This window comes from Podarcis pityusensis, assembly GCF_964106645.2.
Source record: "Podarcis pityusensis genome assembly, chromosome: 7".
NCBI classification, from domain to species: Eukaryota; Metazoa; Chordata; class Lepidosauria; order Squamata; family Lacertidae; genus Podarcis; species Podarcis pityusensis.
Genome location: NC_138031.1, coordinates 27,391,827 through 27,463,262, shown reverse-complemented (window position 1 = coordinate 27,463,262; position 71,436 = coordinate 27,391,827). Strand labels below are relative to the sequence as shown.

The 71,436-nt window shown below is 41.9% G+C and overlaps 3 protein-coding genes and 1 long non-coding RNA gene across 6 annotated transcripts in view; 2 read left to right on the top strand and 2 right to left on the bottom strand.

Moving 5' to 3' along the window:
- The window catches only part of NBN (nibrin), a 25,646-nt gene extending 4,870 nt beyond the window's left edge, over positions 1-20,776 (bottom strand). Inside the window, exons 1-15 of one of the 2 annotated variants that reach the window (XM_081013350.1) lie at positions 20,652-20,776; positions 19,911-20,148; positions 19,355-19,488; positions 18,586-18,734; positions 17,195-17,354; positions 15,823-15,926; positions 12,093-12,210; positions 10,454-10,644; positions 9,581-9,678; positions 8,324-8,453; positions 5,291-5,578; positions 4,252-4,687; positions 2,536-2,619; positions 1,800-1,955; positions 801-914 (exon numbers count right to left, since the gene is read on the bottom strand). In XM_081013350.1, the coding sequence (XP_080869476.1) occupies positions 801-914; positions 1,800-1,955; positions 2,536-2,619; positions 4,252-4,687; positions 5,291-5,578; positions 8,324-8,453; positions 9,581-9,678; positions 10,454-10,644; positions 12,093-12,210; positions 15,823-15,926; positions 17,195-17,354; positions 18,586-18,734; positions 19,355-19,488; positions 19,911-20,148; positions 20,652-20,750 (2,499 nt within the window). In that variant the 5' untranslated portion in view covers positions 20,751-20,776. Of the gene's footprint in view, positions 1-775; positions 915-1,799; positions 1,956-2,535; positions 2,620-4,251; positions 4,688-5,290; positions 5,579-8,323; positions 8,454-9,580; positions 9,679-10,453; positions 10,645-12,092; positions 12,211-15,822; positions 15,927-17,194; positions 17,355-18,585; positions 18,735-19,354; positions 19,489-19,910; positions 20,149-20,634 lie in introns of both variants that reach the window. The other variant, XM_081013351.1, reaches the window with a different exon arrangement.
- Positions 20,777-21,013: 237 nt separating this feature from the next.
- On the top strand, positions 21,014-31,208 carry DECR1 (2,4-dienoyl-CoA reductase 1). Of its 2 annotated transcripts, none has more exons than XM_081013915.1 (10): positions 21,014-21,143; positions 23,216-23,403; positions 25,318-25,375; positions 25,509-25,595; positions 26,836-26,983; positions 27,227-27,326; positions 28,736-28,808; positions 29,945-30,091; positions 30,489-30,551; positions 30,989-31,208. In XM_081013915.1, the coding sequence occupies exons 1-10, from the start codon at positions 21,063-21,065 to the stop codon at positions 31,046-31,048; spliced, it is 1,005 nt and encodes a 334-aa protein (XP_080870041.1). In that variant the 5' UTR covers positions 21,014-21,062; the 3' UTR covers positions 31,049-31,208. The 2 variants fall into 2 exon arrangements, with proteins under 2 accessions (XP_080870041.1, XP_080870040.1); XM_081013914.1 differs by having other exon boundaries at positions 21,114-21,252.
- A 3,405-nt stretch (positions 31,209-34,613) lies between these two features.
- Positions 34,614-58,908, bottom strand: CALB1 (calbindin 1). Its single transcript, XM_081013635.1, has 11 exons — positions 58,694-58,908; positions 58,031-58,107; positions 52,629-52,700; positions 45,059-45,142; positions 44,896-44,952; positions 41,899-41,976; positions 40,411-40,466; positions 39,832-39,871; positions 39,667-39,720; positions 39,456-39,527; positions 34,614-38,005 (listed from the first exon to the last, which is right to left on the bottom strand). The coding sequence occupies exons 1-11, from the start codon at positions 58,773-58,775 to the stop codon at positions 37,892-37,894; spliced, it is 786 nt and encodes a 261-aa protein (XP_080869761.1). The 5' UTR covers positions 58,776-58,908; the 3' UTR covers positions 34,614-37,891.
- Positions 38,413-40,403, top strand: LOC308481395. The gene is made up of 3 exons (XR_013988631.1): positions 38,413-39,118; positions 39,475-39,609; positions 40,239-40,403. It is a non-coding gene; the product is annotated as an uncharacterized lncRNA (long non-coding RNA).
- Positions 58,909-71,436: the final 12,528 nt, after the last annotated feature.

The following is a 71,436-nucleotide window of genomic DNA, read 5'->3' as shown; positions in this document are numbered from 1 at the left end:
CCTCAGATATGCAGATGACACAACCTTGATGGCAGAAAGTGAAGAGGAATTAAAGAACCTTTTAATGAGGGTGAAAGAGGAGAGCGCAAAATATGGTCTGAAGCTCAACATCAAAAAAACGAAGATCATGGCCACTGGGCCCATCACCTCCTGGCAAATAGAAGGGGAAGAAATGGAGGCAGTGAGAGATTTTACTTTCTTGGGCTCCATGATCACTGCGGATGGTGACAGCAGTCACGAAATTAAAAGACGCCTGCTCCTTGGGAGAAAGGCAATGGCAAACCTAGACAACATCTTAAAAAGCAGAGACATCACCTTGCCAACAAAGGTCCGTATAGTAAAAGCCATGGTTTTCCCAGTAGTGATGTATGGAAGTGAGAGCTGGACCATAAAGAAGGCTGATCGCCGAAGAATTGATGCTTTTGAATTATGGTGCTGGAGGAGACTCTTGAGAGTCCCATGGACTGCAAGAAGATCAAACCTCTCCATTCTGAAGGAAATCAGCCCTGAGTGCTCACTGGAAGGACAGATCGTGAAGCTGAGGCTCCAATACTTTGGCCACCTCATGAGAAGAGAAGACTCCCTGGAAAAGACCCTGATGTTGGGAAAGATAGAGGGCACAAGGAGAAGGGGACGACAGAGAATGAGATGGTTGGATGGTGTTCTTGAAGCTACCGGCATGAGTTTGATCAAACTGCGGGAGGCAGTGGAGGACAGAAGTGCCTGGCGTGCTCTGGTCCATGGGGTCACGAAGAGTCGGACACGACTAAACGACTAAACAACAACTTCATGCTCCTCACCTCCATTTCTTGCCTCAACCATTCTTCCATCTCAGAATTCTTTCTAGCATGATGAGCTATCAGATCCGATCCCCCAATAATATATGGAAGTTGTCCTGCTCCAGGATAAGCTACCTGTCAAATGGAAAGATGTATTAATCTCAACTCTATTGAACTCAGGTTTCAAACTGGGGCTCCAACGCATTTACAAGTCTCACTATGCAAAGATGCAATCCGAAACAGCTACTTACTCAATTCAGCTTCAAAGAAGCCCTTTGTCATTATTGCATTCTATCATTTGAAGAAAACTCAGAATACATTAAATACAGTTGTTGAGTATTCTTTCATTCTAGGTTTGGGCTGTAGAGCAGGAGGCACTATACAAACTATGCAGGTTTCAGATACATTACAGGAATAATATAATACAGTTATAAATACAATTATCCACTTAAAAGTGTATATCTTTAATGTTTCTATTCAAGCTTAACAACATTACAAATGGATTCTGACTGATCTGCTCTAAGTTTGTCCTTTTACAATAACAATACCAATTTCTGATCATTCCCAAAGAGTGCAATATAATTTAAACATAGAAGCATTCTGCTTCAAGATACCCTTGCAATAGCTTTTAGGACTACATTTAATTCAGTCCTCTATTCCCCAACACTGTACTGCAAACCTCTAGATTAAAAGACACACCCAACCAACCAAAACCAGAAGATGGTCAGATTTAGCTAATACAGACGTACCTCAAAAATCGAACGGAATCCGTTCCGGAAGCCCATTTGACTTCCAAAAAGTTTGGAAATGAAGGCACGACTTCTGCTTGGTTCCTGATTGCACAGGCATGCCGGAAACAATAGCAGAAGCTGCAACAGACATTCGGTTTCCAAAAAAATGTTCAAAAACCGGAACATTCAGTTCCCAAGGTGTTCAGGAGCCGAGGTACGACTGTATTTTTACACCTTTCCTGTATGTTCTAAGTAATATCCTCTTGTGAGTTTAAAAGCATGTACCAACCTTTTTAAACTTTTTAAAGTTGTTCAGATGTCCATAATCTATTTTTGCAGTGCAACGACCATCTTTCCTTGGCTGACTAACAACCAATGATCTAAATTCAGTCAGCAGGAGCCTGCTGGGCAGATTGCTAGAGTCATTCGCACATCTATCAGGATTCTTATTTAGGAGGGGGAAAAGAATTAGAGCAATTACTGAGGTTATTCTAATCAAGCTTGTTTATTACAATAAACATTTATTCTTCATCATAAAATTGTAGGTACAGTACTTAGTCATCTATTTTCTGAGATGGTATTTGAAAACATTTCCAAACTTTTTCTAACTAAATCAGTTTCTTCAAGGAAAACCAAAATCTCCCTTTAGCCATTTAATGAACTATGAAATATCTGCATCAATTTATACATTCACTATCTTCACACCTTTCACTCGTTTTCTACATGACAACAAACTTGCCTGTTCCTCCTACAAAGTAGGACAGGAAAATGGGTCTATTTCCTAGTTCTCTAGCAAACAATGAAAGTTTGATAGTTTCAATTAATAATTGGGAGGGAAGCGAACAAATAGAATGCTAACAAAATAGTTTAAAGACATGCTATTTTTTTAGATATATTTTCAAAAAACTAAATGTCACTAGCCGTAATATTGGAGTATCTTTTTAATTTAAAAGAATGCATTTCCTACCACATTACTTATTGCAAAAATTAAATACACGAAACATTAACATGAAGATATTCCTTACATTGGAGTCATTCTTTGCAGAGTCTGGTGATTCTTCTCTTTCTTGTTTCTGGTTTAAAACTGGAAGCGACTGCTTCTTTTCTTGCTGTTTAACAAAAGGTATTGGTAAGCGTCTAACATATACTCTATACCACTACAGTAGAATTAGGCTGAAAACTGTAGGCTGAAAGCTACTTGTCTGAACTCTAGCTAGCAAATGCTGAACTCGTCTGTCTCTGACTACTCCTCAAATAGAGGAAATAACAAATGGTTCTTCTGTCAAAGTGTGTGGTAGCTCCCACACGAGAGAGCTGAAATAAATTACTCTGCATGAAAGAGTTCTTCAGCTTGGTTTCTCCCAAGCTAAAGAAGCCTTCTATTCAGCAGAATTTATTTATGGTCACAGCTTGCAAAAACAGAACTTGACTTGTTACCTAGTTCTTGGGTTTCAAAGTGAAATACTTTCACAGCTTTAAAGTATAAAAGAAGAAATAATTGCTTTCATTAATGAGCAACTTTAAAATTGCTGTTGTGCAGAGAAGTGTGGCTGATTTACTGTGGCAGCACGATAAAAGAAGGATGTAGAAGAGTCAGTACATACTCACAAAAAATCTCTAGGAGAATAGTGTGAAGTTATTCAGGAAAACAATTCCGACCCAACAAAAGTAGGTTTTCACAAGAGGTCATTAAAAAAAATGGATAAAAGCTATTTTACATAGTAATGTAAGAAAAACCCAGCTGGATCACGCCAGGGGCTCATGCAGTCCAGCGTCCAGTTATCACAGTGATCAACTAGATTCCTATGGGAGGTCCTGCAAGCAGGACTGGAACGCAACTGCATTCTCCACACTTGTGATTTCCAGCATAATTCAATATAGACTTCAACATACATAAACCTGTGGTTTCATTGGGACATAAATGCTTTTAATTGTGCAGTGGATTGTGACTAGTTTTGTTTTTGAACCTTAGGTGTACTAGGCGGCCACAGTTCTTCCATGTAAAAGTTGTAAAGGAAAACAAAAGCTTTAAAGGAAAACAAACCTCTCTCTCCACTGTGAGTGTGAGTATACCAAATGCCAACACTAGCAGAAACAGGCACATTGCATCGAAAAATCTGTTTCATGTTCAATGAGCACATGGAGTTTCTGTGCCCAGTGGCTTCCATCCTTACAACAAGAAAGCGTGTGCAAAAACATGAAGTACATGAAGCTGCCCCTCAAGTGAAGCACATGGGGAAATCTGAGTATGCTAGAATGGATATGCACACATTTGGGGGCTGGGGAGGAAGAAATGCGAACTACACAAAAAATGGTGAAAGCAACAAAAAGGAATCTCAACCTGAAGGGGATATTTACTGATACTGCCTGATGCTCTAAATCAATGATTTAAATATTTTACCATGTTACAGAATATTTAGCTAATCACTTTACCAAATATATTTTTAATCCATCAGTGGCTTGGCCCTGTTCTAAATGTCCCCCCACTTTGGCAGATCTGAAGAGTAGTTCTATGAAGCCCACCCTCTAAAATTCCAGAAGTCTGAGTACAATATATACCCACCTTGTTATCCCTCCTGTAAAATGATATAAAGCATTTATATTCTTCCTTCTTTTATTGATATAAATTCAAAATAATTTTATCTTTATGCTAATAGTCTAAAATTGTGGTTTATGGCATCTCTCTCTCTCTCTCTCTCTCTCTCTGTGTGTGTGTATGAGACAGAAAAAAATGTCACTACCTGAAGTCTCCCAGTCTCCATATCTGAATTCTCTTCTTTCATTTCCAATTTCCTTTTCTTCTTTGCACCTTGAGTACTGCCTTCACCATGATTTCCTATATCGTCTTCCCAATCCAGTTCTTGGCTTGCAAAGACAAGTTCTAACGATGCTTCGTCTTCTACTGGGTCTTCCAATTCTTTTCTCTTTTTTGATGCAACAATGCTTTCATTATTATTATTTTCTAACTGGCTAGTCTCCGCAATAGACTTTCTACTTCCACCTATACAGGACTTGTTTGTGTTCTGGTCCAAGGTACATGGCCCTTTTTGAGATCCTCCTGCCTTGCTTTCCCACAGCCCAGAAGTTACAGGCTGAGTATGACTAGAAGCCAGTGATGACTTCTCCTCTATCTTTGCATATTTAGACTGTGATGTTTCTTCAACCTCATCCCTTTCCCTTGAATAGAAAAAAAAAGCATTTTAGACTTTCTCTTCAGATTGAGGGAGAACCTAACATCGTGCAAGTGAACATGATAGATCTCCCAACCCTCTAGAGCAAATGTTGCTGGTGCAAAGGAGGGAGGAAAGGGACACTTAGTTCCTATTTGCACAAGCAGAACATCACAAATGGATATACACAGACAGATCACAAGCACACACTTGTTCTCATCTTTATGATGATTAGATATGAACCCAGACAGACTGAATCCAATCAAGTACAACTCAGATGGCACTTGTAATAATCATAGCAAGCATTTAACTGTGCACTGTAGTGTCACTAATTTCAAATGGGATTCATCGTGATGGCATCCTTAGGAGCAATCAGCAAAAGGTAGCTTACTCATAAGCAAACTTAAAATTAAAATGTAGCACTGATTAGCATTATTCAGGCAAAGCTTCTTGGAGCCAGCATGTTATCAATATGCATTGTTTGTGAGGATTTCACATATTTTCAGTTAACTATGGAACTGAAACATCTGAGATCTTTGAAAGCTAAGACCAAAAATTAGGGAATAAATATTAGAGCTAGCCTGACTGCAAGAGATTTATGTGAACATACCTTTTTTTGGTAACTGTCTGGAAGTAGTTTTTAATTGAATTCAATTGCTGCTGTGAATCGCCCTCTTTGTTTCTCCTATTCCCTGACATTTTAGAGGGAGAGGGCGAAAGGCTACTCTGGTTAGTCTCGGGCCTTGCATTCAACCTGGGTGATGTAGCCCCAACATTCACAGTGCCAGTTCCTGCTGGAGTCTCATTAACAGTAGTTATATCCAGGGGGTAAGGTTTTTTCCTTTGTTCCCTGATAGGAGTTGTTGCTCTCTTTCTGTTCTCTCCTGATACTTCCATGCTGTGTAAACAAGGAAAAAAGTAATAGGTCAGAGCAGGAAGTAATAAGTCAATGACCAAAACCTGTACCATCACATTACATGATCTATAATCCGTTTCTCAGATTTCTGGTTATTCTGCTGATCCCTAGAAATGTGAGGTATTTGTAAGGTCCATGCATGGGTTGCACCTAAAGATGAGAATTTCTTGCTAGATTGAAGCAAAAGAATTTCTTCTTTTTTTTGCCAGCTCCCAGGAATTTGAAATTTCTCTACCATCATCTGCTATAGGAGTAGTAACAGGCCTTGATGGCAGCGATTGATAAAATCAGGCATTGGCTGAGGGTCCATGAGCTCAGATGGGCTCCTCAGTGATCTCATCCTCACTCAGCCACCCTCCTCCCTTCCAGGACCCTAAAATGGAGGCATTTTAGAATGGCAGCTGCTGAGCTCCCCTGCATGGGTGCATGCATCTTTGTCAGTTCCTTAAAGGGACTTGGGTACAAAGCACTAATAAGTATGCATGCAAACGAAGGGCACAGTCACCGGTGCTGTATGTCTATGAGTTTGCTCTGCTAATCTTGGATGGGTTACACACTTAGCAAGTGAAAGGAAAAGGAAAACCATTTCTTCCCTTTCCATTGTTTGCTTGCTTTCGTCCACCCTCTTCCTCAACTTGCCCACCGAAATCGCAGTGGCAAGGCAAAACTGCAGGAGAATGGCAGGGCCTGAGGAAGAAAAATCTGCTCCTTTGCAAAGTAGATGTTACCTACCAGTATCAGTAGGGATTGCTGGAACAAATTCAAAAGCGCAGCAGCACACACCTGCACACACTCTAGTAATGCTTCCAGACACTATTTTTTACTTCCATCTGGTACATACCAACTAGTTTACTTTCCTTCTGATTGATTGATTGATTGATTGGATTGATTCCTTTCTATCCTATTTGCACTTTCTTGCTTTTCTCCACCTGTCCCTCTGCCCATTTTTCTCCTCTCTCGAGCTTCCTATGCTCCCCTTCAACAGCAGCTTCAAAAATGACTCTCTTCTTTTTTGAAAACAGCTGGCTGTGTCAATAATAACTGGAACTCAGTAAATCCTATGTGATCTATGAAATGCTAATATCACTGTGGATAAAGCTGTAGTCCTAACCATGTCAACACAGCAGTGCCCCGGTAAGTGGAATTAGGACTGCAGCTTGAGCACCTCACCAATAACAGTCTGTACAGAACACCCTGCTTAATTTTGGGAGGTGAGGAGAGAGGTATCAGGGCTCAAATGCATCAACAAATTCCACATTCTGATCAGCAAACCATTAGTTCCTAAATGGTGCAGAGGCAAGATTCCAAAGCTACAGCTGACTGCATCTGCATGTTGATCCCTATCAAGATGTCTCCTGTAAGTTTGTTGCGACTTTGGCTGACTTTTTTTTAAGAGAAGAAATAAGATCCTAAAATGCCACTCTTCGGTTATCAAAAACATTCCTTTGTTCATTGTTTGGAAGATGCAAACAGTTCTGTCACCAAAGCAGCTTCCATATCACTTGTAAATCTTCCTGGATTTATAGTGCAATGCTATAAATGCTTACTCAGAGTGAAGTCTCATTGAGTTCAACAGAGGTTACTCCTAGGTAAGTGTATGTAGGAATGCAGCCTAAATATTCTAAATCTAAAATGCAGCCCTAAATGCATTTACTAAGGGTAAGCTCACTGAATTCAGTGCGACTTTTGAGTAAACATGCATAAGATTATACTGTTAATATTATTTTAGCATGCATTCTCATTGATGTCAAGGATTTCAGAAGATATAAGCCACAATCACTAAATATGCATACAGTGGTACCTCGGTTCTCGAACATCTCAACTGACGAACATTTTGGAATCCGAACGCCGAAAACCCAGCGTTTTTGAACGTGCCTCAGAAGTCGAACGGCTTCCGCTGTGTATTTTTCAATTTTCTCAACTGAATTTGCCAACAGCCTTTTCGCTTCGGTTTTTGAACATTTTGAAACTCGAACAGTCTTCCAGAACTGATTACGTTCAAGAACCGAGATACCACTGTAATTATGTAGCAGCAAGTAAACACAACAGGATGCATTTCTGAGCAAACATGTAGGATTGTTTTAATTCTGTAGTGCTGAGTAATGGCTACCCTTGGTTCTGATTTTCCCACCATCTGCAATTCTCCCCTCCCCCACATTTCATGTGTAATAAACATTCCACATTTTGCACAATGTGGCTAGTGATAGTCTTGCTCTATTTCCCAATTGTGTGTACTTAATATACCCTGAAGTTATATGTCAAGGCTAACACCTGACTGCACAAGACCCTGGGCTGGCCTTGGACAGTGGCTAGAGTGTGGGCCGCACTCCTCTGAACTGTTTGGAAGAAGGTGGAGTATGAATGAAATAAATAACACTGGTTTGTTGAGTGCATGTACACAGAAAAGCAGTATACAAATAAAATGACTGAAGTGTGTTTACATGAAATGTTGCATTTTTTCCCCTGCCTTAAAAACTCCAGCAGGCTTTTTGTTTTTTACAAAAGACAAGACAGATGCAGTACTGAAAGTTACTCTCCATAAACTAGGAGTCCCTGTCTTTTGTAACTTCAGAAGATTAGAAATTCAAGAATCTACCCCTCCAGTTTTTGGCACGTGATGAACATTTTCATGTGAAAATAAAGGCATCACAGTCAGACTAACTGTGGCTTGATCATGAAGCCATATTTAGAAATAGCAAATCAAAAGGGCTCCTGCTGGTACATTACCATGTGTCCATCAGTTGGTCCATTTCTGTGTCAGCTACGTATGCTGCAATGGTGGGCATTACTGTTTCATCTACTACACTTTGAGAAAGGTTTGGTCCTGTAACAAGTGGTGCTGATGTGGGTTTTACACCTGCAGTTTAAAAGCAGCAAAGAAGAATAAATGTTAACATTTTAAAACTATATAATTCATGCCATTTCAGACAAATATTATTCAAAAATATATTTTTGGGCAACTCTTCCTACTAAGAAGTGTCCATTTATCTCCCCATCTTGCTTCTTCAATACAGTGGAACCTCGGTTTTCGAGAGTCTCGGAAGCCGAACGTTTCAGAACCTGAACACCAAAAACCTGGAAGTAATTGCTTCTGTTTTCAAATGCGCCTTGGAAGTCAAACGGCTTCCGAGGTGCATTTCCCATTTTTTTCAATTGAATTCTCCAACCGCTCATTGCACCTTGGCTGTCGAACATTTCGGATGCTGAACAGTCTTCCGGAATGGATTACGTTCGACAACTGAGGTTCCACTGTACAGTGGTACCTCGGGTTAAGAACTTAATTCGTTCCGGATGTCTGTTCTTAACCTGAAACTGTTCTTAACCTGAAGCACCACTTTAGCTAATGGGGCCTCCTGCTGCTGCCACACTGCTGGAGCACGATTTCTGTTCTCCTCCTGAAGCAAAGTTCTTAACCCGAGGTACTATTTCTGGGTTAGCGGAGTCTGTAACCTGAAGCATATGTAACCCGAGGTACCACTGTATTCAATACCAAAACCTAAAATCTAGTATATCCTCTTACTTAAAATTCTATTGCATGAGGTGTCTGAGCATCCTAAAACTAAGGGCCAATCTGGAACTAATTCTATCCAGTGGTCAACCATACTTAATGAATTGCGAGCAAGTCACAGGACCCGTCTCTGGCCTCTCCCATATAAGCAAATTAATTAGATAAAGAAGTTACAGAATTATGCTGCAGAAAAAGAATGGAAGTGAATAAAAGTGAGATTCAGCTTATTTGCTGTCAAAATTGGATACTAAAATCCTGGTGCTTTTTACTTTTCCAATTGAAAGCTATTTAAAATCTGTTAAATCTGCTAGCAAAAAAGATGTAGGGTCATCAGTAACATAAGGCTATCTGTTATCCTAAAACAAAGCACTCTTAAATAATATGCTCCCTCTTTTAAGCTGTCTGCTGAATTCAGTTCCTTAAAAGTAAAAAATGCAGGACAAAGATTTTTTAAAAATACAGATTTTAAAAATTACCTGCATCTAGTGGAGTTTGAGGATTACAGTATGTTTTTGTGGATGAAAAAATAACTGCTAGACCAATTTCTGCCTCAGAAATTGTCCTCCATTGCTTCCTATTAGAAATAAAACACACTGTCAGAAAAACAAGTGGAAGTCATTCACCAAATAACATCCTTGGAAAATAATGCTAAAACATTACAGTAAAGGAACAGACTATCATGCAGGATGCAATCTGTGAATTGGCAAGGGATGGATATCAGTATTTGTTTAAAAAATATATGGCATTCTAACAAGACTCTGGTCTGGGTTATAATGAAGGGTGAGCTAACAATATTTTAAATGAATAAAATGGTCCAAGGGAAATTGTCAGTGAAACATTTAATTCTAGTAACCTGCTGTTTCCTGCCTACATTCATTTATATTCAGACTGCACATGTATAACAAGTCTGGGAGACACTCCAGATGTTGTTAATTTATAATCACTATGTATATACTGCATTTTATTGAAGCATCTCAAGGTGACTGAACCCAATTTGCCATCAAACCCCAGCGTAAGTGCTAGGGGTAATAGGAACTGTAATTCACATCATCTGGAGGACCACCATCCAGTGGTGTCCAAACATTTTTCAAAGAGGGCCAGATTTGAGGAAGTGAAGCGCTATGGGGGCCGACTGAAGGGCCGACCAAAGTTGTTGAGCTTTTTTTATTCTAATTCAGCTACAATCATTTCTTGCATGTGATAGAAATCTGTGGACTTACTTTAACATTAGATATGCACAGATATTTTACAGACCCTATTTGTATATTTGTATTCGTTATGGTTTTACAGCCCCTCCAACAACAAAAAACAACCTCTGTACTCAATTACTAACATTTCAGCAATCCTACCTTTGGAAGACAGCTGTGATTCTATCCATCCATTTCCTGTCCAAGTCAGAAATGGATTCTTGAGAGTTTGTCAACCCTACTTCAATGACACAAATATCAGGTGCTACCAAAGAAGAAACAATCTCTGCTTCCTCCGTTATCAGTTTCGCTTCTCCTCCTCCAAGTTTAATTGCTGCACTCAGTTTTGCAAACTAAAATTAAATACAAAGCCCAAAGGTTCAAAGAACAGAGCTCACATTAATATGACACATTTCTATAATAAGCATACCATTTCGTAACTTAAGAAGTAATGTAACCAATATGAGGACTCTACAAGTGACAATAAATGTAATGGTATATACAGAGAATGTTACAAGTGTGCTTATTACTATTTCAAAGGTTTCTTCTTTATTACCATTTTATCATATTACCTTGTCTACAAAGACTATCAACTGCAGTATGGAAACTGTGATCCTCCAAATGTCACTGGACTACAAATGCTGGCGTGCTCTGGTCCATGGGGTCACGAAGAGTCGGACACGACTAAACGACTAAACAACAACAACATCTGGAGAGTGACAGGTTCCCCATCCCTGATTTATATCATACAACTTGAGTTCCTTTAGCAAGATAGGAAAGAGTCAGGCAGGTTCTGCTTTCTAAAAAATGCCAGAGTACCCACTTTGGACACTACATTGCACACACAGTAATGCATGTGGGTGCATGCAATGCAATGGGGGGGGGGGGAGACATGGGAGGAAGTGGGCAAGCCCAAGACCTTCTTCCAATCAGAGAACAAGCCCTTGGTGGTCTTTCAGCCAGTTCTCTGCTCACTTTTAAAAGCTGCATGTTCAATGTGCCTTTTGTTAACATGAATGCAGCTCACTAGACAACTCTGAATAAAGACAAGTAGAAAATTGACTGAAAAGTCAAGTTCTGAGCTCCAATGAGTACAAAAGTCCTTAACTTGGGTTACAAATGTTCATATATCGAATAATCTAATTTAAATGTCTTTGTTACTTTTAATTTTCACTGCTCAAGTTACTTTGAGGCACTTGAGTGAAAAAAAAATTTGACAAATAAATAGTAGGGGCTCAAGTTTTTATAAGAAGAAGTATGGACACATCAGTGGCTCCACTCACAACATCACAACCCCCAGGGACCTAATCTCAACATCTGCACACTGAGCATGGACATCTGCAAAACGGCACCTATGAAAGAGTAGCTGGACATGCATATGTAATCCATGTGAATGGGGATCCCTGTGTGCATTCACACACTCGATGTCCATGGATGTCATGAATAATAATAATATTATTATATATAACCCACCCATCTGGCTGGGTTTCCCCAGCCACTCTGGGCAGCTCACAGCATATATCAGAAAGTACTAAAACATCAAACATTAAAACCTGCCTTCAGGTGTCTTCTAAAAGTCAGAGAGTTGTTTATTTCCTTGACATCTGAAGGGAGGGTGTTCCACAGCCAATACTGAGAAGGCCATCAGTAGGCCAAGCAGTGCAAACCTTCTTCTCATTATTGCATGTGTACAACATTTAAGGAGGACTAATGAGTACACAAAACCTGTGCTATTAAAATAATCTCTGTAGATAAAAGTATTTTAAATTACTTTTGTCAAGCTTTGAACAGTGCCAGTTACCTGCTTAGCAGTTAGAAACACAAACGTTTTTCCTTTGAATATTGTTCTTCTTAGGGGAGAGGTTGCCAGATCTAATTTGTTATTCTTAACACTCAGCTCATCAATAGGAGGGTAAAAACTGTGAATGGAAGAAATGATTGTAAAAATGCAGCTTACATTTTACACTACTATTAACTGTCATTCATTTCTACATTGCTTACCTAGTTTGAGTACATCTGTTTTTCTATCCAACATCTAGCTGGTTTACTATGTTGTACGCAGGGTTGCACACAGTAATCTTGAGGCATTATCCATTTGCACACAGGCTCAACAATAAAGGCCGTGCTTCTTCTGCACCCATGTAGCATGTAGTCCTAGAGCCCAGGCATCACTGAACACATGTTCATTTTTTTCTCTATCCAGCCCCCCCCCCCGAACACAATCTTGAAGTCGGTCTTGCACAAAGGCAAAGACCACAACCATGCACCCTAATATTTGATTATCTATTTGATTAACAAAAATCTGAAAACTCCACAGACACGTTTTTATGACATGCCCACTGTGTATAACCTGTCTGCAAAAAAAGTTCAAAGGCTTAAATAAAAGTTGTGAATTCAAATTACATAAAAAATAAAAGCATACAGTTTATATGGACAGTAGGTCCTCTCTAGAGGCAATATAAATTTTAGTTTTAATTGAAGATCAAAGCATCACAAAACTGTTCATTTTATTCATCAGCAGAAATAATTTAACATGAACCTGATCTCAGATTGTGAATTGAGATGTATTTTACCAAGGCAATTATTAACTACATAATTTATTTTTAAAGCAATGTTTTGTTAATGTTCATATTCCCAAGAGTATTTGCACCACTTCAAAAGATATTACCAAAGATATCTCTATAGCAACCTGTGAAAATGAAGACGAATCAACTCGCATAACATCCAAAAATATCCTGTCATTTCCCCAAGAGCTCATAGCAACGAGTCAGCAGTACAACACTTTGCCAATTAAATATAATTATACTTAATCTTCCTCACCATGGGAAGACTTTGCTTCACCTAGTCTGAAAGAGGAAATAGTTAAAGACCATAGCTGAGGAAGTCTTCACTGGATCAACATGAATTGGGAAGTTACAAACCGGTATAGAATCCTCCTTTCCTAGACAAATAAATAGACTTTGGCTAAGCAGCTCCAGATACCCCAGGGTGGTGTTTTATTTATTTATTTAGAATACTTGCATCCCACCAAAAGGCTCTCAAAATGGCATATATAATAGATTTGCACAATACAATCATTTTCAAAATGATTTGCACATGTAACCAGAAATAGCATGGTGAGAGTTGATGAGAGCTGGAGTACAGCAACATTTGGAAAGCCAATGATCCCCTACTTCTGCACTAGCAGATTACAGAAGGTGGTGCTGGGAGACAGATATTTTTCCTTATAGGAGTTTTTTTGTTGAGTTCCACACAAGTCTATGCTATTATTTGTTATGGGAACTTTCTTGTGGAGTTCCACATGGGTCTATATAAAACTACGGAGAAATGTTGCCTGGATTTTAAAGTGGGTTGTCACCATGCCATCTAGCTATTTCTCCCTGCCAGGTGAACCAGGCACAATGGATGAATGACAGCCAGAAGTCAGTAGTAGGTTTGATAAGGGTGAGTAAGTTATAATAATAACAACTTAAGGCACGCCTGGAAGAAGCGGACCATTTGGATCCCTTCCAGTCGGGATTCAGGCCTCATCATGGGACTGAAACTGCCTTGGTCGCACTGGTTGATGATCTCCGGCGGGCTAGGGACAAAGGTGAGAGCTGTTTCCTAGTTCTGCTGGATCTCTCAGCGGCGTTTGATACCATCGATCATAACATCCTTCTGGACCGTCTTGAGGGGCTGGGAGCTGGGGGCACTGTTATACAGTGGTTCCGCTCCTTCCTCCTGGGCCGTGTTCAAAAAGTGGTGGTGGGGGATGAGTGTTCAGACCCCTGGACCCTCACTTATGGGGTGCCTCAGGGTTCCGTCCTCTCCCCCATGCTTTTCAACATCTACATGAAGCCGCTGGGAGAGATCATCAGGGGATTTGGGCTGGGTGTTCATCAGTATGCGGATGATACCCAGCTCTACCTCTCTTTCAAATCAGAACCAGTGAAGGCAGTGAAGGTCCTGTGTGAGTGCATGGAGGCGGTTGGAGGTTGGATGGCAGCTAACAGATTGAGGTTGAATCCTGACAAGACAGAAGTACTGTTTTTGGGGGACAGGAGGCGGGCAGGTGTGGAGGATTCCCTGGTCCTGAATGGGGTAACTGTGCCCCTGAAGGACTAGGTGCGCAGCCTGGGAGTCATTTTGGACTCACAGCTGTCTATGGAGGCACAGGTCAAATCTGTGTCCAGGGCAGCTGTTTACCAGCTCCATCTGGTACGCAGGCTGAGACCCTATCTGCCTGCGGACTGCCTCGCCAGAGTGGTGCATGCTCTGATTATCTCCCGCTTGGATTACTGCAATGCGCTCTACGTGGGGCTACCTTTGAAGGTGACCCGGAAACTACAACTAATCCAGAACGCGGCAGCTAGACTGGTGACTGGGAGCGGCCGCAGAGACCACATAACACCGGTCTTGAAAGACCTACATTGGCTCCCAGTACGTTTCCGAGCACAATTCAAAGTGTTGGTGCTGACCTTTAAAGCCCTAAACGGCCTTGGTCCAGTATATCTGAAGGAGCATCTCCACCCCCATCGTTCTACCCGGACACTGAGGTCCAGCACTGAGGGCCTTCTGGCGGTTCCCTCACTGCGAGAAGCCAAGTTACAGGGAACCAGGCGGAGGGCCTTCTCGGTAGTGGCGCCTTCCCTGTGGAACACCCTCCCACCAGATGTCAAAGAGAACAACAACTACCAGGCTTTTAGAAGACATCTGAAAGCAGCCCTGTTTCGGGAAGCTTTTAATGTTTGATGTATTATAGTATTTTAATATTCTTTTAGAAGCTGCCCAGAGTGGCTGGGGAAGCCCAGCCAGATGGGCGGGGTATAAATAATAAATTATTATTATTATTATTAGTAGGTTTGTTAAGGGTGAGTAAGTTGAAATCCGGGTAACATGGTAGGAGGTTCCAGAATCTGAGAAGTTGTGAAAGTGTCTGTTCTGGATACTCTCTACTTAAAGAAGTATACAGATGCAAAAAGAATTGCAACCAGTCAGTAGACAACAGTGGGCCAGAAATAGCAGTATAAAGAGTAGCTCCTTATAGACTTTCCTAAGGAAAAACCAACCATAGCAGCACCATTGTATAAATTTACAAAATGTTTCTGCTATACTTCAAGAACGTAAATGTTCCATATAATTCTGAATGTGTGTAAACATATAATGATTTAATCTGACGACATATAAAATTACACTATGGCATAGATATCTATAGCGTGTATGTTATGCATCATATTCAATTCATGAACGTGCATGACTTGAATATGGTTATATCCAGTGCTTTCTTTCTAAAAAATAATGTTAAAGGGTACTCTCACTTTCCTACTCATATTAAAATACTGCCCCTCAATGAGGCCAAACTTAGATTCACAAAATGTTTGAGGGTATGTGTCCCCCTGCGTCCCCACAGAAAAAAAAGTACTGGTTATATCTAAGCAGGGCATACTCCAGGAGTTTTTAAAGCCAACTGCTACATAGTAGAACATAATAGTCCAAATTATAATTATCAAATCCTTTTTAAATCTAGGGTGTGTATTATAAGGTATTACCTTTCAGGTGTCGGTAACTGCTGTTTCGCCTGAATTGCTTTGATTAATTCATCAAAATACTCTGGCTTCACAATTGGTCGACCACAGATCAAGGCACATATTGCCTAAAGATAAAGCAGATAATCACTACCATAATTGACAACAGTACAAACACGCTGCACGCTCTCTCTAACCTGTCTTCATTCCCAGCCTTTCACTCACATCTCTCTACCCCAGTCTCACAACCCACTGGTTAGTGGTACCCTCTTAAAACAGAAAACTACAACCCTTTTGCTGCCATTGTTTGTGGACACCATTCTCACTGCCTTATCAATTCCTCCCATCAGCAGCACACCTTAATGCCCCATATAACAACGAACTCTGCCAGGATGAATAAAAAAAATCCTTCCAGTAGCACCTTTAAGACCAACTAAGTTAGTTCTTGGTATGAGCTTTCGTGTGCAAGCACACTTCTTCTTCTTGGTATGAGCTTTGCACACGAAAGCTCATACCAAGAACTAACTTAGTTGGTCTTAAAGGTGCTACTGGAAGGATTTTTTTTATTTTGACTATGGCAGACCAACACGGCTACCTATCTGTAACTCTGCCAGGATGGTTACCTTCCCATCACTCCCAAACACATCAATACCAAACTGAGCCCCAGAAATTACACCAGGCTTCCTCAACCTCGGACCTCCAGATGTTTTTGGCCTACAACTCCCATTATCCCTAGCTAGCAGGACCAGTGGTCAGGGATGATGTGAATTGTATGAAAACATCTGGAGGGCCGAGGTTGAGGAAGCCTGAATTGCACTCAACTCCTAAGTACTTCTAAATCACTCATCTCCTTTACTCATATGCTTTCTTGCTAACTCTATACAATCTTGCTAACTCTATACAATTCAACTTCTCTTCTCACTCCTGCACTCGAATCCAAAGATTTATGCCAAACCCACACCCTCCTATATCCTAACTTCGTTGTTTTTATCTTTCTATTAAATTGTTCATTGCATGGCCATCAGTGTCAGCTCCACATCTTCTGGAATGCCAAAAATACACTCCCTCTTATTTGACTCCATAATGGCTATTTGTAATCCACTACACACCTCTAAGAGTAAACCCCAAGGAACATATTGGGACTTCCAAGTAATTATGTGCATGACTGCATTGTTAAAGCACAAAGATGCCTCACAAAAAATGTCACAATTCTCCAGTGCCTGCTGCCAGGAAGCCTCAATTTTCCAATGAAATATTAAAGTTAATTGACAGGAAAGGGAATATGAAAGAACGGTTTGCGGCATATAGGACTACAGACCATTTTACTGCAATGCACAGTTCAGAAAAATCAGTATTACGCTTGCATATCAGATGCACTTGAAATGTCACAACTCACCTTAACTGTAAGTTTGACTGAGTCCATAACAAGATGAGTACATCCTTCTTTCCACTCATTCACTGCATGGCCTCCCAGCTGTAGAATATTTTTACTTAAAGCACTTTTCTGTGAAACAGCTAAGCACGAAGAGCACACTACCAAAGGCTCATAGAATATTCTGCAAAGTAGTGTTAAAAGAAACACACAATATTATTACTTTATTTAGTTAAATAATAGCAACTGAGTGTGTGGTCCTTTACAGGGAGAGGTCCCTGCCCTGAAGAGCTTATCAATCTAAATTTGACACGGGAAGCAACATAGTGGTTTCAGTTGCATGTAAAGGTAAAGGTACAGGTACAGGTACCCCTGACTGTTAGGTCCAGTCGTGGACAACTCTGGGGTTGCGGCACTCATCTTGTTCTATAGGCCGAGGGAGCCGGCGTTTGTCCTCAAACAGCTTCCGGGTCATGTGGCCAGCATGACTAAGCTGCTTCTGGTGAAACCAGAGCAGCGCATGGAAATGCCAGTTACTTGCGACGCAAAGAGTTTTAAGAAAACGAAACTGCAGATAGGAAACCTTTTGTAACATATTCCAAAACCGAGTTGAGGGGAAGTCAACTATTGTTGTGTGATTTAGTTATTTAGTTATTGTAAGTTTAACTTGTTGGTGTTTTATGTTATGTAATGTTTTTCTTCTTTTTTGTTGTTCTCTTGTGTTTTGTTTGTCTTCTTTGTTGCTTTAATGTTTGGTGTTGCATAATGAATTTGAAACTAATAAAAATTAAATTTAAAAAAAAAAGGAAATGCCATTTACCTTCCCTCCGGAGCGGTGCCTATTTATCTACTTGCACTTTGACATGCTTTCAAACTGCTAGGTGGGCAGGAGCTGGGACCGAACAACAGGAGCTCACCCCGTCACGGGGATTCGAACCACCGATCTTCTGATCAGCAAGCCCTAGGCTCAGTGGTTTAGACCACAGCGCCACCCGCATCCCTCAGTTGCATGTACTTAAGCTCAATTACAGGTTCAGCTACAGTGAAGCATAGCATATAAGGGGCTGTGGCAAAGGTCTTATAGAAAAGGTGGATTTTGAAAGAAGTAAGAGTTGGCACCATGACAGTGTTCTAGGAGGCATTTCCAACTGTACAGAACAGCTAAGGTGGAATATCTGAGGCAACAGGAGGCCTTCAGACAGTGGAGGGAGGCAGAGCTACTGAAGCAAAGATTATGGCAGGAATGTATCATGATCTAAGAGTAGAGACATTTGCAAGGGAACTCACACCCTTTCTAAGATTCACAGCTGAGAATGACTATTTTTGTCCATTTCTAATTAGTCCTCAGACATATTCCATGACATTCAAACAAGCATAGCCATGAACATTTTAAGATGAGCACAAATTGATCTTACCTGTACTTGCTTCCAAAGACTCCAAAAGTGACTCTGTCACCGGACCTCAAAGTTCTAGTAGTACCATTTGCTAGTTTTTCTTCATTAACAAAGGTACCATATTTAGAAGTGTCTTTTAAAGTTAACATAGGAAATGTAGAAGACTGAGTCTGAAAATAAAAATAACATTTCAGGTACCAACAATAGCAACTGAGTTCATTTTATCCAAACCACACATCGTGGTTTGTTGGGAGTGTAACAATCTATAGGCAATATTTACTCTTGGCTTACTGATTGTGGTTTGTTGAAGCAAAACAAAACACAATTATTCGTTTGGATGTAACACTAAGCAAGGGATCAAATGTTTTCCCTACGTTTCACTCAGACAGATGGCAAACCATTATCTATAGTTTATTGTGATACGCAAACTGGGTCATTGTGTTTTTTGTTTCTAGCATTAACCCTCTATCTCAGCCTTCCTCAATCTGGTGCTCTACAGGTGTTTTGGACTATAGTTCTAAGTGACAGCCAGCACAGGAGTCTTAGCCCCAAATACCTGGAGGATGCCAAGCTAATAAAGGCTGCTATATCTGGTAGCTACTTTTTTCATTTGGTAAACATATTGAGTAAAACACATCCAAAACATAATCTTGTTAGATGAGGTCTAAAAATCTGGGAGCAGTAAGAAATCTGTGACTTGACTGAGGCGGTGCTGTACATTCTATAACTGCAGAAATTATGATAAAAATTGCATGATGCAATTTCATAATGTTGTACATTTGGTACTTACAAGGTTCACTTGAGAGTGACTAACTGAAAGGACTGCATGGCTTCGGCTGATGGACTGATCCGCTTGAATTAAAATGGCACAATTTCTACGTCCGACAACATACTCGACACCAACTAAGAGGTGGTATGACTGTCCTGAAATGGGAAAAACACAACCAAATTTTAATTAACCTCTGATGATATAACGCCGATTTTAATCTTTATTCATGTGGATGGAGAGCTGGAGACAGGACTTTAGCCACCCCTTCCACCTTACAGCAAGGATGTGGAAAACCTGCGGCCCCCCCCATGTTTTGCTGGACTACAACTCCCATCATTCCTTGCCCTTGGCGATGCTTGCTGGAGCTGATGGGAGTCGTGCTTCAGCAATAGTTCCCCACACCTGCTCTCAATGCGAAGCCCACCCCCCACCCCCACCCCGTTTCCCAAAGTAAACATCGGCTAAACCAACCAATCAACACGCAGAAGCCGGAAGGCGGTAGAACCAACAGGCGTCAAACCGGAGTGAGACCAGTTGCCCAGGACACGCCCCCTCCCCCTCAGGCTCCGCTCCTCACCTGGCCCGGACTCGTCAGCTGGGCTCAACTTCCACATCCTGAGCCGGAAAGAAGCCGGAAGGCCCGGCCCGCCTCGCCTCGCCTTTGTATCTTCACCAGCTTCCCCAGCCCCTCTTCTCCACCTCAGAACAGCTACCCGAGGCGACGCACCGCTTCTCTGCACACCGCGCATGCGCCTTTCGAGGAGGCTGGCACAGCGACGACATCGCGAGAGCCCAGACTGAGAGAACAGCGCCTCCTACAGAGAGCGGAGGGAAGCCCTCCGACAATTGAGCGCATGCGTGACCTTTTCTCTATTTATTTTTTTTTAAAGCAAGTTTAGTTCTTAAGAGAACAGAAGTAGGAAAATAGTTAAGACGCGGTTTCCCGATTCCCTTCGTTTTCTCGGAATGTTGAAACCAGACCTGTGTCTCAATCTGAAATATTACAAGTCTAAGCGGGGGGGGGGGGGGTGGTAAGGGCAGGGCGGTTGGTGGGCGATTTTTTTTTTTTCATCTGGTAGTGAAGTGACTTCGAAGCAATCCACTTCAATTTATTGCAGCCTAACAGGATGGCCCCTCTGACATTTGTCGCGCACGTACTCGCGCACACATGAATTTGTAAATGTGTCTGTGCTTGGTTATCTTAAATACATGACCTTTCACACACTCTTTCAAACACGTGATCCCTTACTTGGCAGAGAGAGAGAGAAGACCTGAAATACAAAACAAAACTGTATCATTACAGGATGTAACATTTTACATTGAAATAACGGGACAATCCTGGATGAATACAGGACAGGGGGCAACACAGGCTGATGAAGGTTACGCAGCGGCCAGGAAAGGCACTCCGGCTCTCCATATGACTCCACTTCTGCGCCTGCTTGCTTGAAAAGGTTGGATTGCTGATCGGGGCCTGGCAGCTCTAGATCAATTCAAGCTCATTGATAAATCTGCAGGCAATAAATACATCGGCGCAGGGGCCATTCAAGTTTTCCGAGGGGTGGGGCGTGGCCTCTCTGCCGAAGGGGGCGTGGCCGAAGCGTGCGCGTTCCATCGAGCCCCACCCTTCAGCTTCTCCTTCCATCTCTGATTGGACTTTGAGGGGGCGGGGCAGGCGGGGGCGGGGCTTAGAGGAACTCCCTCTTCGGACAGGACTCAGAAGTAGGGGAAGATGGCGTTGGCAGCGGTGCTAAGTGTGTCGTGCGGAGTGCGGGCCAGGCTAGTCCCGCGGCTGCTTCCTTCACCTGTACGGGTAAGGTGCTATGTGCTCCGCCTGGATATGCATACGCTGGAAATTTGCCGCACCTCCCGACGGGAATAAGTGGTGTAAATTTGCGAAACATCTGCCTTTAAGCTATACAGTATGTATAAATTTGTTTATGCATCGGATGGAGGAGCAAATCTCCCCCTTACATAGAAAGACCACTCCTCTCCCTGGCTCTGCTAGTTTTCTGCTTGCAAGGCGCTGTGTGTATATGCAGGGGTGCCAACTTCAATAAAATGGGGGGGGGGGAGGTAAGCCCCACCCCGCATAATCGATCACATGACATTACACACGCACACCTCATTTAAATGGGAATTACCCTCAAATTCTGCCCCTAAGAATTGACTAAGAATAGTGTGTGTATATCTATATATCTGTATCTTAATTATTTAACTAAAGGTAAAATGTCAAAAACAAAAGGTAGGACAGTATAAAATGGGACAGCCTTTAAAGGTGCTGAAAAATACGTTCATTCGCAGGATCATGCCAAGATTAATCCACTTGTCAGCATATGTACCAGCAGCAGAGAACTATAATGCCACCACTGCCATTCTGCAGTGTTTAGGGGGCGGGGTATCAGCTGCTCAGATTTTCATTCCAAAATTCCACAGTAGAAAAAGCTCCTTATGCAGGCTGAAGCAGCTTTTTGGACCCCCCACCCCACCCTTGTGGCTAAATAGGAGATTGCTTAACTGGCATTTGCTCAGTACTTTTCCAGAGTCCGGAGCTCATTGTAATGATCTCCATTGGTTTCAGTGGGAATTGTTTCAATACTGAAGTCCACAGCATTTGAACAGTTTACTGAGCTCAGTTAAGAGGCTTGTTGGCCAATCCAGAGCTATTTGTTTGAAGCCTGTGCTCTAAATGGAGATAAGATCAGGCTGCAGGAATGTGAACTTTGAACCCGGTGTTTGAGAATGACAGTTTTCTTTAAAAAGTTGTTTTCTTAAGCTGTTATCAAATGTGGGATGGCATGAATGTCCAGCACTCACTCAAATGGGCTGGGTAATATTTTTTGTATTTGTTCATAGAGAGTTGGTATATGGTTAAGAGAGAAGCTCATTAGGCAAGCAACTCTCAGGTCAATTCTCCCCCTCCCACAGTATGGGGAATTGCTGGTAGGGCGAGTGCTGTTGTGTTCAAGTTCTGCTTGTGAGCTTCCCATGGGCCGATTGACCACTGTGAGAACAGATGGACCTTAGGCCTGATTCAGAAGGGCCTAATAAATAAATCAGATTTACTTTACAGAGTTGATATAATGTAGTTGTTGAGAATCTCTGCACCACAGCACTAATTAAACCCCCCAGGCTTCCTTACTTCAAACATCCCAGGGGTGGGGTGACAGGGGGGAGATTAAGGATCTGGTCTGCTGGCCAGAGCCAATTCTTCACTCATGCTGTAAAGTTTACAATTAGATAATGCACATAAAGCAGGGGTCAGCAACCTTTTTCAGCTGTGGGCCGGTCCACTGTCCCTCAGACCATGTGGTGGGCTGGACTATATTATATATATTATACAGTGGTACCTCGGGTTACATACACTTCAGGTTACAGACTCCGCTAACCCAGAAATAGTGCTTCAGGTTAAGAACTTTGCTTCAGGATGAGAACAGAAATCGTGCTCCGGCAGCAGGAGGCCCCATTAGCTAAAGTGGTGCTTCAGGTAAAGAACAGTTTCAGGTTAAGAACGGACCTCCGGAACGAATTAAGTATTTAACCTGAGGTACCACTGTATATGCCCTACAAATAACCCATAAATACGTTTTAAATAAAAGCACACATTCTACTCATATAAAAACACACTGATTCCCTGACTGTCCGCGGGCCGCATTTAGAAGGCAATTGGGCCAGATCCGGTCCCTGGGCCTTAGTTTGCCTACCCACGACATAAAGTTTTCAACTTGTAAGTGCTATACACAGATGCTAAGTATTGCTATTGGTATTCACATCAATGGTGTTTTTTAAAAAAATAACTATATCCACAGTAGCTTTATAGCTGGGAATTATCTAGGTTTTATTAACCTGTAAAACATAGTAAATTGTCTTCTTTCCCTTTTTCAGCTTTTAAGCCATGGAACAAAAGTAATGTATCAAGCTGATCGTGCTTTTGCACCACTTCAGAAAGTGATGCTGCCATCAGATACTTTTCATGGCAAAGTGGCCTTTATCACAGGAGGTGGCACTGGCATTGGAAAAGGGATGACAGCTGCTCTTTCTGCTTTGGGAGCAGAGTGTGTTATAGCAAGCCGGTAAGAGCATCTATTCCATTTTGCATGATGTAGTCTTTTAAAATGGAGAGTACAGTTCTCAGTATGGAGTCCTCTGCACACTTACTTGGCACTAAGACCCTCTGAGCACAGGGAGGAAGCAAACACATTTAGGGTAGACGTGTTAGTCCTACTCAATGGCGCTAAGGTAACTTAGGCCCATTCATTTTAACTTTGTGGGATGCAACCCTAGGATTGCGCAATGGATTCTTCTGGTTTTTTTAAGCAGTTAGGCAATATTTAAGAAATCCAAGTTCACTGAGCAGTGTGTTGTGAATTGACTCTGAAGGACCATTCAGACAACCACACCAAGACTCAGAACTGGATTTTTGTTCTGTGGGGTCCTTTTGGGGGCGCCGTTTGTTTACCTAAATAAGTGTGACTGTGCCCAAAAACATGACTGAACTAAATTCATAAGAATGAGTTAGCTCCATTTTCCGCCCCTGTTTTAACCTTCGCCCCCATGTCAACGCCTCCTCCCCTCTCTTTTTGTGCCACAACCCCACCCCACCCCATGGTGACCTGCATCTTCTTATGTTGTTCAGAACTGAAAATTTTCCTCTCAGTGTGCTTTACCCAAATTTCTGCTGTTGTTTTTAAACATCCACTTTTCCGCTTTCAGTGTTTCTCCATTCTTGCTTTGGTCAAACCTGTCTCTCTCTTCCATTCCTCAGCTGCCTCATGCGAGAGAGATAAAGGATGCAAAGCCCTCAGATATTCCATTGTTTGAAGCTAGTTTACTGAAGCCTCTGCTGTTGTTTGAAACCCCCATTTTCCTCTCTGTTATCTCCATCCCTGCTTGATTCAAATTCATGCCATCGTTTTAAACTACCACTTCTCCCCTCTCAGTGCCCCTCCCTTCTGGATTGTGCAACCTGCCTTCTCTTTGGCTCCCACTCTAACTTCATACAAATCCATTAGGCAATACAAATCCTCCAATAAGGGCTGTGCAATGACATCCTTACATTTTTATGTGTACAGTGGACACTCGGGTTGCGAATGTGATCCGTGCGGGAGGCACATTCGCAACCTGCAGCATTCGCAACCCGCAGCTGCACGTTTGCGCATGCATGGGTTGAGATTTGGTCTTCTGCGCATGCGCAAAGCGTGATTTAGCGCTTCTGCACATGCATGACCGCCAAAACCCAGAAGTAACCCATTCCGGTACTTCCGGGTTTCGGCACGTCTGTAACCTGAAAAAACGCAACCTGAAACGTCTGTAACCCGAGGTATGACTGTATAGGAAAATATTATTAAACAATATTTTTGTTTCTGTTTAATGGTATAATATTGAGAGAGGCAAAATACTGCATCCAAACATGAACTTTTATTTGTAGGAACAAAAAGGAATAAAAATTATTTTTAAAATCGTAAAATCTTCATAGATGTTAAATGCTCCTGGGATATAGTGAAATGTAAGTAACATTTTACTCCTTTAAGGGTGCAGGTAAAATTCTGCCCTAAGTGTGACCCAGCCTCTGGGGTTTAAATTGAGCAGGGGGAGGGGGGACATGAATTTTGAGCCTCAGAAATAAAAGAGCAAGCACTAAGTGTATCTGCCGCCCCAATGAGAAACCTCTGGTTGTATTTAATAAGATGTTTCCACAACAGCAACTTCAGTCTGAAATAGAACTTACTGCGTTGCGTCCAATGCTAGTCCTACTTAGAGTACACCCACTGAAATGAATGAACATTAATAACTTAGATCCATTAATCTCAGTCAGTCTGCTGTGAATGGGACAAGCATTGGACAAAGCTCTTCATTGTCAGTCTGCCACATCACACATGGAATCACTGCTAAGCTTTTACCAAAACACTAAGAAAGAAACCCCAGAAGTTTGATGTACAGTATATGGCTGTAATGAAAACTCAACCGTAATGTGTAATTATTTATAGGAAACTTGATGTATTGAAACAAACAGCAGAAGAAATTTCTTCTAAAACGGGAAATAAGGTATTGTTAAATAACAAATGTTATTAATGGTGCATTCAGTCATGGGATTTTATGCATGTAAGAATATATTTAATTCTTTCTTTTTCTCTTCTTCTGCTGGTAGTGGATATATTGATATTAGTTTATTACACAGGTCCACGCAGTTCAGTGTGATGTGAGAGATCCAGCATCTGTTAGCAATGCAATTTCTCAATTAATTGAAGTGGCTGGACATCCCAGTGTGAGTATCCTAATTCAAAACTTTGATTAATCATTACTGGAAAAATCCAACCCAGTGTGCATTTAAGAAAAAAACAAAAAAAACTTCTAAATGTAAGCAAGCTAATGAATTGAAAAGGATTCTGAAAGAATTTTCAAAAGTAAATGTTCAGTTGAATCTACCCATAGAACAAAATCCATGGGAATAGGTCACAGCAGTATTTTGAGGAAGCTGTGGACTTTAACTGCCTGGTGTCGACATGACCTTGATGTAACTGGGATGGGACCAGTGTGCACACATGAACCCCCACCCTCTCCCACATCCTAGTGAGGACTGAGCATGCTCAGTGGCCACACAGTGCTTACTGACAGTTGTGAAGGCAAATAGATTGGACTATCCTGGAAGAAGGTGTGGCTGGTTGCCTGGATCTCCGCATGAGAGCACTCACCGCTTCAACATTTTGCTGCAGCTCCAACTTGCATCACAAAGCTGTCGGAATTAGCTTGTTAAAAGTTTTGAAAGCGGTGGATAGGAGATGTATTTTTTGTTAATGGAGGGTTCCACTGCTCTAATATACTTCTTACTGGCCAAAGGGCAGTTAGATAAAGTCACCATCTCTTTGTTTGTGCCTCGTGAGTTAAACTCAAAAGGACAACTGTGGTTGACTGGCGTTGCTTGCTTGGTTGGAACACATACTAGAATTGATGCGAAAGCTTTTAAAACCAAAATGGTTACTTGGTTTTTCTCTGCGCTGCTGATTTTTGCTTTTGCCAAAGGTTCTGGTAGGTTATACTGACTCGGAGTGTGTGTACCTTTCAGCCAAACCATGGCTCAGCACACATGAACCAAGATATGGTTTCCTGGACTGAAATTGTCACCTGAAGCATTGCACCCCCAGTCCTCCTGCTGCCTCCCTAGCTGATGTTAAGCCACAATTTGGATTAGCATTACATCTGAACCTAGGCTCGTAGTTTGTCTTGCTCCAGACAAACCACGAGCCCTAGTTCAGTTCTAGCACAGAGGCAAACCATGTCTTAGCCCCAAGCAGTGGGGTGGCAGCAGGACCAGGGAATGAGCAGTATGGCTCTGATCTTCCCTCCAGGAACCTGCACTCTTGTCATTTGTGCTAAACCATGTGTGAACTGGGCCACTCTGTTTTTATGTAAAAATTCTCCTGGAATTTCTAAAACCACCACCAACTATCTTAAATGTGCAGAAGACCGATTTCAGCAAATATTTAAGCTTTCTTTCTCCCTTTCAGGTTATAATAAATAATGCAGCTGGAAATTTTGTATCTCCTTCTGAACGTCTTTCTCCAAATGCATGGAGGACAATCACAGATATTGTTCTTAACGGTACTGCCTATATAACTCTGGGAATAGGAAAAGAACTGATTAAAGCTCGAAAAGGTAAATTGAGATTGACAGAGTTTGTCCTTTTCTTGCTGAATACCATTTTGGACAAGAAATAGATTTTTGGGGGGTGGAGCCTTCTTAGAACCCTGAAAACCTCAAGCTTTGTTTTCATAGAATTGTAGAGTCAAACCTTCACTGTTTCTCTCCTTCATTGATTTGACCTGTTTTAGGAAACTGATAATTTGGAAAGGAGAGCAATACATATAATTAATTTTTAAAAAATCTTGCATCTTCCAGGAGCAGCCTTTCTAGCCATCACCACAATTTATGCAGAAAGTGGGTCAGGGTTTGTGTCGCCAAGTGCTTCTGCCAAAGCCGGCGTTGAAGGCCTGTGCAAGTAAGCAATCTGTCAGCACCCGTCCCCCTCATTTTTAAAAAATTTTTAAACACTCCCTCATAAGGCTGAAATAGACCAACCCAAATGAGACAGCTTAGAATTGGAGTGAGAAGTGGCTGTTTGCCATTGTGGTGGGTTCAACAAATTCATTTTCATTGGGTTTTTATTTTATTTTAACAAATCATATACCGTTTAACCACAGTAACCTCAAAATGTTTTACAAGGAATACAATACAAAAATGGCTAACAGTGGTTAGAACTATAAAATCAGGCTTCAGTTAAAATGCCTGCTGGAGTATCAAATTATTCAGTAGGTGCCAGAAGTTCAAATCCAAATGGCTTCATATACAGTGGTACCTCGGGATGCGAACAGGATCCATTCCAAAGCCCCGTTCGGATCCTGAACAGAATGTAAGATGCGACTGCGCATGCGCAGGTTGCGTTTCGCCGCTTCCACGCATGTGCATGACGTCATTTTGACCATCTGCACATGCACGAGTGGCGAAACTCGGAAGTAACACACTCCGTTACTTCCGAGTCGCCGCGGAACGCAACCCGAAAGCGCTCAACCTGAAGCGTATTTATCCCGAGGTATGACTGTAGATGTTAAACAGCATTGTGGACAAGATTGTATGGCTTTAGGCCATAGTACAAGGACCGTGGTGCTGAAACAGTCTCCCATTGTTGCTTTCTGGACATGACCCCGTAGGTAGGGCTGGATAAAATATTAACCCCAATACCCATTCTGCCTAGGCAGTCCAAGAGGATACTTGATCAAAGGTATCAAAAGCAGCCAAATTACCAGAGTCGCATTCCAGCTGTCGAATGCATTCCCCAAACTGTGCTTGAATCAGAGGCGGACTTTGGCCTTTCAGTGCCCTGTGCAAGAACAGAATTCAGTTCCCCCTGCCTCTTTCCTTATGTTCTGCTCAGTTCACCAGACCATAGCTGTGTTGCCCAGCAGCGCCCCTTAGGCTCAGCACCCAGTGCAGCAGAACCAGTCCTAAAGCTGCCTCTGCTTGAACTATGATTAAAACAGATCTACGTGATTCATAACCTTCAGGAATTCCTGCATTATCCTCAGTGGACGTAGCCCACAAACAGGGTAGGGTTACAGCAGAGAAGGGCAACCTTTGCCCTAGGGGCAACCTTACTTCATGTTACCCCAACACCTGCTGAAGCTGCTTCATTTGTCTATCCCATCAGAGTTCCTTCTTTCCTATTCACTTCCTCCTTATTTCCCCACGATTTTTGGAAAATGTTTTTCCCCTCTATGTGTATAATTCTTCTCCATTGGGAAGGGACCTATGAACAGAAAACCTAGTGTGCAAGCCCAGATACATTTTTATTTTTACTTCTAATCCTCTTTATATGCTGAATACTTACAAAGTCTCTTCATGAATTTCTAGGTCTCTTGCAGCGGAATGGGGTAAATATGGCATGAGATTCAATGTGATTCAACCAGGCCCAATAAAGACTAAGGTACATGATCATGTTTTGTAGACATTAAAGAACTGGCCGAGACATCAGATTGACTTTAGTGACTGGGTCTCTGAGCCCAATTTCAGTTCTACTTGAGACAGATCTCACAGCTGCCTTGAGCACCATTTTGTGAAGGAGAGGTGCAAATAAATACTGGTTTAAATAGAACTTGGAAGCACACATAATCATTATCCATCTTCATTCTCTCTTTAAAAAAACAACAACTTTGTAAAATTATATACCACTTCATCAAAGGCCACAGGACAGTTTTCAATGTAGCATAATAAATAAAACATAATAGGTAAAAAAAAAGGTAAAGGATCCTTGGACGGTTAAGTCCAGTCAAAGGCGACTATGGGGTCGCAGCGCTCATCTCGCTTTCAGGCCAAGGGAGCCGGCGTTTGTCCACAGACAGCTTTCCGGGTCATGTGGCCAGCATGATTAAACTGCTTCTGGCGCAACGGAACACCATGACGGAAACCAGAGTGAACGGAAACACCATTTACCTTCCCACCACAGTGGTACCTATTTATCTACTTGCACTGGTGTGCTTTTGAACTGCTAAGTTGTCAGGAGTTTGTGCAAAGCAATGGGAGCTCACCCCATCACGGGGATTCGAACCACCAACCTTTTGATCGGAAAGCCCAAGAGGCTTAGTGGTTTAGACCACGGCAGCACCCACGTTCCTAAATAGAACATAATAAACAATATATGTCAATACATAATATAACATATACAATTCAAAAAATAAAATCATCCTATAGATGCATTTTATAATAATAAATACTTATTAACATAGATAATCTCATGGCATAAATTATTATCTACTTACCCCAGTTATTATCTAACTTACATGTTATACATATCTAACATAGTTTTTTTGTGTTGTTGTTTTCTGGCTCATTAAGGAGTATTTTTCTGGGTGATATGGTTGCCTGGGCGAAATGTATGGCATTTAGTGTTTCAGTAGATACAAGTCTACTAGAGTTACCCACATTATTTCCCCATTTGACACTTGCTTGATCTGTGCTACACAGTCACTTTACTTTTTCCCATGATTGCTAAGTATAAAACTTTTTCAGATGGCCTCTAGCAGAGTTCCGAAAGCAATAGTTTCTCTTGATAATTTTCCTCAGGGAGCTTTCAGCCGTTTGGACCCAGAAGGTGTGTTTGAGAAAGAAATGATCAAGAGAATTCCTTGTGGGCGTCTGGGAACAATAGAAGAGATTGCCAATCTTGCCACCTACCTCTGTAGTGATTATGCAAGTTGGATTAACGGAGCAGTAAGTTATCATTCTAGTTGCTAGGGGTGCCCGAATCTCTTTGCTACTGATGCTAGAATATTGTGATCCAGAAGCCATTTCCACCTGGTCCCATTAGAGGGGGCTAAATGCTTTCTTTGTGGCTAGACAAGCTCCATGCAAATTCATTGGGAATTTGACTTCTTTAAAATTATGTGCGGCTTTAGTTGATGGAAAAAGCAGTTTGTGCATATTCTAGCATAACTAGTTCTGTTGAATGATGCTTTCCATTTTGTTTTTACTAAATAGAAAACATTAATGACTTAAAAGTACTTTATTTGGCCATACTAGGCTTCCTTAGCATATTGGTTCAACTGAAACCAGTTCAAATTATTGTTGGGAGTGGCTTAATGGGGGAAAATGTGCTTTTATCTTGCAGGTCATTAGAATGGATGGTGGTGAATACGTCTCTATGGCTGGAGAGTTTAATCACCTAACCAAGGTAATAACTTGCAAGTCGGATCGGCAAAAAAAAATGTTGCCGCATGCTCTGTGTCTTTTTGAAATTGTCACCCTGCCTTCCAATGTCACCAAACAATGCTCCATTTTCATTGGGCAGTTTTTTCAGGGTGTTTGTGTCTTCACTATTCCCCCCCCCTTTAACGGAGTTTGTAAGCCCACACCCCCTCCACCCTTCTAATACCTCCCTCTTGTGCATGGATAATGTTGTTTTGGCGATGTAAGCACTGGCACTCACACCTGAACATCAGAAATGTATAAAATTATATGTTTAGGGTTCAATCCCGTCAAAAGTAAGCTTTTAATCACGTTCATTTCAATGGGGAAAGATGTTTGATTGTGCCCATTATGTCTGCATAAAACTCAAAGACGGAAAAAACCTGTAGTATCTCATCTAAAATGTTTTATTTTCTATGCTAGGTTACCAGTGAAGAATGGACTAAGATGGAAGAAATGATAAGGAAAACGAAAGGCTCATAACTTTCTTTCAAACTATATTTTTATATAGAAATTCAAGCATTATAAATTTCACTAATGTTGGTATTAATTGACTGACTTTTATACATTTTCAAGGCTGAACAATTTTAATTTACATGCAGAACAATATTAAATACTTTTTAAATAAGCATCATAACAGAAATTGATCAATAAGGTGTGGTTTCATTTGGGGGCTGGTTTGGTATGTGATATTAAAAAAAAAACAACCAAAACTTTGTTTAGCATGCCAGTTTAGAATGAGGCCTCGTATCTTGCCTGAGTTTTGGTTTTAGAGTTTGAAGTCAAGCAATTGCGTCAAGCAGTTCTGCATCTCAGGAGAAACTTCAGTTATTATCAGGCAACTACGTATATGAGTAGGAGAGAGACAGCACTTCATCCCACCCACCCACCCACAACTCCCTATATTTGTGGCAATATGGCAATATTGTGAGAATATGGTCATCATCTGATCTGTGACCCTGAGATGCAGTGATATCATGGAACGATTGTTGAGGTGACTGCATCAGTAATCAAATGCAGTGGTACCTCGGGTTACAGACACTTCAGGTTACAGACACTTCAGGTTACAGGCTCTGCTAACCCAGAAATAGTACCTCGGGTTAAGAACTTTGCTTCAGAATGAGAACAGAAATCACGCGACGGCAGTGGGAGGCCCAATTAGCTAAAGTGTTGCCTCAGGTTAAGAACAGTTTCAGGTTAAGAATGGACCTCTAGAATGAATTAAGTTCTTAACCTGAGGTACCACTGTGTTGACAAAACCACACAGCTTCTGTGGAAAAAAATTTAAGGTGAATTTGACTGGGGGAAAACGCACACAAGAGCTGGAGCAGCTATACCAATACCAACAAGGATGTGGAAACTTTCCTAGTTGGCAGACCAGATCATTAAATCTTTCCACAAAATTTGACAGATGGGCAGGAGCCAAACGCAACCCTCCAGACCTCTGTGTCTGCCCTTCAGAAATCTTCCTGGGTCACACCCCTCACCAGTCCTGCTTTTGCACTCTTCTCGAATCGTGGAATTGGAAGGGACCCTGAGGGCCAGCCCCCCTGCAATGCAGGAATCCCAATATGTGTTCTCCCATCCACTATGAAACTGTACTGGACCCTGCTTAGCTTTGCAAATATGCCTAGCAGCTTTATTGCAGAATGTATGTTTGAACTGTTACAATTCCTCTTGCTTTCCTGGAGAGAGGAAATAGAGCAGGCATAGGCAAACTCTGCCCTCCAGATGTTTTCAGACTACAACTCCCATCATCCCTGACCACTGGCCCTGTTAGCTAGAGATGATGGGAGTTGTAGTCCCAAAACATCTGGAGGGCAGAGTTTGCCTATGCCTGATATAGAGGGATGTATGTAGAAACTAGCCTACTGCACTAAGGTACATTTTACGTGCATTGCTGCTCCTGCTTTTGTCCGTGGCTATGCCTACCCACAAGGTATGTGTCTTCCACAGGGAATAGGCACCTTCAGCTGAAACGGGTTTCCCACCTCTGCCCTAGAGATTGGTAGGGATTGTTCTTCTTCAGGACTGGCTGTATTCATATGAAACTTCTTTTATTTAGAGTTGAGGCTATTGGTCATTCTAGATCCAGGATTGTCCGCTCTGACAGTAGCTTCCCATAATCTCAAGCTTTTCCCAGTTCTGTTTTTCTTAAGACAGTCTTTTGAACCAGAGATGCTAAGGATTTCTTCTTGGTCTTCCAAGTCAAAAGTGGCCACTAGGTGGAACCATAAGACAGGAAGGAAAACCTCCAGAAGCACATTTCAGGTTATGAAAACTCATAAAGGTCTTACACAACCTGTGCGATTTTCAGCCTCCCTACCTATGCAAGCTGAATTGCTGTAGGGAAATGAGCCCAGTAAAACGTAGGTGGCATCTTGAGCTGGCACCAGCATAATTCCATGGTACTGAAAATGTGTAGAATATTTGAAATGAGATTTAAAAAAAAAAAAACAAAAAAACAAAACCTCGTAGAAACACAAAACAGGCACTTAAATGTGTTGTCCAGCAGTTAGATATATGGGAGGACCACTTTGAAAAGCTAAACCTCCCTTCTAGAAAAGAAAACAGTAAGTCTGGCTTACTGTCCATTTACTCCTATTGCCTCCAGGTTGGCAACTGGGAGATGAGGCACAATTCGTACCTTGCAGCGGCCAATGTGTGCTTTAACGGCTATGCAGGATGGGGCAAACTTTCGATATAGTTGAGAGCTACCAAGAGTCAAGATAAATGGAATGAAATTGACCGGAGGCAACTGACACACTGGGGTTATATGGGACTTGCAACTACCCACCACATCAGTGTGGGTAAGTGAAACCCTATTTTCCTGGATTGGACAAAAGAAAAACTTCATTTGATGTTTCAAATGAGGAGGGGATGGCTTTCTGAGTTCTTGTGGAATTTCTACTTTTTCGTATGAATGTAAGTTGGACTTAACTTCTAAGCGTAGCGTGACTTGCATCCTTATAGTTTAACTTGTAGCCATAAAATGCAGTAAAAGAAAATGGTAAGTGATCTGCCTTGGCCTGATTTACAGAGATTCACAGCATTGGCTGCTCCCATTTGATGCCGATGGGATTTGCAGCCACGCAGCAGCTGGGAAAAATGGGGCACTTATATTTAGGTGCTTAATTGTGGATTGCTGTGCAACATGTTGCTCATCTAGAACTGATGGTTCTGATCGGCATGAATATTGATGCTGGTTGTGATTGCAAAATGTTAGATGGTAATATATAATTTTTTAATAGCGCAGGTGATGGAAAATGGAAGCGAGATTTTGCTTAACCCAATGACATCGCATATGCAGCTTTTCAGTCTTCTTGCTGATGTTTCGTGTAATTTATCAGCCAGCAGAAAAGTTGCACCATAGACATATGATGGACGTTTGCTGGAAGCATTTAAGCAGAGGCTGTCAAGATACCAGGCCATCTGCAGCAGTGGGGGACCTGTGGCTCTCCAGATGTTGGTTTACTCCAAGCTTCTTCAACCTCGGTCCTCCAGATGTTTTTGGCCTACAACTCCCATGATCCCTAGCTAGCAGGACCAGTAGTCAGGGATGATAGGAATTGTAGTGGTCAGGGATGATAGGAATTGTAGTGGTCAGGGATGATAGGAATTATAGTCTCAAAACATCTGGAGGGCCGAGGTTGAGGAAGCCTGGTCTACTCCCATTATGCAACTCCAACAGCTGGGTGAACACACTGAGCTGCTTTCATACTATTGTTTCATTAAGCCAAATACTATCTGCTCTGGCTGGCAGGCTCTGCTGCCCAAGAATTAGAATTGTAGAGTTGGAAGGGACCCCAAGGATGGGTAAAGGGGCCCCTGACCATAAGGTCCAGTCGTGGCCGACTCTGGGGTTGCAGCGCTCATCTCGCTTTATTGGCCAAGGGAGCCGGCATACAGCTTCCGGGTCATGTGGCCAGCATTACTAAGCTGCTTCTGGAGAACCAGAGCAGCGCACGGAAACGCCGTTTACCTTCCCGCCGGAGTGGTACCTATTTATCTACTTGCACTTTGACGTGCTTTCGAACTGCTAGGTTGGCAGGAGCAGGGACCGAACAATGGGAGCTCACCCCATCACAGGGATTCGAACCGCCGACCTTCTGATCGGCAAGTCCTAGGCTCTGTGGTTTAACCCACAGCGCCACCCGCGTCTCTTCACCCCAAGGATAATCGAGTCCAACTCTCTGCATGGCAGGAATATGCAGCTGGCTCATGCTGGGATCGAACCCACAACCTTGGCATTATCAGCACCACACTTCAACCCAGTGAGCTAACCGCCACTGGTCAGTGCTTGAAGGACAGCAAAGAACAAATTGAAGACTGAAGCCCTTAATTTTGGGGGCAACTACTTGGGGTGATAATTCAGACCTTCCCCCCCACCACCACCTTTCTGCCTTAATACAGTCACAATAAGAGTCAGCCTCTGGAGGCCTAGGCTAACTTTATAGAACATGATCCTTTAAAGGAGTCAGAGTCATCAATGAAAATAAGGTTGGTGTCTTGCACACCTTCTTCCATGTTCAGACTTCTCGTGTTTTCTTAAGGTGACGTCTATTTGAAATACTTCGCTTTTTGCATAATAAGGTAGCACCCTAATCGTATTTATATCCCAGGGAGACAGTGGGGTTCAAAACATCCTTTTCAAAGAAAGATGGAATCCTATTTCCAAAGCTTTTCATTTGGGAAAAAGTTAAGCCCAGCACTCCTCTGATCGGTCTCGCATCATACACATTCACAGCATGAGGTTTCCCCTTTTCAGTTGAGCATGAAAAGACAAATCGATGGTTTAATTGTCAATCTAAGTTTAATCATTTTGCCATTCATAATCATGCCTCTAGGCAGATATTCAAATCATTGTATCTCTTTCAGAATACAGTCATATGTTACATTGCATAGAGAAGTTAGAGGTGAGTGAGAAGGTGAAGAATTAGCTCACTCGGCTTGTAGTGAAATTGTCAAAATAGGCCACCGAACTTAACTAAGCCTCTTAATGCGTTAAGCCTTTTTTTTCACCTAGAGACACTCCTAATTTAGTACATATTTTCAGAAATGAAACAAGGCACTTGCTCATTGGAGGCCATTTTGTATCTTTGCGAAATGACTTCTAGCTTTCAAAGAATCGTAGAGTCGGAATGGACCCTGAGGATCATCTAGTCCAACCCCCCAGCAATGCTGGAATATGCAGCTTTCCCATTCAGGGATCGAACCTGCAACCTTGGTGTTATCAGCACCACGCTCTAATCAACTGAGCTATCCGGTGGTGAAAGGATAAAATCAGCACCCTTCAAATATATATATTTTTATATAAATCTTTTTGTAAGCATTTTAAATGGAGTAAATTTAGCCCAGACCTATTCCTAAGCAGCGAGAACTCCATTTAATTAACACAAATATGCATGATTTCATATCCCTCTCATTTCTAGATTTCTGGAGAAATTACATAGATTTAACTGGGATGTACAGCCACCACCTTTTTAACTTCCTTTCTAAAATTGGGCCCACGTTTTAAACCAAAGAACTGAACGCATTGCACACATGGGAGTTCTAGAAGTAATGCAATTTTAAATGCTCATACAATTGTTAACGTAGTCCAGAAATCTTACAGGATGTACTTTTTCAAAACGTTCAGGGTGATAATACTTGGATATCAGCCATTGTATCTCCTTTTGCAGCCAATGGACATAATCCAGGAAAAAAATGAAAGGTGGTTTCAGTTTCAGTGCTGATAACTGAATGGGATGCCCAGCTCATGAACAAAATTAGCTGTGCTCATATAAAGATGCATAGGATTTTCGTAACTTAGTAAGTCCTATGAATTTCAGTGGAATGGTGCCATGCATTGTTGAAATGAAAGGACTATCCCTGATTATCTCTCTCATGGAAACAAGACTGTGGCGACTGACATTAACCTGGGCAAAATGCAAGCTTAACCGTGTTGTGGATCCTAGCTGTATAAAAGCGCAAGTTATTTCTTTATCACCTGCCAAAGTAACAGAACATAGGAAGTAGACAGACTAGACACCAGCAGTCTTAGTATATTAAATTTAATTATAGATTACACAGAATGATGTAAAAACAGCAGTTTGCTAGAATTATAATATTCTGCAAGTGGAAATAGTTTTTAGAAAATGGATTGTTATATTCTCTGACACAGCAGCAATCATTAAACGTTAAAAGTTATAAAGAGGCCGGCTTGTGGTACCTTTTCTGCCTGCCTATCCTTTGTTGTACACTTTTCTTGCCAAGCTTGCAGTTTATACAGTAAGACATCGTTGTACCTGTTAGGCTACCAAGATAGCTTAAAGGCTTCTCATGAAGATAAATTCCTCAGTGTCCCAAGGTATCTGTGGCCTTGGGATCTGAAGTCAGGGGGAAATGGAAAGCTGTAAGACTGATAACTCGTTGGGAATTAACGCAATTAATTACAGTGCTGCTACATTCTCTAATATCCATGCTTGTTTGCCAGGAGCCTCAGACCTCCCCCCCGCCCCCCAGTTGAAACACTGCGTCTAGCATCGTTTGCAAGGAACAGACTTGCTTTCTTGATCATTTCTTTAAAGCTTCCAGTAACTCCAAAGTCAGGGCCAACCTTTTCAGCAAGTGTGCCACGGGACAAGTCTGAAGTGGGCATGATTGCCACTCCAGGACAGCTTATAATAAGTAGCCCTTCCACGTCTTAAGAGTTGTTTTCCCTATGGTCCACTGACTTGAGCCGACAGGCAGCAGGACAGCTCTGGAGAGGTGGATATGCGTATAAGCCACAGGTGGGGCAGCTGTAGTCCTCTAGATGTTTTCGAACTACAAGTCCCATCATGCCTAGTCATGCTGGCTGGGGCTGGTGGGAGTTGCAGTCTGACAACTTTTAGTTTCCCCACCCCAGAGTTTCTCTCCACCATAGTGAGAAGAACCATTTCATTAATGGAGATCATTATTGCTGCTGCAGCCCCAAATGTCAAAGTACATAACAAGCCAAAGAAGTCTCAGTGAAATCTGAGCGTTGAAATCTCCCACTCTTCTCCGTCTTAAGAGTCATTATTATTATTACTTTAAACGAATCGGACTGGCCCAAACATAGACATCCTCTTTATCAACCTTGTAGTTACAAAAAACTGTACATTACAAACAGTATAGAAACAAGCTGAAAAGAATGTGCCACATATCCTGGCTAATTATCTATATGCAGTGTTAAATTTACAAGATATAAAAGAAAGTAAAGCCTACCCTCTTATAGTGCACAGTTATTGTTGTTGGGTTGTTGTTGTCGTTTTTTTAAAAGATATAATATATCACTAGTTAAGTGGAAGTAATCAGAGGGCTCTAATTCCCGTCAGCAGAGAGAATGAGAGCAAGTTCTGTTCGGTAAAGCTTTCCTCCGTCGGACAAGGCCATGATGTTTTTCTTGTATGTTGCAATGTGGTTAATGTCTAATTCCTGTGAGGATTTTTTAAGAGAGAGAAAGAGAGAGAGAGAGAATGCTTTATAACCCAGTTCAGTTACTAACATGGGTACATAAAGTGTTACTTCTACACGACAAAAAACAGCAGAGCCCAAGCACATGCACTTTCAGTATGGATGAGAACAAAAATGGTTTTGAGAGTGTTGGCTAGACAGTTCTACGGATGGTCTGCACACATGAGTAAATTATGCAACCACCTATGCAGGGCCAATGGTATCTGACTTCCTGCCTCCCACGACTGGTGTCCTTTCTTTCAGCAAAGTGCCAATCAAGGGGGGAAATCCCATACAGCATCCCCAATCCATATGGCTAAGGTATCGCTCCACAGCACTGTGGAGTCACACTCTGGAAAATCTGCTCCTCTGTAAGCATGCAGGTATGAAGGTCAGCTTGGAGTCCTGCCATTAAGGACTGCATCACTCTGCCTCAAAATATTTTAACTGTAAGCTTGTTCGTTGCTATAATCCGCTCATGTGCTATATCGTCTGGGCTGCTTGAAAGAGATGGTGCCAGTGGTTTGGGAGAAGGGGAACTAATTCTGTACTGAGCAAAACCAGGTAGTAAAATGTCCCTTTTTTTGAAGCAGTATCATCAGTGTCCACTTAATACAAAGAAAGGCATAAGATAAGTAGTGTTTTTTCTACTCTGCCTGCAGACAAAGGTCAGAGGGATGATAACAGTTGCCCACTGAAATAGGAAATAACTTGGGAGTAAAACTACTGCTGTTTGATAGGGAGAAAGGGCTGTAACTCAGAAAGAGAGCATCTGTTTTGCATCCATAAGGTCCTAGCCAGTTGTTGGTGTCTCCAGGTATGGCTGAGATCCTGGGAAGCCACGGCTAGTCAGTGTATACAAGGCTAAGCTAATGGCCTGACTCAGCAGAAAGTAGCCTGACTCAGCAGAAAGTAGCTTCCTATGATATCATACCATCCAACTTTTGAAACCCTGGGCGAGTCACATGACCCACGGCTCACTCTCACCCCCCCAAACACTTTTTTCAGGGTGAGATCTTGTGTGGCACTCAAAATGGCTGCCTTGATCTTGTGCGAAAAAATGGAAAGTGTATTTTTTTCCAGAGCACATGGCAGGTACGTGAAATTAGAGTTATCTGTACACCTTCCTGTAGGACTCCAATACATCTGGATTTTCCAGGATAATACCAGGATTTCAAAGGGGGAATTGATATCTTGGGGGGGGGGTCTCTGAAACGTGGCGCTTTGTCCTGAATTTTAGACAAGCTAATTGAAAAATTATGTTTTCTTGATTTCTCAATGACTTGCGGTTTTCCTGTTTTTATCTTTTTTGAAATATGGCAACCCTATCTTCCTGTTGTATCCAGAAACTGAAATATATTGAATTCAGAGCAACTACCTTAACTGACTAGATGGGGGAGGGCAGTTTTAATGGGAATAAAATTAGAATTACCGTTTTGTTCTTTTCACAGAGATCTTTCAGCAAAGCATCTAATTCTTGTTCATCTATGTAGCCGTTCCCATCCTGAAAACAAAAGACACGAGCAATTATAACTTTGCTTTCAGCTGCTTTCAGCTACATTGTTTTGTCTTGCAGAACACGTAAGGTCAGAGATCTTTTAAAAATAAAAATGAGTTCTAAATATTGTAGATAGTCTACTTACTGAATCAAATGTATCAAAGGCTTTATTAAATTCCTTCCCACACATTTTGACACCCTAATTTTAAAAAAGAAAACAGGTATTAGAACAGTAGTGGTTTGGATCACTACTCACACATATAATTTATATTATGCGTGTTCAAACTTTTAGGAGTATCGTGTTACATACCTGAAATTTAAGGAGAAAGTTTTCCTGGACTGGGAGTAATCTTTGGAGAAAAACACAAGCAGAAGTCAGAACAATTGCTGAGTAGTTACAGTAGGAACTTGAATTGCATATCTGGAAAATGTATAAAGGCAAACCTTTTCAAGAAACGAGAGAGGAGATGACCTTGACAGCTGACTGGGAAATGGTTTACTAAAGTGAGCTGCAAAACCCCAGTACATTTTTTCATGTAAAATCCTTCTTTGTAGGCTGCTTGTCCCATTCAAACTTTTCCTTAAATTTTATTTATTTAATTCACTTGTGGGTTGTATTTTAAGGGGTGAAATGCAATATGCTTTGTAAACTGCTTTGATAAGCAACATACAACAAATATATATATATATTCAGCACATTTTCTTTCTACAATACAGGATTCGTGTTTGTAATGAAAGGGTTGAACACTGTGAAGAAGAGAGGTTTCTAGCCCAAATTTTTGCAGTTCATAGAAACTGCTTCTCAGCCACATGTTGCCATTTCCCCCTCTCGTTTCATCTGCTGATTGGTGCTCATTTCATTCCCTCACCCTCTTAGAAGAATACATACCTGGCCATTTCAGTCAGTTCCAGTTTCCCATCATTGTTTTCATCAAACATCTTGAGCTGAAAAGGGAGGGGTTGTATGAACATTTTTTTCTCTCCAATACCAGCAATAAACAACAACCAAAAACAGTTAACATCGTCACCTGTCTCTTAATGCCTGAATTGGCCTCTAAGAGACAGATGGGTATTTTAAAAAAGGCCTTGTTTCCGTGGTCATTTTACAGTTAGGGTTCCTCAAATGTGCTTTCACCCTATGACTGCTTTTGTAACTCTCTTCATTGGGCTGGATCCAAAGTTCATTGAGTAAAGCCCTGCTCTTGGCTTCTGCCTATGTCCCCAGAAAATCTGTTTTGAAAGGTTGATGAGTCCTCCAAAAAAGCATGGAGATGGTGGAGTGAGCAACAAAAGGAAGTGGCAGCTATTTACTATCTGGGGAAGGATTGTAGCTCATTGGAGAGCCACAACCAATCATTGTAGACAATACTGAGCTGGATGGACCAATGATCTGACTTGGTATACAAACAGATTTCCTATGTTTCCCCTCCACCATTAATGGAAGCCTCTGCTGCATCCAAAGCTATTTGGTTCACAGAAGGGCACTTTTGGATCCAATCTATTACAGTTGTACCTCTACTTACGTATCCCTCTGGATACATAAATTTAGGGTTGCAAACGTGGCAAACCCGGAAGTGTATACTTCCGGGTTTCAGCGCGTGCGCATTCGCAGAAGCAGTGCCTCCGGATACGGACTTTTCAGGTTGTGGACGGACCCCCAGAACGAATTAAGATCGTATCTGGAGGGTCCACTGTATTTTGATTTGGAATAGTCCATCTTCGTTGTCTTACCATTTTTTTAAAACTGAGACACCTTAAGCACATGTCAAAACATTTCATATGCAATAAAAGAAGGGACAGAGATCATAAATATCACAGTCAAACAATAATGTGCCGATTTAATAAATCTATTAAATTTGCCTCTCTTTTTTTTTGTCCTCGTAACAAAACCAGCCAGACATTCACATGCACTGGTTTTCCATAGCAAGAGAAGTATTGTGATTTTGCAAAAGCAATCTGTCTTAAGGCCATTATGTCAAGATTTAACCAGGACACTGAACGTGTGCCAAATATATTACTAGAACCTAGGAAGCTGCTTCATGTAAATTCAGTGTAAGGCATTGTCCAAACTCCTGAGTTTCAATCTAACAACACAACTCCTGTCTCAAGTGTATGAGAACTTGCACACACTTCGTTGAAATGAATTAAGGCTACATTGCAGCCATACCTCTATATTCCTTCGAATTATGGTATATCTATGGGAGTCTCCTTTTGCTACTTGGTATCTGTGAAGCCTATGCAGCAAGCTAGTTCATAATTCAAATAAGGGATGGGGGAAATACAGTAATGAGAGAAGATCCTAGCTTCTGGAACAGATACGCCTTAATATGTAGACAGGGAGCTAAGTTCCCTGAACGAAATAGCTTCCTACTCTTACCATGATGTCTGTATATTCTGACAGCTTTGTATCCTCAATCTGCTTGTTTGCTTTCTGCAATAGGTCTTTCAAAAAACTCTGGAAGAAAGCAAACACGAGTGGTAAGTGTAAAAAAAAGACAATAAAACCGAAGAAGGCAGTAAGTTGCTTTGCTGACCTTTGAAAAAATACAGTTTTTCATTTAGGAAATGACACTTGTTTTCCCAGGAGACCAGTCAATTGTCCTAGTTCATAATGACATTTAAAATCCTTATTAAGCAAGAAGTCTAGAGAGCTGGGGAATTGCAAATGTCTACTGCCTGGAAGTATCTCTCTCTCAAGCACACACACCTGTTCTAACCTCTTAATATTATTCTTTGGAGTATTGCTACTTTTCCTATTTCAAACCAGATCTTCTGCTTGTTCTGATAGTTGGGGGTGGAGAGTCTTGCACTAAATGGAGCAGAGATTGATTTGGTGGGGGGGGTAATAAGGCCCACGTTGTAGCACAAAGCTGGTGGAACAAGTAAGCAGTGATTCCCACAAAGCCATTCCTCAAGAAAGGCTTGTCAGCGTGGATTTGCTTCACTGCCATGTTCCAGCTGCTTTCTTCTTCACAAGAGAAAAAGAGCAGCCAGTCTAATAACAGTTTTAAAACCAGGCCACTCAGTGGAGGTGGGGCAGGCAGATTTAAATCTTTAAGAGCATTCAGTGAGTGCAGAATTTACCCATCAGACAGCTGAGTTGTGCTCTTCTGGCAACTGCCCATTCGAAATTTTGCACCAGCATTCCCCAACCTGGGGTCTTCCAGATGGTTTAGATGTCAGCTCCCAGCAACATAGACAATGGGCAGGGGTGGCTATAGCTCAAAACATCTTGAGAGTAGCTGGTTGGGGAAGTATTAAGCCCACACTGACATCAAGCCAGAGTAGTTTCCCAGGCCTTGAGCTGCTCCAAGCAGCCTGTAGGCAACCTCGGCGGATATATGAAGTTTCCTTGGTCAAGCTTAGACTATTAGTCCAAGATTGTTGGCCTTACAGCAGCACTTCCCACATCTCAAGCCCTTAGCACTGCTTCCCAAGATCCTTTCAACTGGAGTTGCCAGGGACCTTGCACACACACAAAGGAGGTGCTTCATAGTGAGCTATAGGCCTTCGCCGCCTTCTTCTGACAACTATGCAGTCCACATTGGTTTGTATCAAAATATCCAGAAAACTCTGGGATAATCAACAGGAATTTTCCTAGACCATCAGTGAATAATTTTCCAAATACTGGGCAGCCAGCCAGCCAGCCAGCCAGCTTGTAGCTCAAGCCTCTCTAGATCAGCCTTTCTCAACCTTGGGTCCCCAGACGTTTTTGGACCACAACTCCCATCATTCCTGGCCAATGATCCTGCTAGCTAGAGTAATCATTTTGTCAATTTGTCATTATAGGGAAGGTAAAGGTAAAGGAACCCTGGACAGTTAAGTCCAGTCAAAGGCGACTATGCGCTCATCTCGTTTTCAGGCCGAGGGAGCCGGCATTTATCCAGACACAGCTTTCTGGGTCATGTGGCCAGCATGACTAAACTGCTTCTGATGCAGTGGAACACCATGACAGAAGCCAGAGTACACAGAAATGCCATTTACCTTCCCACTGTAGCGGTACCTATTTAATCTACTTGCACTGGCATGCATTCGAACTGCTAGGTTAGTCAGGACTTGGTACAGAGCAACGGTAGCTCAGTCCATTGTGCAGATTCGAACCACCGACCTTCTGATTGGCAAGCCCAAGAGGCTCAGTGGTTTAGACCACAATGCCACCTGCATCCCTAATTTGTCATATGACATGATTAAATGATTTCTCTATGCATAGAAACTAGCCAGGCAGAGAGAAGGCTAGCACAGTGTTTAGCTTGCTAGTTAGCTACTACCCATCCACCTCTGCAGTGGTGACTACTCAATCATATAATCCCCATCTGTGGTCTGCAGTGGGATAGTCTAGAACAGTTAATGATGATGATACCAGCAGGGCCGTCTTAAGCATATCTGACGCAGTGGTGCAAAGATTCCTCCAGCACCCCACCTCCTGTTTTCCAGAGTTGTCAACCTTTTCCCAAGCCTCTGTGGGGATTGCTCTCCTCCCGCGGGGGCTTGGGAAGGAAGCTGCACATCCGCCAGCCATATAGTTGGCGGGGCACAGCTTCCATCCTAAGCCTCTGCGGGGATTGCTCTCCTCCCGCGGGGGCTTGGGAGGCAAGCTGCATGCCCACCAGCCATATGGTTGACGGGGCGCAGCTGGCGGGCGTGCATGAGGGAAAGGGGAGGCCACCAGCAAAGTCGTGCAGCTCCCCCACTCACTGGGGCGCCCCTGAGAGGCTGGCACCCTGGTGCAACGCTCCAGTAAACCCAATTGGAAAGATGGCTGTGGATACCAGGAGGAAGGGAGTAAATTGACAAAAACTCCAATGCTTAAAAAAAAATGATGCAGAGGTATGTGAGTTATTGTTTTGCAACACTGATTCCTGTCGTCTTTAAACATTCACGGTTTTGTATCACTGGAATGGGAATAACGCAGTATTAAGACTGCATTGGGTTGTGTAGCCCTCAAATTCGAATAGCTTCGACCCAGAATTCCTTGGAGACAGCTTCTTCCCATGCATCTTTCAGATCCTCTGAAAGTGCCTCTTATTAATGACACCAGCCATAGATCACGTTACAAAAGCAAAGATACAAAAAGATGCATGCTTTGTGGGTCCCCACCACTATCACCACAATAAGGGAACTTGAACTCTCTGCCGAACTGGCCAGATCCTGAGCACCTTAAGAAACACTGCAAAACAGCCAGGGCCATTTGGAGGGGCTCAACAGTTAAGTCAGGAAAGAGCTTTTAAAAAACCACACCAAATTTCTTTAATATATTGTATGTTTTGCTATGTCTTTCTGTTCTTGCAATTTATTCTGCTGCCACCCCTGGAAAAAAACCTTTGGAGTGGGGCAGGAAATGCATATTAATAAATAAACATAGATAGCTTCTTACCTTAAGTTCTTCAGCATCAATATAGCCACTATGGTCACTATCATATTTTCTCCATGTCTGGAATTGAGAAGTTAGCCATTAAAACTAAATCAAGCACAACCAAAAACATTTCTTTCAACCTGGCAATTTAATTTTACAAAATGCAAAAATTTATATAGATTACCTGCATGAAGTCTTCACTTGATTTCAGCTGCTGGCACCTAAAGAATAAGAGGAAGTTTTCTTCCGTTGGTAATATCTGAGCAAGCTGTAAAAGATTTAAGACTGAATTAAATCAATTGTTCGTCAAATAAATGTAATACATTCTAAGGCTTTAGGAGAGAAAAAATGTTTTAAAAATTCAAATAACTTGCATATTTATCAATGGTCTGTAAATACCATGTACAATCCACCAGGATTTTCTGTGCATACCACATTGAAACAAACTGTTGCACGATAAACTGAAACTTTGAAATATTCTAGGTAATTATGCTGCCAAAGGAAGGAAGCAGAAGTTCAATCTATAATATTTGCAGACAGTCTTCAGTGGAAGACGTTCTTCCATTCCACTTTTGTCTGCAAGCTGCTGCAGAACTTTAAAACTGCTGCATGTTTTCCTTGAATAAACCTGAATTTTGTCACAATATTCTTTTTCCCCCCCAAATAATGTAAGAGTATATGAATAATATACATTTTGCTCCCCCCAGTGACCAGCCAAATATCTAGGAGAAACCCACAAGCAGGACATGAATGCAATAGGGCACTTCTGCTGTTGACCCCCTGTAACTTCTGTTCACAGCTATATTTTTTCATGGCTGAAAAGGCATAAAAAATATAGTTTGCACTGAATTATGCAGGGGCGGGGATGGTGTTTGATGCACAATCAAAAGCAAGGCCAGCCCAATACATTTTTGCATTTGAGGAGAACCGCAAAATGGTACCTCCCTCTCTCCTCCAGGGAAGAAGGGGCAAATGAAGATCTATATCAGGAAAAAGGTCGGGGAGAAATAAATATCTACATTGGGATCTGTTGCCCCATGGACCCTGCTGCCTGAGGCAGTTGCCTTGCCTTGCCTTGCCTTGCCTTGCCTTGCCTTGCCTTGCCTCAGGAGTGGGCCAGCCCTGATCAAAAACTTTCTTTTGAAATGGTCTAATGGTTTCAACCAGCTTCAGATATCCGTATCAAAGTGATATTTGGGAGAATCTTCACTGCATTCCAAGAAACCCTTTAAATTACAGTTTTTGATGGGACACAGATATGGAGGAAAAGGAAGTGCCCTGTAGTTCTTCCACTGCACCACTGTCTCATAAACATAATATTCACATTTCGCATCCAGCAAACTGTTCCTAAATCGAGAGTTCCTTTCTGCATCACCAGGACTGCAGGGTGCGAATGTTCTATTTCAGACAGGATGGACATGAAAGGGAACAGGAAGTACAAGACCGCTGCACTTCCTGTTCCTTCCTCCCTCCCATCAGTGCCATGTCCAAAACTGTCCTTCAGTGACTTCTGAGATTTGGACTTAAAATTATGTCACTTTTGACCTTCTCCCTTGTCCCAACCCCAAGTTCAGTTCCTCGCTTATTGCCTTTACCTGAGCTTCATGGCTGCAGTACACTGGGACCTTAGTTGTCCCCAGCTTCCGTCTCCTAATCCACAGGCTCTTGCTTTAACACATTTAGATGAGCTAGAAATAGAATGCCTTTGTCTGGAGGGTTGTCTTTGCAAAGGGTTTCTTATAAGCACAGTTCTCAAAGCATAACCTCAGTACCCTCATGCTTTTCTAAGTATTTCAGAAAGGAACTGTTCAAGTTGCCCAGACCAATGGGAAACGCTGAAAGCCAAGTACTGAATTGCAATGCGTGGTATTTAGATTTATTTTTTTAAAAAAAGAAAGAAAACTCGAGGTTTTATTTCACATAAAAGAATACTTGAAATGGATGCTGACTTTTCACATGAGATTTGAGAGAACTAAACACTCAGACAAACAAACATTCTGGCAACTGACAACCTTCTAATGCCACACTGGAATTCAAAATATTTAATTTTCTGCTTCAAATTAGACTGGTGAACCAATGTTTTAGTAAAATCAATGCATAAGCCGACTTGGGATACTTCCACATCAATATGTCACTTTATCTAATGATTATCCCTCAAATATATCGATATATAATAAGAACATTTTCAGTGGTTGATATCAAGGCCCAACTTTCTATCTATATTTTTAAAGAATGCTGACTGGCAATGAGATGGCAATCTTTTTTTCACCTTTTCCTGGGGTGGGGGTGGGGAAATTGACAAAAATAAAATAAAATACAAAAATAACAAAGTACACACACACAAAACAATAAAAACAGAGAAATGCTAAAAGTGCTCATTCACCATCGTAGAGAAGTATCCTTCCCCACCCTACTAAAAGGCGAGCACCAAAACAGGCCGTAAATAATCTCATATAACAATCTTAAAAACATGGGAGAACAGGAAATGTCTTTGGCCTGGTGATTAAAAGTTGACATTGTTGGTGCTGGTTGAACTTCCACAGGGAGAGCATTTCACAATTGGAGAGACGCCGCTGAAAACACCTGTTTTCTCCTTCTATTAAATTAACAAGAACAGAGGAAGCCCCACCAAAGGTATCAGAGCTTGGCATCATTGGGCACCTGCTGAGCCCCTCACCCAGTAGGGATGGGGAATCCGTGGACCTTGCGACGTTTCTGAATTCCAGTTCTACTTCAATCCCAGCTAGCATGGCCAATGACCAAGGATGATGGGTGTGTTACAATATGTCACATTCCCCATCCCTGACGTTGGCTGCCCTGCTGCCAGCCCATGGAGTCTCTTGGCCCTGTTGCTGCTCCACCTTGTCATTTCTTCATGTTCACCTGCCCTCTCTGAATGAGCAAACAGTGAAAGGAGCGAGGAGAAGCAGCAGCAACCTCTGCACACATGGTTCTCACTCTGGGAGGTGGTCCCCATTGGGCCCCCATGGAGAAGCAAGCAAATGGCCAGTGGCAACACAGGAAAGGAGGAGGGTGTCACCTTGAAGCCAAGGTCCCGCAAAATCTGGAACTAGCACAGAAGCGCAAGACAACATCCAAATGCACCCACCCCTCACAGTTCTGGATGTTTAAAATCAGGTGCAGGGAACCTTTCGCCATCCAGATATTCCTGAACTTCAACTCCCACCAGCCCAAGCGGGGATGAAGGGAGTTGTGGTTCAGCATTTTTGGGTGGCTAAAGGTTCCCCACACCTGTTTTAAAGAAATGAATCTTCATGGGTTGACTTATTCAGTATTGTTTATGAAATAGATGGAGAGACAGACATCTTGCAAAGTTTATTGGGGCTTCTGTGCTACTGCAAGTGACCCCAGTCCAAACACTTCACTGCTGTGTATGTGTTCTTGCACAGAAGCTGCACAGAGTTCAGTAATATATGCATATATTACTGAACAAACCATGCTAATTAAGTCACCTGTCTTTATGTCTCTCTCAGCCCGCAACAGTGATTATATATGAAAATGCAGCAACTGCAGCAATTTTGCCATCAGTAAGGAAGCAGTTTTAGAAATCGGTATGGATATGACTTTTAAAAATTGCTCTTTATACAGTATTTCTTGGAATTCTGCTTGAGAAAAATGGATCCAGCAGCCAAGATTACTTTTAAGAAAAAGTCTCTACCTTTTACTGGAGATTACAGGATTCTGCTGCTGCCCACCCCCATTTACCAAGCTGCAGTGCAAAACTCCAGCTGAAATATTATAGCAATAGTTCGGAGAATCTGCCTTGGTATAACTGGAAATAAACTGCTGCCAATGCAGTCTAGTTTATCTCTTACTTTCAGCATTTTAATTTGTCTCTCTGAATGTTAACTTTTGTATGTTTCAAAGAATGAAATGAGTCCTTGTGGGAAGTTTTGGTAGAGCCAAAACACTGGAGTGGATTATATAATCCAGAATGGATTCATCATGGCTCAGATCTCGGTGTGACAGGAAGTTAATAACGCTATGTACAGCCTGAGTCTTCTGAGTAAAAACACCACCCCCTTGCCGCTCTGGACACAAGCTGGCCAGGTCCTCTCAAGACAGTGTTGCCCAAGTCAAATACAGGAAAATGCCACACTCATACACATCCATGCACATCCAATGTACAGAAGATGTACATTTGAATCTTATTTGTACATCGCCAGTGGCACAGCATCCTACACTGCACCAGAGAGCAGCAGGCTAGCACAGAGTTGCACTCCCAGCTCTGTCCGCTCATCACTCCTTAGCACCAGCTGCCTCACTCTGTCTAATGGTAGGGCTGGCACTGAGACTGGCCCAAATGGCACTGGGGAAAATAGGGAACCAAATGGAACCACAGTGTGCCTTCAAAGCCTCCAAAATACCACCAATATATTGTTGCCTGTTGTGCCGCCGGGTATTCTCAGTTACTGTGCTACTACTCCAAAGTTGAGTGCTGGATCTGCTCCGGAAATAGCTGCATCCCAGCCTAGATTCAAACTGGTGACCAGTAACAGAGAAATCCTGTCCCTTGTTAAGTTAAAATTATGATCTGCACTTGCTTATGTTTCTGACCCCCCCCCCCCATTCCAAAAAGGTTAATTGAATATTACCAAGAAAAGATGGAGGGAACAACAGAATTAAGATTCTAATGCTGAGAACTGGGCCAATCAATTACTGGGCGTGGATCATAGCACGTATTTCACATGGAGGAGCTTTCTGGTTCAATCCTCATTACATAGGAACCTAGTAAGCTGCCTCATACCAAATCAGGCCATTGGCCCATCTAGCACAATATTGTCTACACTGATTGCCAGCAGCTTTCCAGAGTTTCAGGCAGGATTCTTTCCCAGCCCTACTAGAGATGCCAGGGATTGAATGCAATGCAAAACTGGTATTCTACTGAGCTACAGGGTATACTGAGCTACAGTGTACCCAGTCTATAGGATTCTGTGTTTTGGCAACTGGAAAGGCATCCGAGAGCTGGAGAGAGATACTGCCACTCAGAATATTATGCTAGATGGATAAACAGAACTGGTTTAAAACAAAAACAACAACCCAACTTCCTATATTATGGAAGGGTACACTTGATAGAACAGTTTTTCCACCAACACATGTATTACAGATCAACAAATTATCACTCATTTCTGCAGTCCCAGAAAAAATAACGACACTGATTATTAGCGCCTTATGACCCACACCAAGCCATACGCAATCAACTAGCCACATGGCAGCCTAGTAGGGAATCAGTAAATCTCATGGCTTTGCCGTTTGGCTGTATCTGAAAAATGGCAGGGTTTCCAAGCACCACATAGGTACCATGGATGACTAATGGGCTACGAATTATACAGGTCTGCCTTTAGGAGTGAAAGTGCTATGAAAAAAATGTTATTTCTAGAGAGGAATTTATTCTGTTCTGTAGTGAAACAGTTTTAAAAAATTACTTCTTATGTGGATTACTAAATGAACCTCTAGTTTGCATTCTGTTCTGTCGTGAAATGATTAGATAGATAAATAGTGTTTGTGTACACCCTTTTAAAAAGAAAAGAAAAGCAAAACAAGGAAAAGGTATGTTTCCAACATTATATCCCTTCCTCCAACCACCCAGCCACCTTTCCCTAGTAGAAAAAGGGCTATTGAATCATTCAAACATGGAATGATTGCAGGTTGAGAATGTGAAAGGATGGGCTTTTGAAACCCCATCTCGGTGCAGGCAGTGACTTGAACAAATAAGCTGGAGTGCTGGGAGGGGGAGCCTTTTAGAAGAAGAAGTGGCTTGTCAAATTCTACACATTAGCCCGAGGGCAATAGATAAAAGCTCAGGGAGGAACCACACTAATGTAGGCTCCTGAAGATGCTCCCAGAATTTCCTTTAACTTGAGCAGCAGCAGTGCTGAAAATGTCTTAAACTATTCAGCTTGCCTTTTAACAAGCTTAAATATTGTCTCACAAGAAAACATATTTTGGAAACAGAAGGTATCTTGGGCCACCTTGGAGGAGGAGAAAAATCACAGAAAGTGAGGATTGAGCTAGCCTGCATTCTTAAATGCTCCTTTAAATTAAAACAAAACAAAGCAAACTACAACCTACACCAAAAATAACCCTCCTAAAACTGCATTTAAGTGATTTATTCTAGGAAATAAATTATGCCAGTCTCATTTTCTATTTACTAATCAAGAATGATGGTTGTACTAAAGATTACATAATTATACATCATTATCTTTTCTCAGAGATAAGTCCCACTGAGGTAAGTCCCAGTGAGTTCAATTGGTTTTACTCCTAAAGAAGTGATTCGTAATACTATTTACTGCTTTTATCCTGCTGTATGGTTTTCTTTAAATTAATCTTCTTCTGACATTGTTTTTAGTAGTTCTGATGGGGTGGTTCTTGTTGCCTGAAGATTCATTGCCTCCATCTTTCATAGGATATCTTCCCTTTGACTCTCCAGTTCCCTTCGTCCTTTTTCAAAGGATGAGGCTTTGCAACTAGAGCTGTCTTTTTAAATATCTGTACCATAAGCTACTGAATCTGCCTTGAACTTTTGGATTGATAATTCACTGTTGAATCAATAAAAACAAATACATCACTCTATGAATGTATTTATAGGACTTCACATGCACAACTCTTGCGAAGCTTCATTCTATGCATGTCTATGCATGTCTACTTGGACAAAAGTCCACATTTATTTACAGTCTACATCTTAGTTCTCAATGAATGGCTATTCTAATATTCAGATTTATATCAGCAATCTGATACTTGGTCCCTATTAACCTTTCTTATTGACAGCAATGGCTATTGAGAGCATTCACAAGTGAGAATCAACCTTGAGAATTGAGAAGTTTGAGAATCAACCTTGTATGGTTTTACCAGCGTCCAGTGATAAGTTATTGGAGCAAAATTAGAAACAAGAACTCTCATTTCTTGCCTATTATCACAATGACTGGCATCTTTCTCGAGTGAAGATTGTATTTTTACAGTTATTTTAAACAACACGAGCAAATTTCAAGATCAAGCTAAGCTAGTTTGCAAAGCAAGATCTACTGTTTTCTATACTTCAGTTTCAATGAACATTTAAAAAGGGCATTATATAACCAGTCAATGGCTGAAACTGCTATACAAAACCATATCCAACACACTGGGCATGATCTAGCCATACCTAAGCATGTTTAGGCCTCACTGAGCAATATGCAGCAAACTCCAAAAATGAAATAATATCATTCTTCATATCGTTGTTTACTCAAATTAAGTCCAGACCAGAAAGGTTTTTGCTGTGAGGTTTCCATTGAAAAGCAGTTTTAGAAAATGTCAGCCTAAACAAAATATTATTCAAGTAGCTAAACATTTTTGGCAATTTGAATTTCTTAAAAAGAGATGCCCCCTTTTTGTCTCTGCTTTGATATTTCTAACTTGTTTTCTGTTATGATTTTGTTCATGCTTGATTTTGCATTTATGTTGTTGTTGTTGTTGTTGTTATGCAAAACAGTCTCAAGATTAAATGCCATCAAGAACTGGGTTGTTGTTGTTTACATGGATAACTTCAGAATGAAAACACTGAAATGTTTTCATAATAAAATGATGATAAGTTCATAAATTTCATAATAAAAGATAATAAAATGAAGAAAACCATTTCCCAAGAAACATCAAAAGCAAATAATACAAATATTTGCAGACAGGCCTATATCACTGCAGAGCTATGACCAACATGAATAAACAATTTCATTAAATGGCAGTAAGTAAACCAGTTAGCTTACCTCTACAATTCCTATCTTTCCATCAGAACTTGAAAACTGGTCCACAAATTTTTTCATTTCTGGGGTCAGGTCCTATAAATGTGCAATACAATGATTATTACTTAAAAGAAAGCCAAAGACACAATCCATTGCAGGAATGTCTCCTGTACAATTTCCACAGAAATGAATGGTGCTAAAGGAGCTTCCCAGTAGGTTGTACCCTATGCAGTTTCTTAAAACTAAGGAGTCATATCATTAATTAAGAACGTATCCTGCTGGTTCTGCCACGTCTAGTAATATCCTGAGCCTAAAACCATGTGCCTTAAGGGCTTTGACTGCTCCAAAATTAAACACTAAGCTGCAGAATTTCTTCTTTCAGATTTTCCAGAATGTTGTTAAATGTAAATCTATACACAGTGGCATATATATATATATATATATATATATATATATATATATATATAATATCCAGCAATGAATGCAAAAACATTGACTATTGTGCTTTCCCGCCATTTAAAGTCTCTCCCCCTTTCTTGGTGATATTTGCATCACTTTGCAAAAGCTGTGGAAAACGGGCCACACCCATGTTGCTGAGGCAACCAGGTGAGCACTCCTTCAGTCCTTCCTACTTGACTAGTTGGGACAGGATATGGATCGACATGTGCATTTGGATTCATATCCAAATGAATATTCCATTGGAAATGATGCAGTCAGTATGGGATACATCCTCCTCTGAATATGCATCTCTATCATTCATTCTACCCCAGATGGGCAATGGGAGCAGAGTCCCTCTTCCTTCCCCATTGAGAGTGTGGGCAGTGGAGGGTTCCATTTGCACTCAGTGATATTGTCACACAGTAAAATCTGATTGGCTACATAGCCCCAAGATGCCATCATGTTCTTGATAGTATATCTGATTAACTAGAATCATGCAATAAAGAGGACTTTTCCAGTAAAAACAAAAATCAGCACTAGCTGACGAAGAACACAAAGGACACAAACAGGCTGGATAAAGTGTGCAAAAGAGGAAAAGGTAGAGGTTTTCCACTCACAGTTTCACTTGCTTTAGAACAACTGTTTTTCCTTACAAAAATTCAACCTCACAAAAATTCAGCCCAATTTAAACATCCAATTGCTCTCTCTCTCTCCACCCTGCTAACACAGAGATAGTTAAAACGATTTCCAAGCAAGTAAATATATAAAAACTATTAAGCTTCTAGAGCATTAAGTTTCTTAATTCATAAAACAACCTCAGTATAATTCATTTTATGTTACAGTCAATGTCCAAAATTTGACCTGGTTTTACATTCATGCATGAATTCTGACCATCTCAGACAAATTTAATAAATGTATGTAGAATGCCATTTTATGAACATATAGCAGTGAATGTTGACAATCACATTGAACCGACTGTCAACTCTGACAGATGTATCTCTGCGTCTTTTGACGTTTATGAAATTTGTCTGGGCTTGTCCACATTCACTTGTCACTGTTAACATTGATCAAATTGTGGACACTCACAGTAGCATACACTGTCTCTCATCATCACTGCAAATTTCATTCAAAAGGAGTTTGTTAATAATCATCATCAGTGTTTTCTTCAGTTTAATAAACAAAAACCTCCCTTCCACAGTTCCACTACCTGGCTGTGAGATGAATCACATATCTAAGATGAATCACAAAAAGGAAACAGTGGTTCATTGTCGGCTGAGTGCCAATGTCTGTATAGTCTGAGCCTGTGTATGAACTCAAAAGTGAGTCTCCCTAAATTCACAGGGACCTCTTCACAAGCAACTGTGCGTGAGACTGCAGCCTTTGGACTCAGAGCCTAAGGATGCTTTTTTTGGAAGTCAGTCCCACTGAAATCAGGGGCACTTCCTCTTGAGAAACTTGCATAGGACCAGGCTGCTAGGTGCCCTGCACCACTGAATTCACTTCCATTTCCCTACCAGAAATCCACACTAGTTATTTCAAATGTGCAGTGAAAACAAATAACGCTGTATTCTCAAAGATACTGAAGTGAAAAAGATTGCTACTGGCAGGTATAAAATTAGCACAACTATGGAAGGCATCTACAGGCGCCGCTGAAATATTTTCTTAGATCTTATTCGCCATGAATAATAGATCCCTGAACAATGCACACTTCGTTATGGTCTATTTCCCAATTCTGTGGTGAGCAGTTTGAGTTTTTAATGTGTGTGTCCCACCCCCATAAGAAAGGTGTGTTTGTATCCTTGCATGCATTGTACTGAAAAGTCAAGCAAGTACAGCATGATGGATAACTCGGCAAGGGAACCTCTACCACTCTGGAATGGACTGTTCCACATGGAGTTCAGGCACCTATACCACAGAGGCATTAAAGCCCAGAAAGGCCATTGGGTCAGCTCCAACCTCTCCATCTCCTCCCTGACATCCACATAGTGAGGCCAAATGTCTGAAGGAAAGATTCTTCATGTGTACATTTGAACATGCTTGGAATTGCCTCCCAGATTAGGGACTCTAAGCAATCAGAACCATGATTTCAGGGAGGATTCTAAGGGAGTTCAGTTGAATGCATGAAGATCCACTCCTTCAGGCCTTCCTGTTCGATGTTGAGAGGTTAAAAAGGAGCCCCTGAGGAGCCGCCACCCCAATACTCCATGCTTTATTCCTCCATACATTCTCTGAATGCCCAAGCAGGGCTTAAGAAAAACATAATGATTATGATACCCAAGCTACAACTAGTTAATGATTAAGCATCAAGTTGTTACTAAGCAGCTGTGTTCACACTTCATTGTACTGGGCACTTGTCAGTCAGGCATAAAGCACAACTGAAAGCAGATCTCAAGCCAAATCTTCCCCAGATGTCTTTGGGAATTGTTTCTGGGCAGCAAGATGATGCACAAAGCAATGCATTTTCAGAATTTATTGATGAGGTAAATTTGAAGTATGGAAGATTAACTATATAGATTTTTGAAGCTTCTGAAACATCTTCCTTTACTATGCATACAGTCCAGTCCTATGACTGTTATAAATACTTAAGACTCACCAAACTCTGAGACTTACTCACAAGCAATCATACATAGGATTGTAGAAGCCTTATTTTCTTTAATTTATTAGGGGTTAAGAATTGCAGAAGGAAAGAAGTTCTCCACGGGGCGGGGGGGGGGGGGCAACTTTGGCAGACCTACAGAATATACGCTGCATATCCTACAGGGGAGTATTCATTTTCACCCATTAATCCTACCCACCAAGTCTATGCCGAAACATAATTAAGACAAATATATTACAAGTCATAAATATTGAGAGGAAAGAGAATTAAGCAGTCTTTTTTAAACAAACAAAGAAAAAAATGGAAATATAGACATGATATGCAAGGTGAAAAAGATTTAAATTGAAGTTGTAAAAAATACACTAAGTACTATTGTTAAGGGAAAGGAACAATAGCTTTCTGAAATGCAAGCAAAATCGAAGTTTTTGTTGCGTGTGTATGAAAAGAATGGTAAAACCACAAAAATTGCTTAGAACATACATTAATTTTGCCACACATCGCTTTTGAGAAGGGACACGAAACTCAAAAGCTTCTTGAAATAGTATCCAGTGAAACAAGATGTGTGAACTAAAGAAATATCTGCAAAACAAGCCTTTCAAATCCAAGAATCAGCTTAGATTTGAAACCACTAATAGTCTGGCATGCATTAGTCCAGGAAAAGAGAAAATCTTCAAGGATCAAGAAGCTAAGAATGATCCAATGAGAGAACTGAACTTCTGGTGCTGTTCTTTTCAGAAAATTCCAGAAATAGTCTTGTCCAGAAGCAATGTCAATGGAAAACTGAACAAGAACACCTGAGCACTTTCAAAGCAGGCATAAAATGGTACATATAACACTGTGGGTGGCACACAAGAAAGTGGCTACAGAGATTTTATATATCACTTTGAGAGCACTTGAATTTGTTAATAGGAGTCTGACACCATTTTCAAACCTGGGGGAAAATGGGACGAATGCCTTATAAAAAATGCAATCTTTTCAGTTGAATGAAGAACTAATAAACAGAGAGTAGATTTAATAGTGATTGCTTCGAAAAATAAATTATGAATCTATTTTTCTCTTATGGAAATGAAGACAATGACACATATTGCAAAGCCAAAAGTGAAAACAGTGCAGAAATCTCAAAAATAAAAAAGTATATGATAGGGACCAGCCAGCCATCACTTCATTTGAAAAATAATTGAAGTTATTACAAATCCATTTTTGCATCACATCTTCAGGTCCTTGATAGCAATCATAAATATGTATTTTATAATGCTTGATTACAATTTTTGTAGGCAGCCTCAACTGTACGCACATAAATTGTAAATTTATAGATAGACTCAAACTTTCACTTATGCAGTTAACTCACAATCATTAAAGGACAGCTCAAATGTATTTTAATATTGGAATAATCTTACAGGAACTGTGTAAATATTTTACAAATACACATCCTTGAAGTGTATTTTCAAATTTGAAGTACACTGATCAGTTGACTTCAATGATCTTAAATTCATTGATTTCAGTCAGTCTATTCCAAGTGTGACTTGGTCAGATATCACTGGATAACTTCAGCTTTATTTCAAGGGACACTGACTATCTTTCAGAGCTGAGCTCTCTTAATTGGATTTTCATTGTATTTGGCACATAATCTTAAGCCTGACTCTCAATACTTCATTTTTCTTACTTCTCTGAATGATAATAGCAAATAGCAAGCCTATTTTCCCATTTCCTTTTCCGATAAGAGATAGTTTCTTATTTCAAATAGGGATAGCAGTTAATATGTTTTGCATTATTTAAAAACTTTTTGCTTAAAATTCCCAAACATCTCCTACCTTTAATGCCAAATAACACATCAATTTAATCATTTTAATTACCCCCATTTTCCCCAGTAAACATGTTCATCACCTGCAACAGTCAGGTAACCCTGCTTTGTGCTAATATTCCACTATCCTAAAACCAAACTATTATCTAATATCTAGTTAGTTCTACTTACAACTAATCTGCAGATCTGTTTATTGGCCACCAAGGGGCAGAAATGTATTTCAGCCAACATATTAACAATGCATCCAGCTAATTTTGAATTTCTTCTTAACCACTGGGGTGGGAAAAACTGAGGAAGTAACAGAACAATCGTTTCCTTGCACATTTTTGTACATCACTTTAAGAACTCCAGTATCACCTGGTTTGCTCTTATAGAAGGATCCAAGAAACTTTCTTATCTAGTTTCCATCTCCCCCAGTTTTCCCAAAGTCACTTTTCCTTTGATAATCGCTAGGTCATATTCACCTGCACTTTACACCAGAGGTATGCACTCAGAACGGGTGCCGCCTCGTTGCTGGAGTTCACCTGAGGATAGTTCCTCTACTTTAATGAAGATGAGATAAAGCAACGGGGGAAAGAAATCTTAACCTACCAAGCCCGCTTTCTTTCGCGCCTGCTGCAATTCCTGGATAAAACACTGCAGCTCCTTTCCATCCATGTACCCATTGCCTGCAACACAAAGAAAAGGGAGAGCATCGCTCGTTACAGCTGCGGAGGTTTAGCTCACTCTCCCTTACCAGCTGGGAAAGGTGGGGGAAGGGGGGCATTTGCGCGTTGAAAAACAGCGGTGCCTTTCAACGTGTTTACAGAACTTTCATCTCTCTGTGTCCCCAAGAAAATCAACATCGCCAGGTAACTTCTAAGGCTATGCATTCTTTATTGAGTGGGTGCGCTTGAACTTTTGAGGTGCCTCCAGAGTGGAAAACGAGGAACCCTGGTCCTAAGAGGGTCCGCTCCCAAGGCACCCAGAGACAGACAGACAAAGAGAGGGAGGGAGACAGAGAGAGACGAACGGTGCAGTTAAGTCTTCGCAAACACTTCCCGGTCGTTGCAGCTCGCAGGCAAAAGTTCTGGCACGCGCGCGGGGCAAAGTTTTCCTGCGCGCGGCAGAGGAGTGGCGAGGAAAGTCCTCTTCCCCCCGGGGGCCTCTGTCTCCCCTGCCCAGCTGAGCCCTCGGAGCCCCTCTCCACCCGCTCTTGGGTGCCAAGGTGGGACAGGCTGAGAAGAAGGGGTGGGGTGGGGGGGTTGTAGTCACCATCAGCGTCGTAATGACGCCAGATCTCGAAAAACTGGCTTGCTGAGATCTCCACGCCTTGTAGGTAAGTCTCCGCGGCCATGGCGTGCACCTTTGGGTGGAGGAAGGAGAGAAGGCGGTGACTGGTGGTGGCGGTGCTGCTGCAGCTGCTGGAGATGTCGCTGTCCGCGGTGCTGACTCTCCGCCCGGGCTAGTCACTCCTGGGCGATCTCCGCTGAGCGCGCTCTATTTATCCAGTGCTCCACTCGCCGAGCCACGCCTCCGGAGCGCTCCCTCCCCCCTGCTATCTCCTCGCATTGTTCCACCTCGGTTGCTCTTCCCCGTTCACAAAAGGAGAGGAGGCAGCCTACCCCTCCCCCCCACACCACTAGGGACCCAAAAGTGTTAATAATTACACCGGTGACATCATGGAGGTGTTGGGTGGAAAGTGATAAGGATGGCCCAATTCTGTTTTTCCCTTCCTCTTTGATTACCAGTTCTGGTCTAGGCCAAAGGTCCAGCTAGACCAGGGTAGCCAATGCAATGTCGTCCGGTGTCGTTGGACTCTGACTCCATCAATCTTAGCCAGCACAGCCACCGGTCAAGGATGATGGGGGTTGTGGTTAGTATCTGAAGGGCACCGTGTTGGCTACCTCTGATCTGGACCAGCATCCTGTTTGCTGTGTTAACTAGTGAGATGCCCACCAGCATAATAGAAAAACAGGCTTCCTATTCTGCACCCCAGGAAGAGGAATCCTGTGGTATACTGCCACTGAGCTTGAAGGTTCTGTATAGCCGCTATTGCCAATAGCCATTGATAGACTTCCTCTCTGCAAAGGCATCTTTTGAAGACATCCAAATCATGTACACTTGAGGACTCTGTAAATTCTTAGGGAGACCAACTGTCCGCCTCAACTACTTACCTGTGAATCTGGAGTAACAGTGGCCCACAGTACAGAGCTGTTATGAAGGTGAATGAAAAGTTTATCCGAACCAAACCTTTAGCCACACCAAAACTTGATAATTAGGTGAGCTAAAGAAACATTGTGTTCTTGCCTACCATCTTCACTGGTGGGCATGTTCAGTCTTCGCTGGTGTGCATGCTTTTTGTCTCCTCAAAAATCTTTTATGACTTACACATCCATTAGTCCTTTCAAAGGAAGGTTACCCTGTTAGACAACTTCTGATAGCATGTGAAGCAGAATCTCTAATTTTTTCATCTCTCTGGTAGATTTAGCCAACTGTTCAAACTGTTGCAAATAATAATAATAATAATAGCTGTTCACCGTTTTCCTTGAAACATCTGATATCACAAAAATGGATGAAATTAGAAGTAGGCAGGCACTGGCTAATGAAAAGGGCTCTGGAGAATACGGGAAGGCAGTATTAATTCAAAGGGGCAGTTTGTTTTGGAAAACACCTTGATGGCTTTTGTGGCTAGGATGTTGACATACTGGAGAAACCCATTTGCACAATTGATAAGTGATTATTGAATTCTGTCTCAGAGCTTTGTGCATCGCATGCCTGCATCTCATAGCTTTTTTATTTCCCATTAAATTTAGCAGTTCTGACTAATGCCTGTATAAAATTAGGGTGCCTACTTAAAACAGCTGAGCGCATATTAACTACCTTTTAACACATTTAAACCACTTTGGGGTACTCATAATTAAAGCAGTGAAAGGTGGATTTGATTTCTTGCTACTCTTCTATGAATATTGATAACAGATAAGGGATTATAATTGGTGTTACTGGTCGTATATGTAGAACAGAGTTTGCCTCCCCCCCCCCCAAGGCTTGTGGGCACATTTGAGTCACACTCCCCCCCCATCCTGAGTCAGAAAGAGAAAAGGGGCACACATACTTCATTTTTACAGGGAATCTGGGTAAAAATTAGATCCAGTAATCTGAGAATCTGAAAGCACATACAACTGAAAGAGGGTGTAGAGAAGAAGGTCACTCTTTCAACATCCTCCTGCAGACTCTATATACCGTTCAAAGATAAAAGGTGAATGACTCTCACCACTTCATGACCAAGGGGATGTGCCATGGCTCAAAGACTTAACAGGCACCGGGTAAGACCTCAAGGGCACCATAGTGCCCATGGGTGTCATATTGGAGACCCCTGATGGAGAACCAGGAAGGAACAATTATACTGAATTCATCAATACAGAAGGTTCATGATCTCATGTGTGCACCCTCAAGTCTAATTTCTGAAGGAGAACTCAAGGCTGGTACTTCTGTGTACCATAAAGCACATAGCACATTGTTAAAAGCAGTAGCTGAAGCTTCACTGTTGGCTGCAGTCACAAAGAATCTGCAAGTAATTTTGTTTGACATCAACACAACGCTCTCCACCATCTCCTTCACCGTAAGCCTAAAGCAATGTCTCAGAAACCCTTAAGGTTTCGTGCTGTTACTGCACTGTGCTAAGGAATGGATATTTCTATTAATTGCAAAGTTCCCTCAACGCAGGAAATTCTCCCGGCCACTTTCGGGCATGTGATAATAAAACCATAAGGAAAAGGCTGGTGGGTAAGGGTTTGAGTCCATAGCTGGCTTAAGGATGTCTCGCCACATGTTTACTGGCTTAAAAGTACGTTAAGTCTCACAGAGGAGCGGAGAGGAAGGGTAATATAACAATCATCTGCTCCAAGTGCCCAAGAGAAGGACACTGGCAATGCAAGAATGGAATTGAGTTTGGCAGCAGGCTTTCTGGGACCAATCAGTGTGCCTAAAAGACAGCAAAAAGTTAGAGGGGTGAAAGAAGGTACTGGAAGGTGAAAAAGAATGACAGAGTTGGCATTTCCATCATTTTTGTATGAAACAGGCCCCTTCCAGTGAGGTGACCTTTTATATCAGCCAAGTATATTGAATTTCCCAGTACAGTGCAGAATTTCATCTTCTAGCAGCATGTCCTAGTGGAAAATCAGCACTGAACCAGTTTCTACTGTCATCTTACTTGTTGTTGACATTGGTACAACTACTGGCGGCACACTGCTCTGAAATGACAACAGTGAATGTGTTGTCTTCCCTTGAACTCTCATTTGTAACACAGGAAAAGCTGGGTCACTTCAAATCTATTACTCCTAATCATAGTTATACTAAACTGAATACTTTATCTGTCATGGGTAATAACTGTGATCATTCTAGCTGATTCTGGGTTGCTTGGTTTTTGCTTAAGGTTGAAGAAATGAAGGAAAACATCCCATTTTACATATGCTTTGGTTGCAATTTGGAATGCAACTAGAGTTGCGTTTGGTTTAATAGGCAGATTATTCAACAACAAAAATCCTCAATTAACTGACACATTGCCTGCATACAATGTGCTGGAACGAAACTGTTGTGGCAGGGAGATAATAAAGGTTCCTATAATGAGGCAGAGTTGAATCACTGTCTTGTTAAATGTAAAGGCAAATCAGGACCATCCTATCACTGCTCTCATGTTACCTTTTACTGTCCTCCTGCCTCACCTTCCAACACCTTCTTTTCACTTTATCTTTCCAGGCCTCCTCTTTAAATCTACCCCAGAATGGTTAAGAATGGAAATTGCAAGTCTTACACTGCCATTATGCCTTTTCTACTGTGTAATGAAATCATGTTCCTTGTATAACCAGACAAAGAGGTGAACAAGTTCACTAGGGCTGGGCTGACACCAGCTTACTTATTTTTTTACGAAGGCATAAAAAACAGTCACTTAGAAAAATAATCACTTCTGTACCTAAGCTGTGATCCACATATTCTTCATGCTTAATGAATTTTGAAGTGCATTCCATATATAGTGCAAGTTAACCCTGCTTGTAGAGGTCAAACATTGGAAAGATTGCTAAACAGATATAAAAGAGAAACTACATATAGTAAATCTTCCTCATGCCTCACTCTGCATGCCTCACTCAGCTTCTGTCATTCCAAGGCAGCCGTCGCCAGCATGAGGCCTGTAAATGCAGATGTGCATGGAGAAAACTCCCCTGGTACCCACAGGGTCCCCTCTCCCCTTTGAAATTAGACCTATTATGGTATAGCCAATAGAACTGGTCAGGGGACGGGTGCTCACAATAGTTTCTCCAGTTTGCAAGTGTGACAAGGGTCCAAATCAAGTACCCCAGCTCTAAAGAAACAAATGCAGTATTCTTAAGGGCGAAGCTATATATGACATCAAAGATATATGAATGCATCACCCAACTTTTGTGAGTATGTGGCTAAAAGCAACCACAGGATGGATCCAATTTGGACTGGAACCACAAAGTAGGAGATGGTGCCGATTACTCAGTGCAAACTGTACCACTCTGCAGGTTCCTATAAGTGAGGGATGTTCAACAGGTCGATCGCAATCTACTGGTAGATCCCCATGAGGTTTTGGTAGATCGTGGTCGATGTCTGGCTCCCTTTCCTTAGCGTCGGTAAAACTGACTCCTGCCTTGCCCCCTCACCTCACCCTCCATTGTTGTTTGATCTCTGGAAGGGAAGATGGAGCTTTCTCTGTGCTGCTGTTTTCATCTATATTGATCTTTTTGTGAGTGACTTTACCCCTTTGTCCCTTGCCTTTTGTTGTTGTTGTTCAGTCGTTTAGTCGTGTCCGACTCTTCGTGACCCCATGGACCAGAGCACGCCAGGCACTCCTGTCTTCCACTGCCTCCCACAGTTTGGTCAGACTCATGTTTGTAGCTTCAAGAACACTGTCCAACCATCTCATCCTCTGTCATCCCCTTCTCCTTGTGTCCTCCATCTTTCCCAACATCAGGGTCTTTTCCAGGGAGTCTTCTCTTCTCATGAGGTGGCCAAAGTATTGGAGCCTCAGCTTCACGATCTGTCCTCCCAGTGAGCACACAGGGCTGATTTCCTTAAGATTTCCCTTGCCTTTAAACCCCCCAAAAAACAGAATTCCCCCCAAAAGCTTTTTCTTTAACCCCTAAAAAATGGGGGTTTGAAATGACCCCCCCCCATGGGACTTTCCTTCCCCAAAAAAGGTCAACAACTTTGAGCTGGTAGATCACTGCCAGTTTTTAATTCTGAAAGTAGATCGCAGTCTCTTGGGAGTTGGCATTATAGGGCTAAATGAGAGTACAGTGGTACCTCTGGATGCGAATGGGATCCGTTCCAGAGCCCTGTTCGCATCCTGAAGCGAACGCAACCTGCGTCTGCGGGTCGTGATTCTCCGCTTCCGCGCATGCACAAGCGGCGAAACCCGGAAGTAACGCGCTCCGTTACTTCTGGGTCGCCGCAGAGCGTAACCTGAAAACGCTCAACCTGAAGCACATTTAACCTGAGGTATGACTGCAGTTTGCTTTTTGGTACATACTGGAAGATGCTGTGGTAGTATCTGCACATATGTGAAATCAATAGTGTATGATGCTATCACAAAGAAACCCAATCTTATACCAAAGAACACAATGAATTTTACATCCACACCATGCATTTAAAAGCACATGACTTCCACCAAAGAATCCCACAGCTGTAGTTTAAGGGTGCTGGGGACTATAGCTCTGTGAGGGGTAAACTACAGTTCCTATGCTTCTTTGGGAACTGTAGTTCACCCATATTCATTTATCATCAAATGTATAGTATGGATGCAACTGAAGGCACAAAAACATGTTCCACAGCTATTATGTCTGAAAATAGTAGAACTTCAGGTGTCGTCCTATAAAAAATGATAGGTAGTTGGATCAGCAGGCACAGAAGAAAGTCCTTCGTTGCACAACACAATAAAGTTTGTAACTTCATTGTCAATGGGTGCTGGCAACTATTTCTCACTTAATAGTGCAACCCTGTTAATCAGAAATCCTCACGTTGAGTGGGACTTATCCCTAAGTATAGAACTACAGATTAACTGAGTCTCTAGAGCATCTACAAAATTTATATATGCCATTATCTTTTCTGCAAAATGACATTATTGGAGGTTGAAAGTCATAACTTAAGCTGCTTTGTTTGTTAGCAAACTGAATTCTAACCTTTTTCGAGATACCTGGCACCTTGCCTGCTTTAGCAAACAGGGCTAGTTCTAATTGCTTTTTCCCACTGTGAAAGGCAAGTGTAAGCCTCTGCAATATAATCATTTTAAGGCAACAGCACAACCTCAAAAACAATGAAGGCAATACAGACCTTCTTTTAAGGAAAATGAAAAGACCTTGATTCACCTTATCTATAGATCAGTGATGGAGAACCTCTGACTCTCTAGATGCTGGACTCACCCCCATCAAACTCAGTTATCATGGCAAATGGAAAGGGGTGATGGGAGTTAGTCCTACAAAATTTGGAAAGTTACAGGTCATCTAGAACGATATCCATCTAAACCATCTTCAGAGTAATCTCACTGAAATAAATAGATTTAAGTTAGGTAAATCCACTGGTTTCAATGGGTCTTCTTTGAATATGACTTAGTGGGATAACTTAGTTGGGTACCACTCATAGTATACAAATGACTATAGAAAACTTTTCAGAAGTTACTTACGCTGCAGTCCTAAAAAACAAACAAACAAACAAACAAACAAACAAACAAACCAGTTACTAGGGAGTAAGTCCCACTGAGCACAGCGAGACTTATGTCTGAGTAAACAACTATACAGCTGGGCTGTGTGACATCTCTCATACCTCTAGAAATCAGGTTATGAAGAGAAAAGTCCTACATTTTAATCAAAGCCTGTCTTTTCTTTGAATACCTGATGGATTTCCATGTGGGCTTCATGTTATTGAAGCTGAGTGTGTACATAAAACATCTGTAGTACTGGAGCTGAGTTTGAAACCGTTTTCTAGAATGAATCTCATTACTTTTCAGGTAAGAGAAGGAGTTCAAAAAGGCAATGAATAATATCGGGATGACCTGACTTGGTAAAAGATTGTCCCCTTCTGAAAAAGTCTTTAACTATAACTGTGTTGTATAGCATAGCTTCCAATTCAAGGCTGAATGCTTAAGAAAGTTGTGCTTGGATCCTCTGCATTAGCTGTTTCCGTCTAAATTTATCCTCTGCCATTAATTCTTTGGTTAACAATCGCTTATAGGGTGATCTAGTAGCAGAGTGTGGTGGGGGAGAGAACAGAAGGCTCACACTAGCAAGACAGAAAGTGGGGGAATGCATTTTGGGGTGTTTGTGTAGCTGATGGGAGGGGGAAGAAACTGCCAGATTCAGCACCTCTTTCCCATCATTCTCCTAGAATGCTTTGTTTTGCCCTCTCAACATCAGAACCCAATAGCGTTGGAGGAGCACCAACTCAGCTTCACAGAGGAAATACATGAAGCTGGTTCTGCATCTCCAAGGCTGGGCGCCTCTCTATTGGACTTCACCCATGCCACACATTTAAAGCACACACACACACGCCCCAAGAATTTTGGGAACCGTAGTTTACACTTCATAGAGCTACAATTCCCAGCACCCTTACAAAACTGCAGTTCCCAGGATGCTTGGGAGGCAGGGATGTGATTTAAAGGTATGGTGTGTATGCAGCCTTGGAAAGTTCAGTCCTGAGAATCCTACGGCCCCAGGGATCATTGGACTGCAGCCTTAATTACAATACTTATCTTTTCCTCCAGGCTTTCCTTGATCTGTAAGACTGGATCCTGTTATTAGATTTGGGGTTTTTTATCTCTTTTTTCTGCTACTGTTTTACTGTTTTTATGTTTGTGCTTTCGTGCACGCTGCTTAGAAATTCTAAGCACCGAAGCAGTTTACAAATGCTTTTTAATTAACTAAATACACACTCATAATAAAGTACATTTTTTCTATCACAGTTTTAACTGTGCAAAGAAATTTTGCAGTGGCATTGATACAAGGAAAAGAGTGGTTTTTGCTGTTTTCTTTGTGGTTTTGTGGTTTTTGCAGTTTCTTGTGCATATTTTTTGAACAGACTTCTAATAAAGTTTATGAGTGAATAGGGAGTGTGTCCTGTGATTGCTAAGCAACTAGACTATGTCTCTTACCTCTCCTGGTGATGTATGAGCAGGGAAAACTCAATTCAAATTGTACTAGCAACATGGCTTCAGAGATAAAAAGTGATACACTTTCTTTCCTCTTAAATGTATACCGTGCCTTTCTCTTTAAAGCTGACACCACAAAAATAAAAATGCATAACAACAAAATGTATAAGGGCATCTCCAGGCTGTCAGTATTTTGTGGAAGGGTTTCAAATACATGCTGAAACTTTAGGCATGTGCAATTAAAGAGTAATAAATCAACTTTTAAAAATGGACTTTTTGCAGCTCTGTAAGAAATGCATTAAAAGGAAAAGGGGTCATTAGTTCTTGCCACCTCAGATTTCCTACTCTCTACTGCCTCCTAGGAAGGGACACGGGTGGCGCTGTGGTCAAAAACACTGAGCCTCTTGGGCTTGCCGATCAGAAGGTTGACAGTTCAAATCCCCGCGATGGGGTGAGCTCCCATTGCTCTGTCCCAGCTCCTGACAACCTAGTAGTTTGAAAGCACACCAGTGCAAGTAGATAAATAGGTACCACTGCGGCAGGAAGGTAAATGGCGTTTCCGTGCACTCTGGCTTCCATCATGGTGTCCCATTGCACCAGAAGTGGTTTAGTCATGCTGGCCACAAGACCCAGAAAGCTGTCTGTGGGCAAAAGCCGGCTGCCTCGGCCTAAAAGCAAGATGAGTGCCGCAATCCCATAGTCGCCTTTAACTGGACTTAACCGTGCAGGGGTCCTTTACCTTTTTTTATCTTTACCTTACTACCTCTTACCATATATATAGTAATTATAGTGGTTTTTAGTGGTGACATGTTGACACTTATCAGCTGGTGAGGCAGAGGACAGCCAGATGTGCTTAGCATTCGCCTGCTACCTTACTATCAGAAAAATCTGCTAGATGTTTCAAGCAGTAAACACTTTCTGCTAACCTCATTGAGTTCCCTAGTTCACTAACTTCATTGATCAGCACATGAACAGCTGGGGGAAAATGGTGGTGATGCAAATCCTAGACTGGCGTAGGAAACCTACTCCCCCCTCCCCCGATGTTATTGGACTCCAGCTCTCATTGGATCCAGCCAGTGGCATAGCATGCATTGCCAGCACCCGGGGCCACACAGAGGGGGTGAATGAGAGAGACAGAAATGGACACACATGCACATTCAACTGCCTAACGGTGTCCACGTCACCCAGGTGGTCACAGTTGCAAAGATAAGAAGAGACGAGTCGTTCCATTGTCTGGAGAGGTCATGTCCTAGTTTGCATGGCGAAGCCATTTTCAAAGGAGCCGAGTGAGCAGCTGTATTGAGGCAGCACCAAGTGGTGAAATTTTGCACCCCCTAACAATTTTGCACCTGGTGCAACTGCCCCCATGGCCTCTCCCATGCTCCACCACTGGCTCCAGCCAGCATGTCCAATGGTCAGGGGTTATGGTAGTCATAGTATAGCAACACCTGGGGAGGAGACAGTTTCCTCACCCCTCTCCTGGAGAGTCAAACTGAGATCAAGAGATTTGGGGTGGGGATTCCCGAAGGCATCTGGCTGTTAAGAACAGAAAACTGAGTAGATATGGTCCAAGTTTGATGAGGTTTTATATGGCCAACAGGAAGAGCCAGGAATGAACCAGCTAGAAATGATGCATAACCAGCGTTAGGCTAAAGAAAGCAGCCTGCCTGAACATGGAACTGCAAGCACAAGGCCAGGAAGAGTATCCTAGGTGACTGAATAACCCAATTGCCTTCCAGGGATTTGGAGAAATGAATCTTTTATTACAAAGCATGGCTACGAGCATCAGCAGGGAGCAGGGAGTTTGAATGGAGCGCAGTTAATTGCACTCTGCAGTTGTATTAACGGAATATGGTCGGTGTCAAAAAGAAAGCTGATGGTGCAGAACTGCCTTTCAGTTGTATGTTGACATCGCTGTCTGCATCCTGCTCCTCTTTTTAAATGCATCGTATTATGCAAGGCTCTCTCCCCGTACCCTTTCCACTAAGAAGCAACTAACTGAGCCAAGGCTGCAAATAGAGGATAACCAGAGTTCCCCCCCCCCTTCCACTTTTGCTATATTCCAACATGTGCATCTGTACCATTGATTTTTTCATAACACCAGGCTACAGAACAAACTCTGTTCTTTCTTTCAGGGTTGTTGTGAGGATAAAATGCAGTGAAGGGACTTCCTGTATACTACCCTAAGCTCCTTGGAAGACCATATTATGTACATACAGTGGTACCTCGGGTTACAGACGTTTCAGGTTACAGATGCTTCAGGATACAGACTCCGCTAATCCAGAAATAGTATCTCGGGTTAAGAACTTTGCTTCAGGATGAGAACAGAAATCGCACAGCGGCAGCGGGAGGCCCCATTAGCTAAAGTGGTGCCTCAAGTTAAGAACAGTTTCAGGTTAAGAACGGACCTCCAGAAAGAGTTAAGTTCTTAACCCGAGGTTCCACTGTATTGGTATGGGGGGTTCGCTGTGAGATTTATGAACTGGGTTCTCACTGTGGGTTTACCCTAAGACAATACTTGGCCAGAGTCTTGCAGTTATTCTCAGAGTAAACCCACTGAAATCAATAGACCAATGTCCATTTATTTTAATAGGTTTAATTTAAGTATGGCTACCAATGGCTCTCATCCATACACTTTTTTAAAATTGCTACAAACAAAGAATATATGTGGTACTCTTACCAGTGTGATACAGTCCTAGGCAATCCCTGCACTGTGTGAATCAGGTTGGACATAATTATTGGTTGGGAAAGCACACATTCAAGCACTGTTATAAAGCAAGACTGTATTTTAATAGATATTCCAAGCCCTCCAAATGTAATGGGGAGGGAATAGTGGTTTATCTCACCCCAAATTCCTTTATTACAGGTCAACCCCGTGTGACTTAGGAGTGGAATTGCCTGACTAAAGTCTCAGTAAAGCGTAATATGGAAAAACCAATAATGAAGGCAAACAGTCTGCATGGGTGAATAGGTTCATCTCATAACACGGATGAACTTACAACTTACTCAGCACAATATCTTAAGTGCTGCCAGCGATCATAAAAGTCTCTTTAGACTCAAAGTGCTACTTCCCAGCAAACTGGGTTGCTTGCAGTGATGGAAACTTGTGTGACAGCTTCAAGGTGCAGCTATTAAAGTCATCAAAGAACTTCACCCATGGTTCAGAAGCTGAGATTTGCAAGAACATAACTTCTGTGTCCCTGCATTTTAAACATGAGGGAACTCAAGCACATGGACATTCCTGGTTGCCACTGCAACCCCCTCCCCACCATCCATAAACCAAAGACACTGACAGTGTGTGTGAATGCAAAGTCCCACAACCCTGTGTGCTATGAGAAGTGTGGCTATCTGCTGCCATGCTGAGTATTACTACTATGAATTTGTTGGCTGCTTGCACACTTTGGGTTGTATCCAGCATAGTGGTACATGAATTGTCCAGCAGCGCAAAGTTTTCTGCTTGCACAATGGGACATTCTCCCCCCCTGTGCATGCCTAAAATGTGTTCTAGGGGTTCCCCCAACCTTCTGGAGAAGATCTGGGGGGAAGGGGCAAGCATGGGGGGAGGAGATGGAGAAAGACCCATTGCACAAGTGGAAATACTTCTACTAGTTGAATACTACCCCATACATTTAAAGCACATGGATCACACACACTCCCAAATCCTGGGAACTGTAGTTTACCCCACAGAGCTACAATTCCCAGCACCGTAAGTAACCATTTCCCATGATTCTTTTTTGGGGGGGCATGTCCTTTAAATGTATGGTGTGTATGCAGCCCCAGCCACTGGTTTCTGGCAAGAGATGTAATATACCATTTTCAGTCTTTACTTTTCACTATTTAACATATCAGTTTTAATCCTTTTCTAGAAACTAGGGTCTTTTTCTATGGGTAAGCTCATTCTAAAGCTGCCTTCCCAAACTTTCAGTCCCCATAAGTTGCTGGACTATAATTCCCATCATCTATGAGCATTGGCTACCCTGGCTGGAAATTATAAGGCCCCATCTCAGTAGTAGAGCAACTGCCTTGCAAGCCAAAGGTCCCAGGTGCTCTCCCAAGCATGTCTAGGTAAAGCTAGAAAAGACTTCTGCCCGAAATCCCTGGAAAGCTGCTGCCAGTCAGTGCTGGCAATGCTAGTCTAGGTGGGCAAGTATTCCCATACTTCAGGTGAGGAAACTTTTGGTCCTCCAGGTGTTGCTGAACTACAGCTCCCATAATCTTTGGCCATTGGCCATGCTTGCTGAGGCTGGTGGGTGTTATATTTCAGCAACATCTTTTGGGCCAAAGGCTCCCAACATTGGCTGCATTCCTGTTTCTATGCAGAAGGTTCAGTCCCCAGATGTGGCTGGAAAGATCCCATTGGAGAGCTGCTGCCAGTCCTCATAGACCAAGTTTCTGACTAGCATCCCTACCCATTGACTATCAGCTAGGGCTGATGGAAGTTGGACTATAACAAAAGCTGGAGGAAGAGGCATTTGTGATCCCTGGTGTAGATAATGCATGGGGAAAGGGGGCAGAGCTACAAAATGGTACAGATATGCCCTCCTCATCTGCCCACTCATCAATGGTGGGTAGCAGCTACATCAGCCACTACCATGCTAGCTCACAGAGAAAAGCTCTTTGCACCTCTTCGATACAATACAATATGATATCTTTATTGTAATTGTCCCATACAGAACCATGAAATTGAAAAATCTACATAAGACGTTCAAAACCCCCTAAAAACTCTGAAACCCCATTTTAAAATACAATACAATACAATAGAGACTCCTTATACTGCATTTAAAACCAGAATTGCCTTTGTTCAAAACAGAAGCGATGGTGGGTGTGCAGTCCCAGTATCCAATGAAAAGAGGGCAAG

Coding starts and splice junctions, on each gene's coding strand:
- DECR1 (XM_081013914.1), top strand. CDS start 21,154: ATGTGCTCCGCCTGGATATGCATACGCTGGAAATTTGCCGCACCTCCC. Junction 21,253..23,215: donor ATCTGCCTTTAAGCTATACA/GTATGTATAAAT, acceptor TCCCTTTTTCAG/CTTTTAAGCCATGGAACAAA. Junction 23,404..25,317: donor GAGTGTGTTATAGCAAGCCG/GTAAGAGCATCT, acceptor AATTATTTATAG/GAAACTTGATGTATTGAAAC.
- CALB1 (XM_081013635.1), bottom strand. CDS start 58,775: ATGGCCGCGGAGACTTACCTACAAGGCGTGGAGATCTCAGCAAGCCAG. Junction 39,872..40,410: donor GAACTGACTGAAATGGCCAG/GTATGTATTCTT, acceptor TTTTCTCCAAAG/ATTACTCCCAGTCCAGGAAA. Junction 39,528..39,666: donor CCTTTGATACATTTGATTCA/GTAAGTAGACTA, acceptor TTTTGTTTTCAG/GATGGGAACGGCTACATAGA.